This window comes from Petaurus breviceps, unplaced genomic scaffold (assembly GCF_028583685.1).
Source record: "Petaurus breviceps papuanus isolate PSGF00001 unplaced genomic scaffold, PetGlider_PUasm1.0 90591, whole genome shotgun sequence".
NCBI classification, from domain to species: Eukaryota; Metazoa; Chordata; class Mammalia; order Diprotodontia; family Petauridae; genus Petaurus; species Petaurus breviceps.
The window spans coordinates 4521005-4587573 of NW_027187280.1; the positions used below are offsets into that span (position 1 = coordinate 4521005).

At 39.0% G+C, this 66569-nt stretch overlaps 1 long non-coding RNA gene across 1 annotated transcript; it reads left to right on the forward strand.

Annotated features, from left to right (window-relative positions):
- The first annotated feature begins 31123 nt into the window (after positions 1-31123).
- LOC138142483 (uncharacterized) lies at positions 31124-59217 on the forward strand. The gene is made up of 2 exons (XR_011163439.1): positions 31124-31369; positions 58835-59217. It is a non-coding gene; the product is annotated as an uncharacterized lncRNA (long non-coding RNA).
- Positions 59218-66569: the final 7352 nt, after the last annotated feature.

A 66569-nucleotide genomic window follows, 5' to 3' on the forward strand; every position in this document is an offset into this window, starting at 1 on the left:
ATAAAGTAATAGCAAAAAGACTACAGCAAGTTATCACAAGAATAACACACTTTGATCAGGTAGGATTTATTCCAGGAATGCAAGGATTAAATTCCTAATTTAATATTAGGAAAAACATCAGTATAATTGATCATATCAACAGCAAAACTAGCAGAAACCACATGATAAGATATCTCAATAGATCCAGAAAAGGCTTTTGACAAAATACAACATCCATTTCTAATAAAAAAACACTAGAAAGTATAGGAATAAATGGAGCCTTTCTTAAAATAATAGGTAGCATCTATTTAAAGCCATCAGCAAGTATTATATGTAATGGGGATAAGCTAGAAGCATTTCCAATAAGATCAGGGGTGAAACAAGGGTGTCCACTATCACCCCTCTTATTCAATCTGGTACTAGAAATGTTATCACTAACTAGAGAACTAGTAACTAGAGAAGAAAAAAGAAATCAAATGAATCAAATTAGGCAAAGAAGAGACCAAGCTATCATTCTTTGCAGATGATATACTTAGAGAATCCTAGAAAATCAAGTAAAATAAACTACTTGAGACAATAAATAGATTTGGCAGAGTTGCAGGATAGAAAATAAACCCACATAAATCCTAGGCATTCCTGTAAATTTCTAATGAAATTCAACAGCAAGAGATAGAAAGAGGAATCCCATTTAAAGTTTCTGTAGACATTATAAAATATTTGGGAATCTACCTGCCAAAACAAACCCAAGACCTATATGATCACAACTACAAAACACTTTTCACACAAATAAAGTCAGTTTTAACTAATTGGAAAAACATCAATTGCTCGTGGCTGGGTTGAGCTGATATAATAAAACTGACAATTTTACCTAACTTAAATTATATATTTAGTGCCATACCAATCAACTTACCAATAAACTATTTTACAGAGCTAGAAAAAATGGTAACAAAAGTCAATTGGAAGAACAAATGGTCTAGAATATCAAGGGAATTAATAAAAAGAAATGCTAGGGAAGGTGTACTAGCTATACCACATTTTAATCTGTATTACAAAGCAGTAGTCATCAAAACTACTTAGTACTGGCTGAGGAATAGAGTGGTGGTCCAGTGGAATAGATTGGCCAGTCGAGACTTAGCAGTCAATGACTATAGTAATCTATTGTTTCATAAACCCAAAGACCACAGGTTTGGGATAAGAACTCACTATTTGACAAAAACTGCTGGGAAAAATGGAATATAGTATGGCAGAAACTGGGCATAGACCATTATCTAACACCATATACCAAAATCAAATATAAATGGGTGCACGATCTAGGTATAAAGGCTGATACTGTAAGCAATCTCGGGAAGGAAGGAATAGTATACCTGTCAGATTTGTGGAGAGGGGAAGACTTTAAGAACAAACAAGAATTAGAGAGCATTATAAAATGCAAAATGGATAATTTTGATTACATTAAATTGAAAAGCTTCTGTACAAACAAAGCCAATGTATCCAAGATTAAGAGGGAAGTGGGAAATTATGAAAGAATTTTTACAACTTATGTCTCTGATAAAGGACTCATTTATTTTTTTTCTTGTATTTTTGTATTTTTAAGCAATCAGGGTTAAGTAACTTGCTCAAGGTTACACGGCCAGTTATTTCTGGGTGTGGTGCTGAGTGTCTGAGCCCGGGATTCGATCTCCAGGCTGTCCCAACACTGGAACCGGTGCTCTTACTCGCTGAGCCACCTGGCCGCCCCTAAGCAATTGGGGTTAAGTAACTTGCTCAAGGTTACACGGCCAGGTGTTTCTAGGTGGGTGCTAAGTGTCTGAGCCCGGGATTCGATCTCCAGGTCTTCTCAACACTGGAGCCGGTGCTCTTACTTGCTGTGCTACCTGGCCACCCCAAAGGACTCATTTATAAAATATACAGAGAATCGAGTCAAATCTATAAGAATACAACTCATTCCCCAGTTGATAAATGGACAAAGGATATAAACAGGCAGTTTTCAGAGGAAGAAATTAAAGATATTTATAAGCATATGAAAAAATGCTCTAAATCACTAGTGATTAGAGAAATGCAAGTGGAAACAACTCTGAGGTACCACATCCTACCAGTCAGATTGGCTAAGATGACAAAACAAGAAAATGACAAATGCTGGAGAGGATGTAGAAAAATTGGAACACTAATGCATTATTGTTGGAGTTGTGAACTGATTCAACCATTCTAGAGAGCAATCTGGACTATGCCCAAAGGGCTATAAATAAATTCATACCCTATGACCCAGCAATACCACGTCTAGGGTTGTATCCCAAAGAGATCATAGAAGTGGGAGGAAGACCCATATGTACAAAAATATTTATAGCAGTCTTTTTATGGTGGCAAAGAATTGGAAATTAAGGGGGTCCCCACCAATTGTGGAATGGCTGAACAAGTTGTGATATATGACTGTAATGGAATACTATTGTGCTATAAGAGATGAGGAGCAGATGGACTTCATATTTACCTGGAGAAGCTTATACAAACTGATGCTGAGTGAGAAGAGTAGAACCAGGAGAAATTTGTACACAATTACAGACACAATGTATTTTTGATGACCAACTTTGATAGACTTGACTCTTTTCAGCAATGCAGGGTTATAAGTCAACACCAAAAGACTCATGATGGAGAGAGATGGTTACATCCAGAGAAAGAACTAAAAAGAACTGAGTTTGAATCCAGATTGAAGCAAACTACTTGATCTTTTTCTGTTTCTTGTTTGGTTTTATTTCTTCTTTCCCATTGTGCATTCCATTGGATGTAATCTTTTATAACCTGACTAATATCTAATGTGAAAGTATTTGCAGATCCCATATTTGATTGTATGCCACCATGGGGGGGAGAAGGGAGGAAGGGAGAGAAAATTTGAAATTCAAGGAATTGTGGAAATGAATCTTGTAAACAAACAAATTAATAAAGACCAAAAAATTAAAAAGAAAAGAAAAAGAATCTCAAAAGCTCACTGAAGAGAATCATTTCTTCAGGATTAGATTGGAGCAAATGGAAGCTAGTGACTTCATGAGAAATCAAGATATTATTAAACAGATCCAAACAAATGAAAAAATAGAAGGCAATGTAACATATCTCATTGGAAAAACCATGGACCTGGAAAATAGATACAGGAGAAATAACTTAAAAATTATTGGACTATCTGAAGCCATGATCAAAAAAATAACCTAGAAATCATCCTTCAAGAAATTCTCAAGGAAAATTGCCTTGATATTTTAGAACCAGAGGAGACAATAGATGTTGAAAGAATCCACCGATCACCTCTTGAAAAAGATCCCCAAAAGAAAACCCCTAGGAATATTGTAGCCAGGTTCCAGAGTTCCCAGACCAAGGAGAAAATATTACAAGTAGCCAAGAAGAAACAATTTGAATATGGTTGGAAACACAGTAAGGATAACACAGGATCTGGCCGCTTCTACATTGAGGGATCAGAGGGCTTAGAATTTGATATTCCAGAGGTCAAAGGAACTGGGATTAAAACCAACAATCACCTACCCAGCAAAACTGAGTATCATGTTTCAGGGGAATATACAGTCATTCAATGAAATAGAGGAGCTTCAAGCATTCTTGATAAAAAAACAGAGTTGAATAGAAAATTTGACATTCAGATATAAGAAGCAAGAGAAGCATGAGAAGGTAAACAGGGAAAAGAAATCATATGGAACTTATCAAAGTTGAACTATTTACATTCCTACATGGAAAAATGATAATTGTAACTTATGAAGCTTTTCTCAGTATGAGAATAGTTGAAGGGAACATAAATTAATAAATATATATGTATACATATATAGTCTATGTAGGAGGTTATATGGCCATATCAATACATATGTGAGTGTGTGTATATATGTGTACATATATATGTGTATATATGTGTACACAGACAGAGGGAACAGGACCAATTGAATAGGAAGGGATGATACTTAGAGGAATATAATGAGAGGAGATGGAGAGAGACAGAATGGGGTAAAATATCTGGTATAGAGTAGGCAGGGGGAAATCTGTTACAATGGAGGGGAACGAAGGCAAAAAGGAATGGGTCAACCTTACTCTCATTGAATTTGGCTTAGGGAGGGATCGACATACAAACTAAATTGGATAGCTTGCCCTACAGGAGAGTAGGGGGGAAGGGTATGAGAGGGGGATGATGGAGGAGAGGGCAGGTTCAGGGCAAGGGAAGTTAGAAGCACACACTTTTGAAAAGGGACATGGTCAAAGTAAAGAATAGAACAAGTAGGGGGTAGGATAGGAGGGAGGGAAACATAGTCAGTCTTTCATAATATATCCACTATGGAAATATTTTTCATAACTACACATGGTCAACCTATATTGAATTGCTTATCTTTCCAGTAAGGGTGGATTATGAGGGAGCAAAGGAAAGAATCTGGAATTCAAAGTTTTAAAATCACATGTTTAAAAAAATATATATATATATGTATATATTTTTACATGCAACTGGGAAATAAGATATACAGGCACTGGAGTACAGAGATCCATCTTGACCTACTGGAAAGTCAGAAGGGGAATGGGGCAAGATATAGGAGAGAGCAGATTGGTGGAAGGGATATACAGTGGGATCTCTGTTTTGGGGTGGTGGGTAGGGGAAAGATGGGGAGAAAATTTGTAACTCAAAATCTTGTGGAAATGAATGTTGTAAACTAAAATTAAACATAAAATTTAATTTAAAAAAGAACCCCTGCTCTAAGTGCTGTGGACACAGCCTAGGTCTTTTCCTTCCAGAGCATAGTGTATTTCCAAAAGTGACCCAACTCACAGCCCCCATATTTCCTCCACTCCTTTCCTCTCAGACCTGTGGAGAAATATATTGCATCAATCACCATTCTCCTATGGCAGAAGAAAACACTAAAAATCAATTTTAGAAAGATGTTTCAATAGTGTTACCATGTCAAATATTCAGAATCTCCATGCAGGGGAAGTAACATGGTTTCTTGCATAAGTAATGAGACAGGGGGCAGCTAAGTTGTACAGTGAATAGAGCACTGGCCCTGGAGTCAGGAGGACCTGAATTCAAATTTGGCCTCAGACACTTAACACTTACTAGCCATGTGACCTTGGGCAAATCACTTAACCCCAATTGCCCTGCCTTCCCTCCCCCCCCAAAAAAAAGCAAATGGTTCTACCACTATAAACTTGGTTTCCACATCTGTAAAATTGGGATGATAATATCTACACTAGCTACTTGCTTGAGGAAAGCACTTTGCTATAGAACTACAGCTACATGGTAGATGAAGGTGATAATTACCCATATTTCCAAGGCATTTTACCATTTACTTAGTGCTTTCCTCATGAGAACCACTAAACTGATGATTATAAACTGCTTGAGGGCAGGTAGTATGGTTTAATTGTTTGCTTTTTTCCATCTTTTTTTTTAAGTCTCCTATTGAATTGATAACATTCAATGGAAATGATCACTGACTTTGGAGTCAGGAAACCTGAGTTCTAGTCCTGACTCAAACATTTACTAGTTCTATGACCATTGGCATTTCATTTATTTCTCAATAATCTGTTTCCTCATCTTTAAAATGGGAATAGCAACACCTGTCCTATAACCTATCTATATTGTTGCTGAAGAAAGTGCTTTGTAAAGCTTCCAGTGTTGGAAAAAAAATGGGAGTTGAGATTATTGACGATAGGACGAATAGCAAAGGAAATCTGAATGGCAGCCAGTCTGCAGTGTGTGAGGTAAACACCGGGGTCAGGAGAAGGTTGGAAACCTACAATTCCTATATCAGATCTTCATTTCCAGGATTGGATTCAGGAAACCTAGACTGACCTTCCTTGCCAGGCCTATTTCTACACTGGCAGCTGTAACCCCTCCCTCCCGCTTCATCTTCTCTCTCCCCACCCAACCCAGTATAGACATCTCTGGCACTTCAGGGCTATGCTTGGAAAGCCTGTGGTTGTGATTACCCTATTTCCTTCCAGGAAAGAAAAGAAAACAAGTAGCCTCTGCTTTCACGGGATTATTTGAAAGTGGACATCAAAAGAGGACAATGGCCCCAGAAGGGCAGCCTCTGTGTTGAGCTCCTGTCTCTACGGAAAGTAATGGAAACAAGTAATGCAGACTGAGCTGACATGAGCGACATCAGCACCCCATAACCAAGTCATACTTCACAATATTTTTTCTACATTTCTTTTAGTATAATCAGGAACAAATGTTGACTGCCCTGAACTTGCTTTCCTTGAATTAAAAAAAGACCTCTAACCACAGAATTTTTTATTAGCTAGTTCTTTCTTTTCTTTTCTTCTTCCTTTTTTTTCCATTTGGTTGTTTTGCTTTACAAATGAGAAAATCCTTACAAATTAAAGCCAGGCATGTTTGTATGATCCATTAAAAAAACAAGTGATGTTTTTATCATTTTTTTTTTAATTTACCCACTGTCCTTTGCACTCACCTCGTGTTATGTTACAAGCCCTTCCTAGTCAGTCTCAGAAGCCAGGAGATGTTGGCGTGTGGTCTTTTCCCTTGCTCCATCAGCCTTCTAAGCCAAAAAGGCACCAAAAGTTTTTTTACTGAGGGAGAGGAAATGGAGGGAGGGAGGTTTACAGGGGTTGGGGTCTGTGTTCATTTCTCATGTACTTAATCACATACACTACACTGTACATGTAATTAATCCCTAATATATTATATGACCATAAAACTGGCACAATTTCATATCTCATTAAAATAAGTAGTACGGTCAAGACAATACAATGTGCACCACATACCTTCCTCCCCGATAGAAACAGGGTCATGTTTTTATAGCGTCACATAGATTTTACATAACCAGGCTATTCCGTCTGGGGCCAGGCACAGTGCGGAGTCAGCGATGATAGAGAAAGAGATGGGGGAGGAGGGGCAGGCAAATGCATTCTGGCAACGCCGGGACCTATGCCACCATCAGGTCCAAAGAGCCAGGTCTATTTCAGCTCCACCCCCCAAAGGCCCAAGTGAAAAGGGAAAATCAATATTTATAAGTGCAAAAGGACCCAATAAGTTGCTGGAAAAGTTCCTTCCATTTATATCTTTGTAACTAAGTAGGTACATTCATGCAGGCAGTAAAGAGAAGAATTAGCCAGGCTAGGAGCAAGGCCTCTGTGGTATCCCTGCTCTGGCTCCAGCCCACTGTAGTTGGAGTCACCAGAAACTCAATTAACCTCACAATGCCTCCACTTCGCCCTTCATTAGGGGTTATTTATTTGATTTTTTTTAAACTGTGCCCTTTGTGATAAAAATCACCTCAGGGCACAAATACAAAAAGAGTAACAATTAATTAAACTACATAAAACAGAGAGCTGATGGCCAGCAGTTTAAAAGAAAGTTCAATGATAATGAATCTAAAAAAGTATGCCTCTTTCATTGTGCCCTGGTCAGTAATAGTCCAAAAATCCCAGGAAAGTCACTATACCATGGTCTTGAATTTCCTGGAATTTTGGAATGGCTAGCAGGCATAATTGGGCTTTACCCCAGGGGCCAGAAGAGCACAGGGAGAGTGGTGTCACTCCGGATAAAAAAAAGACTTCAGACTAGGAGAGTCTCTAAATTCGAATTATTTCCTTGGGAGCAGGACCTATACTCTTTGGCAATCTACTCTCAGAATCCACTGGTGCTCTAAGAGATGAGTGACTCCGTAGAGAGGGTATTTAGAAAAACAAAAGAAACCCAGAGTTCCATGAACTAATGGATGAGTCAAGCAAATTGAGAAAACTATATTTATTCTATGACTACAATACAGAAGAAAAGAACAGTAAAATAGAGTGTCATTGTATGATTATTCTAACCACTCAACCCCAAGGAGATACAAAGAAATGCACCACACTCTTTTCTTTAGAGAAATGGGGGCATGTGCTTGTGAAATGTTTCAAAAGCTGACAGACATTTGGTTGCTGTATGGGTTGGCTTTGGTTAACTTTTTTTTTCTGTCACAAGGTTGGCTGCATTCAAAAGAAGGCCACCCTTGGAAATGACTGATATAAAATTACTGAAATGTGATATAACATTTTATATTTCACGAAGTAATATAAAATTATTATTATTATAACAATGACAACAACAACCCAAAGGCATGATTGTGAATGTCAGAGTAGAAACAAACCAGCAAGAATTGAGTTGAGGAAAGTTCTTCTTTGCCATCACTAAGCTCTGAGCTCCCCTCATGACCCAAGTATCTGCAGAGGAAGGAGAGAGAATTTCAAGGGACAAAAGTGGAGTCCTCAAGCTTCCAAAGTTTCTAGGAGATTCTTTATTCCTAATGATAGAACTGATCCCCACCCACCCTAGCAAAACTAACTCAGGTAACCCAGGGCTTATTTTATTCTAACCTGGGCCTGAGGCTAAGACTGGTCCCAGATTCTGGGATAAGGCTGAGCGTGTCTCTGAGTGGGACTAAATTGCCCTAGTTAATGGCATAACTCATTTACTGAAGCTCCTAACAGTCTACCCTCACACCAGCTGTTAGTGATATGCCCTTCTGATATGAGCTACCACTAGCAAAGCAAACTGTCCACTGTGAATTAGAGACCTCTGTCTTTTGGGTTCTTTTAGTTTTTCGCTTGTTTGGTTGTTTTGCTCCCTGCTAGTAAGGGCATAAGATTGAGAGAATGTTGAAACTACCATAGATATGAATGAAGACATCACTGTGGAAATATAGAGTGCCTCCTTTCTTGGGGAAGTGATGCTGGGCACAAGAAATGGATACACTGTGAAGATCAGCATCATTGACCCTGGAGACTTCATGTTCACCTTTGAGAATAGATGCCCCTGGCTTCTTCTGTCCTCATCCTTACTTCATTTTGGTATTGAGCCTGGTATCTTAACTACATTCTCAGCAGTTATCTCAAGTAAAATAATTGAAAGGCTATGTGGTACAGTTGAAAGATCCCTGCTTTGGAGTCAGAAGGCTTGGGTTCAAATCCCACCTGTCTCCAATTTCTATCCAGGTGATCTAGGACAAATCACTTAAATAATCTAGGCCTCAGTATCCTCATCTATAAAATGCAAGGGGTTAATCTACATAACCTCCAAGGTCCCTTCTAGTTCCAAATATATGATCGAGTGATTCTATAAAACATGCTTTACAAAGTTGAAAGTGTTAAATAAATACCTGTTGCTATTATCATTGGCAATTATTGAACTCACTTCCCAGAATATGGCAACAATACAAGGGGATGCCAGTCCACAGCATGACATTAACAAGTGGAAACACTAGGCATTTTGGAGTCTACCATTAGCCTATGACTTCTGAAGAAAGTTTTGAATTTAGGAGTTACAGCATCTTAGAGCTGGAGGGCTATTAGCCTAGCCTCCCATGAGCCGTGGAAAGCTCAACAACAATCTCTTGAATTAGGGGATGATTTATAAGTAGGAAAGCATTCTGTCTGCTTGGGACTGCTGAGTCAGTATCTTACATGATACAGAAGGATGAGTTACTTTTCTGAAACTCTTCTCATAACTTCTATATTAGGTGTGAAATGATGAGAAGTGAACATTCCACACTGTAATAACAAGTAAAAGACCAAGGGCAGGGTGGGGAAGAGGAGAAGAGGTGGATTAATACAAGTCTAAAGTTAACTATGAGGAAGGTAATAATCCCATTAACATTTGCTTCTCATCAGATACCATGTGGTTCTCTGTGTCCAGTTCTGAAAGTCATGTTTTAAAAGCAACAGGGAGCAAGTTCCAGTGAGACAAATAAAAAGCCCAAGAGACAGAGTTTCTGGGTAATTAATAATCAATTTATCAATTAGGTTAGCAAATAATAAACTGATGGTCGGTGCTCTCTTTTGGTAACCAAAGACAGAGCCATGAAGATTCCCTGAAAGCCTAAATACCTTTAGAAAAGGAGGTACTCCTGACAGATGAAAATCAAGTCTGACTGGTGAACAGTTAATGAGGGAATGGACATATTAATGAGGAAGTGGGCCAAAAAACTTCAGCTTCTCCTACTGAGAATATCACTTGACCATGAGGCTCAGCTGCTTCCAGCAATCTGGACAAAGGAATTCATTTCTACCCAAACCACTCTGTTTGGTTTTCTCCTTCATAAGTTGGGTCACCCTAAATTCTAATGGAGAGTTCAAAGAACAGGGGCTCATTTACCAAGGGCAAGAATTCACCTAGATTAGATTCTGTTTGTAAGATCTTCAATATCCAGAGGAAGAAATTAAAGATATCTATAAGTGTATGAAAAAATGCTCTAAATCACATTAGAGAAATGCAAATGGAAACAACTCTGAGGTACCACATCCTACCAGTCAGATTGGCTAAGATGACAAAACAGGAAAATGATAAATGCTGGAGAGGATGTGGAAAAATTGGAACACTAATACATTGCTGGTGGAGTTGTGAACTGATTCAACCATTCTGGAGAGCAATCTGGAACTATGCCCAAAGGGCTATAAGTAATTTCATATCCTTTGACCCAGCAATACCACTTCTAGGGTTGTATCCCAAAGAGATCACAGAAGCAGGAGGAAGACCCATATGTACAAAAATATTTATAGCAGCTCTTTTTGTGGTGGCAAAGAATTGGAAATTAAGGGATGCCCATCAATTGGGGAATGGCTAAACAAGTTATGGTATATGAATGTAATGGGATACTATTGTGCCATAAGAAACAAAGAGCAGATGGTCTTCATATCTACCTGGAGAGGCTTGTACAAACTGATGCTGAGTGAGAAGAGCAGAACCAGGAAAAAATTGTGCACAATTACAGACACAACATATGTGTGGTGACCAACTTTGAGAGACTGGACTCTTCTCAGAAATGCAGGGCTATAAGTAAACTCCAAAAGTCTCATGATGGAGAGAGATGTCTACATTCAGAGAAAGAACAGAGTTTGAATGCAGATTGAAGCAAATTACCTGCTGTTTTGCTTTTTCTTGTTTGGTTTGGTTTCCTCTTTCCCACTGTTCATTCCATCCAATACAATCCTTCTTTATAACCTGAACAATGTCTAATGTGAAAGTATCTGTAGATCCTATCCTATACTTGATTGTATCCCACCATGGGGGGGAGAGAGAAGGGAGGGGGAGAAAATTTGAAACTCAAAGAACTGGGAAACAGAATCTTGTAAACTCAAAGTAAACGAACAAATTAATAAAGACAAAAAAAATAAAATTTTATATTAAAAAAAAAAAGATCTTCAAGATTGAAGAGCATGTACCTGAAGGATTTGGGCAATCTCCTCTATTAGCAATGTATCTTTAGAGACTGATGACTGACCTGAAAGGGCTGATTGCTGAATGAGGAGATAGAAAGGAAAAACTCAATCCTAATTTAGTAATTGGTTGTCAATATAATTGAAAATAGAAATTTCTGTCATTAACAAAGTGTGAGGGATAATTTGTAGTGAGGTTTCCCCATTCTGAAAAATCAAATCTAGAGTGGCTTCAGCATCGACTAGGCCTTAATTTAGAAGTCACCTGACCTTATAGGAATCTCAGACTTAGAACAATGGAAACCCTCCCCAGTACCACCTCAGCACAATCTATGCCAAATAAGGATAAAACTGCCTTCCTGGCCTTGCATTGGACACCCATATGTTTCCATGTCCTTTGTCTCCAAGATAGATTCCCACACTTAGGTTGTGGGCCAGCCTCCCTATCAATGAGAGTGAAGGCCAGTTGGGGGGTTGGGTTACTGCATTAGAAAGTTATATAAGCATGGGCTTGCTTCTACCTTTTGCTCTCTCCCTGGCAGATGCCATTTGAGCAACAGGGGCGGAGGGCCCTTTCTCATGAGAAAGAATAAAGACCTTTTCTGATCTCAAACTCAGACTCTTTTATCCCACACAAAAGTGACTAGTGTGATGAGGGGATTCAGAGCTATGTTACATGCTATTGTAGGGAGCATTCAGAGAATGGAATGGGGAATATTTGATGGGAAAAAGACAGTTGTCCTCAAATATTTGAAAGGGTGTCATGAGGAAGAGAGATCAGACTTGTTTTGCTTGACTCTGGAAATTGGGGACTGGAAGCAATGAATGGAAGTTGCTGAGAGAAACATTTCAGTTCAACATGGGGGAAATCTTCTCAACAGAATGAGCTGTCTCTTGAGGCCATTAGAAAGCTCCTCCCTCCCTCACAATGAAGAGACATCAAGCAAAGATCGGATGACCACTTGTCAGGAATGCTATTGAAGAGATTCCTGGTTTGAAGACATATTTGACTAGAAGGAGCAATTCTGTAAGAAAGGATTTAAAGCTCTGGGATTTGAAAGCCTGAAGGTTAAAACATTAGCAAAACAAACTTGATCTGAAAACACTAGATTTACAAAGCATAAAGATGCATCCAGATAAGAACAGAGGGTCATTGAAGCATTTTTTTTAATGCTGTGCCCAGAACTTCAATGCCAGAGTGAATCCCACAATCCACAAGAATTGTCAAAGTGACTGCCCTTCTGACTTCAATAGAGCCTTAGACCATGCCTAGGCAATCACAGTGGCCACAGATTTAGGACTAGGGGGTACTTTAGAGGCCATGAAGTCCAGTCCCCTCTCACTGTGGGATCTGAGACCCAAAGATGTTAAGTGATTTGCCCAAAGATGCACAGGGAGAAAATAAAGAAGGGTAGGATTTGAACCCAGGTCCTCTGACTCAAAATCCAATGCTGTCTCTACTGTACCATGTTATGTCTCTATCAATCAAAGAGAAGAAAAGGGTTGATTAACTGTCTAGTGAATCTGGGCAAAAGAAACCACTATAGTTTGGCTCTCTAAAGTGTCAAAGAGAAGGAAAGGATTAAGCAATTATCCAGTGAGTCTAAGCTGTGTAGACAGCTAGTCTTAAATTATTCAGACTATTAGCAATGCAGCCCACATTTACCAGATGGACCGCCCACCCTCCCCTTCACCAGGGCTCTGGAGACCCAGTATATTCTTACTGTTGTGAATACAAAGCCTCCTACAGAAACATTACTCATGTTGTTTGTGGAGAAATGGGTATTCTCACAGTGTTTCCCTCAGCTACTAAATAAATCAGCTAACTATTCATTCAACAAACATTTATTGGGCACTTACTATGTGCCATGCATGATACTAGGTGCTAGGAGGGAGACCCACAGCAAGTGGTGACAGCTGGCATTTATACAATGCTTTGAGGTTTGCAGAGCAACCTAAAGACATTAGCTTAGTGAATTCTAACAATCTATGGTCTAGGGGCTACAGAAACCTGCTTACCATCATCTCCATTTTACAGATGAGGAAGTTGACACTCATAGAGAGGTAATGTAATTAGGCTATGGTCATGAAACTTCAAATTTTTAAGGGAAAAATTTGATTATATACCTCCCCCAACTCCAGGTCTAATATACATTGTATCATACTATGTTTCCTAAACAAAACATAGGCCCCTCCCTTCCTGGCGTTTACAGTCTAATAGAGATTCAAGGTATGCATTCAGGTAATCATAATGGAGGGCTATGCTTCCTCATCTATGTCTCTTAGGTTCCTGGCTTCCTTCAAGACTCATTTCAAAGCCTACCTTCTACAAGACCTCTTTCTTTCCCAGTTGCCCCAGCTGCTAGCACCTCTCCATTCAGATGATTTTTCATTTATTCTGGACTTATAGGAGCCTGGTTATTTACAGGTTGTCTCTCCTAATAGAATGTGAGCTTGCAGGTAGGGCCTGTTTTATCTTTCTGTGTATCCCAAATTTATGAGTGACTTCCACATAGTCATTGTTTAATAAATGCTTGTTGACTGATTTTTTAAGGGGAGGGGGAATGGGAGGAGGTGGAAGAGGAAAGAGAGGTTATTTAATGTAGTGAAAGGAGCATTAAATCTCAACGCAGAGAGTATGGGTTTAAATGTAGCTCAGTCATTCCTTCCTCCCCTGTGACATGTTCAGACTCTCCTTCTGCCATCACGTCTCCTCCTTTAAGGTTTACTCTGTACTGTAAAATACTTTTTGCCATCATCCATGGACTGTCTTCCAACCCTAGTGAGTCCAACATCTGCCTCAAAATCATATACTGCTCCCCAATCCTTAGCCTCTAAGCAACTAGGAAAGAAAATGCAAAGGGAAAGGGAATAGACATTAATTAAGCACCTACACTGGGCTAAGGGCTGTACAAATATTCTCTCTTTTGATTCTAACAACAACCCTGGGAGACAGGTGATATTATTATCCCCATTTTATAAATGAGGAAACAGGCAGAGAGAGAATAGGTGACTTGTCTCAGGTGACATAGCTGGGAAGCTTCTGAGGCTGGATTTGAATGAAGGTCTTCCTGACTCTATCCACTGTATCTCCTAGTTGTATAAAGGACCCATTTGAAATTAGAAAGGTCTCTGATCAAACTGTGCTTCAGACACTTCCTAGCTGTGTGACCTGGACCTGTAACCTTTCTCTGCCTCAGTTTCCTCATCAGTACCATGAGGGAAGTAGCTTTTGCCCCTTCTAACATCCTTTCAGCCCTAAAGCCATGATTATATCATCTTATAATACCCTAGGCTCCCAGTTCCTTGGTCTTCCCAATTTCTATTAACTTTGACACCATTTTTACTTCCACCACTAACAATTATAGTCACTATCACTTAGATATTTAATCTGATAGCAGTGAGAAGGATGGTCTGAACAGAGAAGAGGCTAGAAGTTGGGAGACAAGTTAGGAAGGAGGCTAGTTAAATAATTCAGGATATTAGGACAGTGGTAGTAAGAATAGAGGAATGGAAAAATGGAAGAGGGAAACACTGCATAGAAACCACTAGTCCTAGTAGCTATGTGAGTATGAGAGGTGAGAGAGGGGGGAAAGGTCAAAGGTAACCCGAAGGACTCAAACTTCAAAGACTGGATAAATGATGGTACCACTGGCAGAAATCCAGAAGTCAGAAGGGGTGCAGGTTTTAGGGAGAAACTAATAATTCCTGGACAAGCATGCAATGTTCTACATAAGCATTTGAAATCATTTCATGAAAGAAGATTGTAGACTGTCTAAATACATGGTCTGAAAGAGAAAGAACACAGCTGAGTACAGATAGTCAAATGACTTGTTAGCTGCCAAAACAACCAGTTGCGACCAGTTTAATGAAATTCACTTTCTATTTATTTTCAAAAACAATCCATTATTTGGCTAAATTCAACTCATGTTGAAGTACCTACAAGTGCCTATGCATAGACAGAGTCTCCTAGGGATTGACAAGCTACCCATTGATTCCTTGTGGCCATGTTTCTGTGTCTAGAGGTAGAAATGGGCCCCAAAGATAGACTTGGGAGAGGTCTAGAAGGGAGAAGAAGCTGAACTGAGAAGATCCAAGGGGCCAGATGTTGACGAAGGTCTCGTGTCTCAGGCAGAGGGAAGGCGAGCTCTATTTACAGTAGAAGACGAAAAGAAACAATTTTGTGCAGGCTCATCCTATTCCTGAGTGTGATATTTGTCCACATCATAAAACCACAGGATGCAATGTGTCTGACATTACCCCCAAATGATATAATCTGGCCTAATGATGTTATAATAAATCCCAAATGAACTAACCATCATTGGGCAGACATTTCAAAGTGTTCCTGAAATAGTTTTTACAGAATAAAGTATTTGTTTGCCAAGCACTGTTCAGACACTCACACCAGGCTTAGGGAGTTAGGTCACACACACACATTTACACATCTTGTGGCTTTTTCTCTTGGCTGGAATTCTTGCTTTTTTTTTTCTTTAATAAAATCAAAGTGTTTTGTAACTTTTTTTTAATATTAAGGATGAGATTGGGCATTTTCTCAGTGTAATAGAATGTCTCCCAGGGTGGTGTTTCCTTCTGTTCAAAATCAGCAGTTTAGGGATTACTTGGTTAATGAAAGCCAATGACCTTTCATCTCAGGCCTCACCTCCCTGGGCTGTACACAGACCACTCACCACTTTCTCTGGTCATGGGTTCTGAAGTTTTCCTCTGCATGTGTGTTTTTTACAAACATCACTGAAGGTAAGTTTCTGGCGATGCATTGCCATCTGATCTCACAGGCACGGGAGGGAGTTTGGCTGATCTGGGGCTTGTTTGAACTTCTTCCAAGTGAATCTTTCAGCACTTTCAGCCCCAAAGCACAAAGAACCACGGGAAAACATGCCTCTCCCAGCGTCGGGGCAGCAACTTCATCTTGGCTCAGTACCAGCCTCAGGGCAACTGGGACTTTTATATGATTCTGTGACTTCCAGCAAGATGAACTCACCTCTGCCACAGTCTTTCCTCATTGTCTCCATTCCCATTATTAGTCATCCTATCTTGGTGGACAAGAGGGCTTGATTTTGAATCTGGAAAACCTGTTTTCAAATCCTATCACACTATGTAACCATAGACAAGCCACTTAACATTTCTGAGCCTCTGTTTCCCATCTGTAAAATGGGGATAGCAATGTCTATACTACCCATTTCAGCACTGTTGTGAAACCCAAAGCACATCATATATACTTTACAAAATTTAAAGTGCTTTGTAAATGTTGGGTATCCTTGCCATCATCAAAAACACATGTGTTGGCCTCTGTGGAAAATGAATCAATGTCCCCAGGTTCTTACTCCTTGGTAGTTTATATATAAGGTGGTCAATACAGGCATGGATTACTGCAAAAGATACTAACAACTGAATGCACATTTCATAGGATCATAGCTTTAGAGTTTGCAGGGACCCAAGAAGCCAACCAATCCAACCCTCTTATTTTTTTCAGATGAAGAAACTGAGGTAAGGATTGCATAATTTGCCCAGAGTTGCACACTTAATGAGTGTCTAAGTCAGGATTTGAACTCAAATCATTCTGATTGCAAGTCTAGCTTTCTCGTGGGTCTCTTTCATTCATACCTCAAAACAATTGTAAGAAGTAGAGAGAAGCTGAAGGTAAGAGAAGTTACACAACTTATCCAAGGTCACACAGTGAGCAAATAACAGAGTTAGGATAAGCCTAGGTCTTCTGAGTTTAGTGGTCTTTTCACCATACAAAATAAAAGTACATGAATACAAAAAGTCATTTTGCACTGACATTAAATTCAATTTTCTGACCTGTTGCTAAGGGGATAGTCTCACCTGAACCATAATGGGTTCCCTCCTTATCCCACCTCATGCAAGGATTTCTTGGACATATCCTGGACATATGGTTTTTCATTTTCTATTTGAATATTTCCAGGAACAGGACTCCACTATTTAACAAGGAAAGTGAAAGTCCCACCTTAGAAATGAGATTTGGACCCTATCTTGCTGCACAGATTGCACCCTCAGGGTACAGGAGATCAGGCACTTCCAAGCATTCATAGTCTCTGCTACCACAATGTGAATGACTCCCTGATCCCCCACTTCTTCTCTGACCTATCTCCACCTGCCTATAGACCATCTCCACCTAGCAATTCCCTCATTACCTTAAGCTCCAGTTGGTTAATATTGAGTTTGTCATCTATTTTCCTCAGGTAACTGTCCCCCCCCCTTCCTAACTTCCATACTTCTAATCAGTGAGATCAAGAGTTCTGTCAACTAAGCTGTCTGACTCTTCCCTCTAATATATTCTAGCTGTCACCAGCTTGTCAGCTGTTGCTTTGAAATATCTCTTGGGTTTGTCCCCTTCATCTCTATTCCCACTGTCACTGCCCTAGAATGATGAAATCATAGAATGTCAGTGGTAGAAGGAGCTTCAGAAGTTCACTAGGAGTAGCCCATAGCATAAATTTACTCTACCATAGCAAGATGGTAGAGCGGACAGAGCCCTGGCTCAGGAGGCAGAAGCCTTGGGTTCAACTCTACACCTGATGCTTACCACCTGGGTGACCTTGGGCAAGTCACAACTTCCCTGAGCTTCATTTCTCCATTTGTAAAATGAGGAGGCTAGCCTAGGTGGTCTCTGAGGTCTTCCCCAGTTCCAAATCTATAATTCTATGATCTCTCATGACTGGTTACCCAACTTCTACTTGAAAACGTTCAGTGGAACAGAGCTCACTACCTTTGGGAGGGGTCCATTACATTTTAAGGCCATTCTCATTACTGGGAAGTAATTATCAACATGTCAATACTTCAGCAGAGCTGGGATCACCTTAGAGTGGAGTATCTAGCTCGTCTATTTCTTTTCCTGAAGAGCTCCTTTCAGAGACATTCTCCCCAGAATCCCCTATCGAAAATTGGAGGAGTTCATGTGCTGAAGCCCTTCCTCTGGGTCTTTCCACACCTCATGCTCTGAGGGCATCCCATGGGCTGTTCATTATAAGACTTTGCTTTTACTAATGATCTTTCTATATCTTTTCTTCAATCATACATTTCCTAGATAATTTTATCTCATTTTTTTGATGCAGCCTTCATCATTACTTATGTGCTGCACCCATCTTCTCCTCGCCATTCTCCTTACGTAGAGCTGAAATCTTCCTCTCTGCAACCTCTACCCACCGGCCTTCTGGGGCCAAGAAAAACAAACCTGTTCTATCTTCCACATGTCAGTCCTTCACATACTTCATACTTTGACATTTCAGGGATCTATGATTTCATCATGTGGATCCACCCTCCACTGATACAGATCAAAACCCTTCTAAGTCTTAGTAGAGGTTCTCTTTCCCATACCCAGCAATGGCAACTTAATAAATACCATCCTTCTGTAAAGAACATCCAGGGAGGAAATTTCTTCAGTCAGAACAGAGAAGTAATCATCCATCTATGGCTCAGACTCTAGGGGAGGCACTGAAAGGATAAGTGACTTGCCCACAGTCACATAACCAGCATGTGTCAGCAGTAGGACTTGAACCCCTGCCTTCCTAACTCCAAAGCCAGTTTTCTATTTACTATGCCAGAATAATATCTGATAGTGCATAAAAGTTTACAAAGTGCTTTGAATGCATAGCATGGTGGTGAAAGCAATTGACTGAGGAGTCAGAGGACCTGAGTTCAAATCCCATCTCTGATTCTACCTCTATGACACTGGATAAGTCACTTCACTTCCCTGACCCTTAGTATCCTCATCTGTAAAAGGGAAGAACTGAACCAGACAACCTCTAAGGTTCCTTCCCACTCTCTATTTGTGATATTATGATCTTTTGATCCTTAAAACAATGACACATGGTAAGAACTAGGGGTATCATTTTCCTTCTTTAATAGATATGCAATACTACTTTCTCTATTTTTGTTTTTTTGCTCTGTTTTTCTCTCACAATATGACTAATGTGGAAATATGTTTTACATGATTGTATGTGTATAACTTATATCAGATTGTTCACTGTCTTGGGAAGGAGGGAAGGAAGGGAGTGAGCAAAAAAAAATTTGGAACTCAAAATCTTTCAAAAACTGAATGTTGAAAGTTGTCTTTATATGTAATTGGAAAAAATACTATTAAATTTAAAAATTGACATGTAAACTGAAGCCCAGCAATTTGTGCAGGTTCACACAGCTAGACTGAGGCAGGAGCAAAACCTGACACTATGTTCAGTGCTCTATTCTCTATGTCATTTTGTCCAATGGGTTGTTGTTGTTCATCCCTCATTTCTAAAGAGGACCAATCACATCATGGGGTAATGTCTTGACTTGTGCATTAACTGAATTTGAGTGAGGCATATTACACAGTCATCAGTCTCATTCTCTCATCAAAGTCCAGTGGCAGGACAAAAATCCAGAAGACTGGTGATGACTCAGGATGCAGAGTAAGCTCTCAGCGCTCCACAGTGGCTGCTTCAGCAACTTTCATGGCCACTGGAACAAATTGTTCTCAATGCCTCGTTTCACTGAAGAAAGTCTTCACATGCTTGGGGCAGACATCCCCCAATTCACTAGCGGGTTTGAGGACCATTGGTTACCCTCAACCTGGTTTAGCTTGTCTTCTGAGATGGTTTTTTTAGGGTGTGGCTGCTGCTCATTTTATAGCTTCTTGGAGTCACAGGTGAGAGCTGAGTGTCAGGTGGACACCAAAGGTAAAAGAGCAGCCCTGAGGGGCGGCCAGGTGGCTCAGCAAGTAAGAGCACTGGCTCCAGTGTCGGGATGACCTGGGATCGAATCCGGGCTCAGATACTTAACACCCACCCAGAAACACCTGGCTGTGTAACCTTGAGCAAGTTACTTAACCCCGATTGCTTAAAAAAAAAAAAAAAGATAAGCCCTGAAAAAGGCTTAGCAAGCCCTCACACCATAGGTGCTGGTCCTCCCTGAATTCCTCATATATCCCTATGTGATGGGTAACCTATTAGTGGTAAGCCTATCCAAAGTGACCTTGATTCATCTTTAGACAACACATATCAAGTCAATTTCCAGGCTCATGATCAAAGTCTTTACCATGTGTTAGTATGTACCAGAGCCTGGGATCCATTTGGTATAGCTTTTGAGAAAGCAGAGTCAAAATTTCTCCTCCAACAAACAAGTTGGTTCTGGAGTAGAACTTCAATGCTGTTCAAATATCCCACAGAACCACAGAATGCTGGAGCAGAAAGAGACCTTAAAGGTAACCTAGCTCATCAACCGCATTTTGTATATGTGAAAACTGAGTGCCAAAGAAGGGAGATGGTTTACCCAAGATAGAGCAGATAAAGAGCAAGTTTGAGGCTAGAATTCTGGCTCCCATCTTCCATTCCACTGACTGAAATTTGAAAACATGTAATGGGGGGTTCTCCATTCCCTCACCTCAATCTCTTCTTTCCAGAGAAAAATCCTCAATTCCATCAAGTATCCTTCACAGGACATGGTTTTGCAATCTCTTCTCCATCCCACTCAGCCTCCTCTGGGGGCTCTACATTTTGTCAATATTCTTCTTCCAATGTAGTACCCAGATGTGGACTGCCCAGGTCAGAAAACCATGGAAAGGTCATCCCTTCTCTTCTCCACACTATAATTCTAAGCATAATCCTGAACTTCAAATGACATTCGCTTTATTGTTTTGTTGTGTTTTTAAGGGAGGGAGGGGAGGTTGAGAGTAGACCTTTCACTCTATTGACTCATATTGAAATTAATCAAGACCTCCAGATGTTTTTCACCTGAATTCCTGTTAAGCCAGGGGTCTCTAGTCCTATATTTTTTTTTAATCAAGGCAGTGCAGTTTGGAGGGAAGAGCCTGGATTTGGGGGGAACTTGGGTGTGAATCTCTGTTCTGCTACTTCCTACCTGAATTATCGTGGACAAATCTCTTAGCCCCTCCAGTCCTCATTTTCCTCATATACAAAATGAAGGTGTGGACTAAAGAGCTAACTTCTACCTTTAAATCTGATAATGGAGTTAGGTTAACTTGGAACTGGGTTACTAATAACTCTACCTGAAGAACAATGATTAATGGAAGTGATTTTTAAACTCAAATGTATGCCTTTACATGTATTTTATTAAATTTAATCCTTCTGTCAGCCAATCTTTTTACCTTATCAATATCCTTTTGAATTCTGATCTTCCCATTTATCATTTTGCCTACTGTGTTCTGGGGCCACTATTCTAGGAGCTAAGATTGCAAAAGCTAAAATGAAACTGTCCTTTTTCCCAATGAGCTTACATTCTGTCATGTCATCAGAGAAGGCAATAGAGAGACAAGGTTAGTACAAAGTGATTCAGAGGTAGGGAGGGACACTTGATCCTAGGAGGATCCAGAAAGGTGGTACTTAAGTTGAACTCTGATGGGGACTGGGGATTCTAACAGGAAGAATTCCAGGCATGGGAGACATCTTATACAAATGAACAGAAGCAAATGGAAAGTTGTATGTGAGGAGTAGCAAATGACCTTCCAGGCTTCATTTCACCCACCAAGTTGATAAGAATGTAATCTCTGTCTTCATTAATAAAAGTCATTAATAATTAATAATGTCATTAATAAAAATGTTGATCAGAACAGAAACAAGGACTAATTCCTCTGCTTTGCTCTTGGAGGGAGCAGAGGTCAACCTCAATCCATTAATCATTGCTCTTCAGGTAGATTTAGTAAGTAATTAGTAACCCAGTTCCAAATTAACCTAATTCTACTATCACCCCTAGTCCACTTCTCTAGATCCTGTCCATAAGAGATGTCATTACTTGCCAAAATACTAATAAAGATGGTCTAGACTAGGGCATTTCCTTGATTCAATGCCACCTCTTTCCTGATCTGTCCCAATGTTGGTGCTCCCTGCCCCTTTCTCTCCCAAATCTTTTTTTGTTTCTCTCTTACAACTGAGTTATCCTATCTTGACCAGGCTAGAAGTGATGATAGGACCTATCCCATCATTGAGCAGCACAAAATCTTTGACCTGCTCCATTTCCAACGTGGACTGGTCTATCCCTACTTAGACAACCTGATTACCCCCTGTTTCTGGGTGTTCACCATATTAGTGAAAGACTCAGTATGGAAAACCGATTGGCCTAGTGCACTGTGACAAAAGATACACCAGCCTCAGCCTCTTGAGGTATGGAGGATTATATGCATATGACCAGGACAAATCAGTTGTGGGAGGGGGGAGGGATTGACCTGTGCTAATGCTTTACAAATATTATTTTGTCTTCACAACAACCCTGCAAGAAAGGTGCTATTGTTACCCTCATTTAATAGTAGAGGAAACTGAGGCAAACAGAGGTTAACTGACTTGCTCAGGGTCACAAAGCCAGTAAATGTGTGAGACCAGATTTGATCTCAAGTCTTCCTGACTTCCAGGTCCAGCGCTCTATCCAATGTGCCATCTAGATGCCAAATTGCTTTTTGAACTTGTGATTTCATTATGGAGAGAACTTACAGGAAGAAAGCTCCTTCTTACCAGGGTATATAATCAGTGTTCTTCAGCATCTTGTAGTCTCAGAGACTGAGATTTAATTGTGGTTCCTATGGGTCTAAATCCAGAATGTGTCCAAGGTGACATTTGAACCTAGTTCTTTTTGACATGTAAGCTGTCTCTCCATCCACAATGTCAAATTGCCTCTTACTTTACATCTCACATCCTTTTCTATGTGTATATTTTTTTCCTTTTCCAATAGACTACCCTCCTTGAGGACAGAGCACTGTTTTTCACCACTGTGTATATTCCAGTGTCCGATACAATTCTTGGTGCTCATGTAGCCATGAAATAAATACTTTGTGAAGTGGAATGTAACATTCAGTTGAGTTCATTAAATTCAGTGGAGTCCATTCTACTAGTAATGCCATCAGAAAAGGAACTGTAATTTGTCTGACAAACTTCACAAAAAGATTTTAATGTATAGACTTAGTCCATATATGTAGACACTTGAGGTATGGGGAAGTCAGATAAAACTGACCAAGACTCTCACTTTCTTTTTTAAAAAGTTTAATAGCATTTTATTTTTTCCTCAGTTACATGTCAAGAAAAATTTCAGCATTCATTTTTATAAGATTTTAAGTTCTACATTTTACTCTTTCTCTCACTCCATCCTTTCCCCTCTTCTGAAAATGATAATTTGATATAGTTTATACATGTGCTATAATGTAAAAATATTTCAATATTAGTCACAGTTGTAAAATAAGAAACAGATCAAAGAGAAAAAATGTGAGAAAGAATAAAGTAAGTGAAAAAAATATATTGTGATCTATATTCAGAGTCCATCAGTTCTTTATCTGAATATGGATAGCATTTTCCTTCATGAGACCTTTGTGTTTGTCTTGGATCACTGTGTTGCTGTGAAGAACTGAGTCATTCATATTTGATCTTCACACAGTGTTGCTAATACCGTGAACAATGTTTTCCTTGTTCTACTCATTTTACTTTGCATCAGTTCATATAAGTCTTTCCAGGTTTTTCTGAAGTTGGCCTGTTCATCATTTCTTATGGCACAATAGTATTCCATTATATTCATAAATCACAACTTGTTTAGCTGCTCCACAATTGATAGGCATCCCCTCAGTTTCCTATATTTTTTCACCAGGAAAAGGGCTGCTATGAATATTTTTGTGCAGGTAGGTCCTTTTCCCTTTTTCAATGATCTCTTTAGTGATATAGGGATACAGATCGAATAGTGGTACTGCTGAATCAAAAGGCATGCACAGTTTGGTTGCCCTTTGGGCACAGTTCCAAATTGCTCTCCAGAATGGTTGGATCAGTTCACAACTCCATCAACAATGCATCAGTGTACCAATTTTACCACATCATTTCCAGCATTTATCATTTGCCTTCTTTGTCTTATTAGCCACTCTGATAGGTGTGAGGTGGTATCCCAGAGTTGTTTTAATTTTCATTTTTCTAATAAAAGTTATTTAGAGCACTTCTTCATATGCCTATAGATAGCTTTGATTTCTTCATCTGGAAACTGCCTGTTCATATCCTTTGAATATTTGTTAATTGAGGAATGGCTTATATTCTTATCAATTTGACTCAGTCCTCTCTTTGTTTGAGAAATGAGGTCTTTATCAGAGACACTTGCTATAAAGATTGTTTTCCAGCTTTTTGCTTTCCTTCTAATCTTGGTTGTATAGTTTTGCTTATACAAAAGCTTTTAAATTTAATATAATCAAAATTATCTATTTTATATTTCATAATGCTCTCTATCTCTTGTTTAGTCATAAATTCCTCCCCTCTCCATAGATCTAATAGGTAAACTATTCCTTGATCTTCTAATTTATTGATGGTGTCACCCTTTATGTCTAAATCATGTACCCATTTTGACCTTATCTTGGCACACAGTGTGAGGTGTTCGACCAAGAGTCTTTAGAGATTCCTTTGAGCTATAAATGGAGACTTTAAGAAACAGGGTATGAAGATTTTCTCAGAGAAATCCTATCAGTGAAATCGACGCCCCCCCACCCTCCCCTCCTTTTTATCATTTACCCCCACAGTGACTTGCTGAGAGAGGAAATCATGATTTCTCTTCTGGAAGATTCACAGAGCTCGAGTTCTGAAGTAGAGATTGCACAACCAGTTAGTTACTAAGAGGCAGGGGAGAAATAAAAATATTTCAAAGCTCTTGGAACTCATTGGAATATTGGTGCTAACTATTCATAAAACAAGAAGAATTTTCCCCACCATAGAGCATGTTAAAAATCAGTATTTTTCACATGGACCAATAATGATTCTATTACAATTTAAGTCCAAAGGCTTAATGATTTCTCAAATTAATATTTTTTAATCATGTTTCATAAGATAACAGGATTTAGAGATGAAAGAGGCTTTAAGAAAAGTCAAGTCCAAACCCTCCCTTTCCATAGGATGCATATTACAATGGGACAAGAAAAAAATAAAATCACTAGATTTCTAACCAAAGGATCTCAGTTCTAATCTCAAGTCTGATTCTATCTGTGTGACATTAGATGGATCACATAACATGTCAGATTCAATCCTCTCTTTTGTAACATGAGAGGGTTGAACTATTTGGCCTCTAAGGTCTTTTCCAGACTTGGGAAGAAGAGGAGTTAGAGCAAGAAAGAAATATGAATTTATATAGCATTTACGCTGTCTCAGGAACTATGCTAAGCACTTTACAAGTATCTCATTTGAATCTCACAACAAGCCTGGTAGTATGCCTAATAGGTAGGTACTATTATTACTCTCATTATACAGTTGAGAAAATTAAGACAAAAAGGGGTTAAGTGACTTGCCCAGGGTCACACACCCAGTAAGTATCTGAGCCCAGATTTGGGCTTAGGTTTTCCTGAGTCCAAGTTCAGCACTCTATCCACTATGTCACCAGCTGCCTCTAGGTCCTTTCTAATACTGGGTGGGGGTACATACTGTTTGACTTAGGAGAAGAACTAGGTATTTTCTCCTGTTTAGCCTGTCCTCTTTTTGGTGATTCCATTTGCTTTTAGTACCTTAATTTAGATGTTACTTTCTATTCAGTTAACACCTTCAACACTTCTCAGCGGGGATGAATTTCCTTGCAAACCTACCAATGGGAAGGAAAAATGGGAATGGGGAAGGTGAAGGAAGTCTAAGGAAAGTGCTTCAAGTTCATTTTCAACTCTTTCCCCATTGGGACCACCTCAAGTTCATTGGATCTGTGTGCCGGTCTAGGGGACTGTGTTCTCTCTGCTTTGGGGAAGCTATAGATATACATCAATAAAATTGCCTTTGTTGCTCTGAGCTCCCAGTTTCATTCAGAGCATGAATGCCTTCCAAAAGGAATAGAAACTATCGATGCCTTTCTTTGTGTACATTGCCTTAGTTGTACATGCCATAGTTCCTGAGCCTATATTTAATCCCCTAGGTATGCACACAAATCAGAACTTTAATGAACAACCATGTTGTCTTTCTTTTGAAACATATGATGGACACAAAATAAATTCTTAAAAAATAATTAGGAAACTGAAATAGATTCATCTCTCCCTTGAGTGAATGAGAAGTGAAGAAAAAAACAGGAAAAAAAACTGGGATCACCATTTCTATTCTCAGCAGTATGAGAGGGACACCCCTGTGTATCAGTTCTACCTGCCTTTTTCTCAGCTCACAGTTAAACAGGTTCTCCTTTAGTGCCCCAGAATCTTCACCTCCTTTACCTCCCAGGGTCACACACCCAGTAAGTATCTGAGCCCAGATTTGGGCTTAGGTTTTCCTGAGTCCAAGTTCAGCACTCTATCCACTATGTCACCAGCTGCCTCTAGGTCCTTTCTAATACTGGGTGGGGGTACATACTGTTTGACTTAGGAGAAGAACTAGTTATTTTCTCCTGTTTGGCCTGTCCTCTTTTTGGTGATTCCATTTGCTTTTAGTACCTTAATTTAGATGTTACTTTCTATTCAGTTAACACCTTCAACACTTCTCAGCGGGGATGAATTTCCTTGCAAACCTACCAATGGGAAGGAAAAATGGGAATGGGGAAGGTGAAGGTACCTTTCAGGGACATTTAAGGGCAAAGGGGGTCACTTCACCTCTTCATTCTGGCAGTGACTCCAGCAACACTGCTTTCTGCTGTAATAGCTACAGCCTGATCACAGTGGTACTGCTCTGATGTTGTCCTCACCATACTTGCTCATATCTCTCCCTCTCTTGGGTCTCTCCAGAGACCCTGCCAATTCCTAGGCAGCTCCTCTCCACAAAAAGGTACTATTCTAGGATTTTATTATCCTCTGATCCCAGAAATAATTTTCCCAAGGTACAGATAATTAATAACATAGGCAGGATTCAAACCCAGATCTTCTGACATCTCTGTGACCACTTTCCAAATAAAAGGCACTATGTATCAAGCTAGATGGTGCCTTGTTTTGTAGTATCTTATCAAAACAGAAAATTCCTTTACATCCTCATCCAAGGTGATATATGTTGATTCATAAGCTACAATTATCTTCAAGGTATTCTGCTGGCTTATGTTCATCAGGAGCAGACATATCTCACTGACCAAAGTACGCATGAAATGGTGTTTCTTATTGGCACTGTGTTCTTGATGAAGCTGACTGAACCAACGTTTTTATACATCTCTCAAAGTATAACCTACAGGCTATATTTCTGAATAGCTGCAACTTCATGTTTTTTTTAAATTTCATTTAGAGCAAGAAATTCAATATTGATGTGTTTAACCTCCACTAATAGTATATAAATTGTTTCTGTCATTGGACAAAGATCTCAAATTAAGAGTACCACCAATTAAATTAATATTTATAGATAACTAAGGAATTAGATGCGTCTTAACTTGATAGACACTTCAGTCCCCTATTAATAGAGTCATAGGCTAAAAGGAGTCTTAGAGTTTACACAGTCCAACTTCACCTTCCTATTTTACAGATGATGAAACTGAGACCTAGAGAATACTTGAAACAGTGAAAGCACTCAAGTAATATTCTAATTATTCTTATACCTAGTTCAACAATATTTCCAGAACAAAAATACTACCTTTCTTTGAAGCCAATTTATAGAAAGTTGTACAATAGTATATATCTTTAGCTTTATTTAGAGTTCCTTGAGATCTGCAATAACATGGGATAGTGGTATGGAAAGCACACTAACTTAATTAATCATTTAATCCCATTGAGTCCCCATTTTTCTATCTATAAGAGACAGATAAGAAGTGTTATAGTGTATAGAGAATGGAATCCAGAGTAAGGAAGACCGGAGTTCAAATTGGGCCTCAGATACTTATTAGCTGTATGACCCTGGGTAAATTACTTAACCCTATTTGCCTCAGTTTCCCCAACTTTACAATGAGGATAATAAAGGCACCTGCCTTTTATGAGGATCAGAAGAGAATATTTGAAAAGTACTTACTTAATGCCGTGCCTGGCATATAGTAGGCACTATATAGAAATGCTTATTCTCTTCCCCCCCTTATCCCCTTTCCCCTAAATAGGAATAACTACATTTACTTAATTTCCTTTGCTGAACTGCAGTGATTTTTTTGTATTTTTACTCTAAGAAAAAGCACTCTTATTTTTAAAAGCAACTGGGGTTCAGTGACTTGCTCAAGGTTACATGGCCAGGTGTTTCTGGGTGGGTGCTAAGTGTCTGAGCCCGGGATTCGATCTCCAGGTCTCCCTATTCTGGGGCTGGAGCTCTTACTCCCTGCACCACCTGGCCGCCCTGGAAAAAGCACTCTTAATAACACACATAACAATCATAGCTTCCTCATACTTTTCCATACCATTGCCTGAAGTTCAGCTATACTATCCAGACATTCTCCCTTCTAACAGAGCAAAGACTAGGCAGGAGGGAAAAATTCTAAGAAAAGGAACAATTGGTGCTCTCTCCTTCCCTCCCTTTCTAACCAAAGGAGTGCAAGGGTTAATTTTTTGTGTCCTCCATGGTTCCTCCCCTGTGGCAGAGGACTGGTGGCCTCAGGCTAGTTATAGCTCTGTTCCTGGTTAAAATTAAAATGGCCATGTTTTCCATCATCCCTTCTCAGTGTGGGGAAAGGTCACTGGCATTCACTGAGATGAGACAGGCAAAGTCCATGGCTACATTCCTACTATCTATTGTTCCTTGCCACTAAAAAACGTAATGCTATCCAAACCAGGCCTAGGGTTCATATCCAGAGGTAGCAGTTACAGAGCTCAGGCTGCTCTGTGTTGAGGGGTAGGGGTGGGGGGCAGTGCAGATCGGAGAAGAGGGAAGAGGAGGGAAACCATAAGGCAGGTTATTTAATTTTATGCTGGCTTGCTTTCCCTTCTTCCTTTTTCTCACCTCTTAGTGGAAAACATTGTGAAATAATGAGATTTGCAGACTTGCTTCTCTTTGAGGAGGAAACATTAGTCAGAAAGGAAAGCTCACTTGTGTGTATGTGTGTGTGTGTGTGAGAGAGAGAAAAAGAGAGAGAGAGACAGACAGAGAGAGAGAGACAGAGAGAGATAGAGACAGACAGACAGAGACAGACAGACAGAGACAGAGAGATGGGGACGAAGTTATGACAGCAAAAGAAGAGAAGAGGCACCCAATGCCAGTAGGCAATCAGTTTGTCTGGAGGAGGTCTAAAGGGGATAAAAGCTCACCCTAAAGGGGCGGCCAGGTGGCTCAGCGAGTAAGAGCACCGGCTCCAGTGTCAGGATGACCTGGGGATCAAATCTGGGCTCAGATACTTAGCACCACACCCAGAAATAACTGGCCATGTAACCTTGAGCAAGTTACTTAACCCCGATTGCTTTAAAAAAAAAAAAAAACAAAGCTCACCCTAAGGAACCACTACAGAAAAATTAAAGAGCACATAGATTTGGCATCTAGATCAAGGCATCCTGGGAGAAGGTGACATCAATTCTCTTTTGTCTCCCTCCCACCTCTAAACTCACCTCAAACATTGACCTAAGGTATACACTCTGGTAAGGGAAAGGAATTCATGACCACCTCCTTCTCTCTTAGCTTCCCCTCCCTTACCTTCTTCATTCCCTTCTTAGCTATACTTCTAACTTTCAGACTTAGTATATCACCCTATTCAGGGCCCCTCTCTCTTCTTCCCTCCTCAACTCCATTCTGTGTGTTATGCATCCATTAAATTGTAAGCTGTTATGGCAGAAACTGACTTTTTTTTTTTGGATTTGTATCGCTAGAGCTTAGCACAGTGCTTGGCATATAGTAAGTGCTTCATAAATGCTCATTGCCTTATCTTGCCTTGCCTGCCTCACTGCCAAGACAAGACAAGACAAGACAAGACAAGACAAGACAAGACAATATCCAGAGCTGGGGTGGTCACAACGCATAGTGTTAGAATTGGGATGCGGAGTTTGACTGATGTTAACTGAGGTGTTTGGTCAGTGGAATGAAGAGGGTCCTAGGACTTTCTTTTATCTTTCTGCAGTGGTCTACTCTCAGAAGTCAGAGTTTCTGGGCTATGACCATCTCATTTACCATCTATACCTGGGAGCTTTTACAATGGCCTATTGCAGGGACTAGGCACTGCCAGACTCCTCTAGAATTTTGGGAAAGGATTATCTTCTTCTCATAATGTCCAGAACTGGGAGATATCCCTCCCAACACTTTATAGACAAGAAAACTGAGACCCAGGAAAGTCTCTTTTTTTCTCCATACATATGGTTTTTGCCTGTGAATGGCTAGGATTTAGTCAAAGCTAAAAAGTTCTCTGGAAGTTCAGCACTCTTGTTTCTTAGTGAAGATCTCCCTTAAAATGATCGGTCTTCATTTTAATTTTGCATGTTTGTCTAATATAACCTACTTTCCAATAAGAGGAAGAGAGAGAGAGAGACAGAGAGAGAGAGAGAGAGAGAGAGAGAGAGAGAGAGAGAGAGAGAGACAGAGACAGAGACAGAGAGACAGAGAGACAGAGAGAGACAGAGGGAGAGACAGAGAGAGACAGAGACAAAAAGAAACAGAGACAGAGACAAAGACAGACAGACTTGACTTCAAGAGAGAGACATAAAATGAGATAGTCTGACAAACAGTCAAGTACACACACTAAGGCAAAAATGAGAGACAAGGATGGGCATACATATGGTTGAAAGATTCTGAGGCTCACAAGTTTAGTGTGGTAGGAAGAACACTAAATGAAAAGGAAAGAGACCTGGAGTCTAGCTTCAACTCTGCCACAGTGTGAGCTTGGGCAAGCTGCTTTCCCTCTCAACCTCAGTTTATCTACATGAAAAATCATAGATTTGTACTAAATGATCTGTATAGTCACTCCAAGCTCCAATAAACTTTCTTATGAGATTCCAGCTTTAAAAGTCTGCAACTTTAGGATTCTGTTACATAAACTTGGGAGCAGAATTCACCCCCCCCCCACTAGGCAATGGGCCAACACTGACTAAGCAGAAAGTATTAACATTTGGATGCCAGCAGGCAGAAGTCACAGAAAGAGCAGCATGGGGTCCAACCCTCACCTCCCCATATGACAGTGACTCACATCCCTCCCTCTCTCAGGCAATGTCCCTCTCTCTGGACTCACTAATAACCAGGCCAAAGCCTACTCTATCTCCCTGCCAATCCAGGCCACAGAAAGTGATCATATGCAAATATTGGTTCTGCTGAAGACACTCATTTCCTGCCCCTCTTGAAGAGGTTCACTGGGCCTCTGGGTTCACTTAGTGGCACCTGGAGAGCTCTGATGCAGCCTCATGTGACGACTCTGCTCCTGGACCTTGCAGATTAAAAATGTAGAACTCTGCCTTGAGGTAATGGGACCTTCTAGTGTGGGGGTTGGGGTAGGGAAGAAACATAAAGGGGAATCTAGGGAGGACTCTAGTCAAGTGGCATGGGGGCCATAGCTCCTTCCCCAAGTGACCCCTGGGTGACTGAGGAAGTAGAATGTGATGAAAGGCAGTCTCTGTCACCATGCTTCCTGGCAGTACATCAGCTCCTCCCTTCCCCATACCTACTTCCAAGTCTCCTCAATCCAACCCTTACCTACCTCCCCTTTCTTGGGACAAGGGTCTTCTGGCTGGAAAATTTAGCATGGCATAGTAGATATAGAGCTAGCCACTGAGTCAGGAAGACCAGAGTTCAAATCTTACTGCTGACACATAACACTAGGTGAGGCATATACTCCCTTAGTATCCCCAGGCATCTCTTTAAGGCCATAAATCCTATTTGAGTTGCCTCCCTCCATTAACGGAGGGAATTCCCAGACCAGAAGTTGTCTACAGAGGTGATATCATGGATCTCACCAAATATATACAGTTGTCTCCATCCCTCATGGAAAATGCCTGTTTTATGGAAAGCACTTTTGGCTTTGTGATGTTATACCTTGAGACTTCTTTCAATTTGTGACCACTGTCTCCTGCCAGAGCCACCCCCAAGGAGGGATCGGAGAGATCACCTCAGGCCCTGAACTTCAGGGGTTTGATGCCACTGATGGGTGAGGAGAGACTCAGAGAGGCAGTGGGAAGGAGGAAGTTTTGCTGGATCATATTTTAACTTAGTGCAGAGGCAAAAGCAGGAGACAGAGAATGAGATGGTCTTAGACAGAATCCCAGCTCTTCTACGTCCTGGCTGTGTGACCCTAGGCGAGGTACTGGGCTGTGGTTAGCTTTCCTATAAGGAACAAGATGATATCTAAGGACTCATAGCTCTGTCTATGCTGGTTCAGGAGCGCATAATGATAACCCATATTTAAGACTTATAAGATATTTTCCTCTCAACAAGAAATCCTGGGTTCAAATCCCAATTTTTCCAGTTTTTTTTTTGTCTGCACAACTTTGAGCCTGTCATAATAATAACTACGATTTATCTAGTTCTTTAAGGTCAGCAAAGCATTTTACCCATAATCTGATCCTCACAGTAGCCCTGAAAAAGGGCATACCTGTGAGAGATATTGTTATCCCCATTTTGCAGATGGGGAAACTGAAGCTGAGAACTGAAGTCCCTGGCTTGAAGTCCAGTGCTCTATTCATTACCTCACCCTCTTACCCTCAGTTTCCTTACCTGTTAAAGTGTGGGAAATGGATGAGATAGCCTCGAAGGTCCCTTCTGGTCTACATCTGCAATCCTTCAGACTTCGATGCAAGGGTGATTGAGAGATATACAGAAAGAAGAAGTCCAGGCAAAGAGTGATGAAAATATTGAGAGAAAACTTCTGTACAAGATGGGAAGAAAGGCTTCCAGGAAAAAGTGTATCCTAAGCAAGGCCTTGAAAGAGGAAGAGTATGCACCTGACAGAGCTGGGTTTGAATCCATTCCAAGTGTGGAGAAGGCCTGGAAGTAGGAAAGCATGGGATATGGTAGTAGTCCAGTTTGGTGAAAGCATAGATGGGGAGGGAGATGATATGAGGAAAATCTGTAACAGTCATAACTCATAGATTTAGAGCTTGAAGTGGTCTTAGGGATCACTCAGTCAATCCCTTTATTTTACATATGAGAAAAATGAAGTTTGGAGAAGTGGTGAGTTGGTCAAATGGATAGGAAGTAACAGGACTAGAATTCAAACCAGGGATCTCTGATTCCAAATTTATCACCTTTTCTACCCTAATATTCTGCCTTTTCATAATTTAGGGCCAGCTTGTGAAAAGCCTTGAGTGGCGGGATCAGGTATTTGTCCTTTGTTTGTTAGGCTACGAGGAGTTGCTAAAAGTTTTTGAGTAGATAGGAGACATATCAGATAAATTAACTGGAAAGAAAAAGAAAGATGATTGAAACAATGATGGTGAAGATGGAATGGCAAGGATGTAGATGAAGATGAGGTGACTGCTTAAAACTGGCCAAGTGAGATGCCATGAAGGGCTGAACAAAGAATCTTATTATGGGCAAGTGACTTGGCTAAGATCCCACAGATTATAAGTGGCTCTTTGCCTACTGTCTACAAGCACATCCCTGTCCTTCAGAAACTTTCACTTGACTCCATACTTCCTCAAGTTCTCTTCCTATATTGCTCCTCCTTATGACAGTTAAACTCCTAGGAGTGAAAGCCTGTACTCATTACTTACACTTCCTCACCTCCCACTTATTTTTCAAGGTTTTATAATCTGGCTTCCAACTTTATCACTCAATTAGAACTGCTTTTTACTGTTACCAGGGTGAGAATAATCCTCCTTCTCTTCCTCCTTCTCCTCCTCTTCTTCCTCTTCTTCTTCCTCCTCCTCCTCCTCCTCTTCCTCCTTCTGTTGAGACAATACTCACAGGCTAGATGATATTGGGGTAGTATTAACTGATGGTATTGGGAAGAATATACTATTCTCTATAGGATAAAATTCAAATATTCTAACCTGAAAAGTGTCTGGAAAGGTGCATCTTCTCTCTTGAAGCTAGAAGTCAGAAGTCTAGGATCTCTGTTCTATCTCTAACCCACTCTACCCCTTACACAGAGGCATTCAATAATCGATCTCCACTAACAAGAAAACTATATCGTGTAATAGACTTTGAGGTTCAAGTTATACCTCCAAGGATCAACTCAGAGCCCAGTTCCTCAGTGAAACCTACTCTCTCCCCCCATTTATTTGTCCTCTCTCCTCCCTCAATTTACCTTGCTGTTGTTGAGTCTTTCAGTTGTGTTCAACTGTTTATGACCCCTTTTGGGCTTTTCTTGGCAAAGATGCTAGAGTGGTTTGCCATTTCTTTCTCCAGCTCATTTTATAGATGAGGAAACTGAGGCAAACAGGGTTAAGTGACTTGCCCAGGATCACACAGCTAGCAAGTGTCTGAGGTTAGATTTGAACTCAGGTCTTCCTGACTTCACGCCTGGCACTCTACCAACTGTGCTGTGTCACTTAGTTGCCCAACTCAATCTTCCTTGCTTTTTACTTATTTGTGTACGTGTAGAGTCCTTCCTTCTCCCACTCCAACACCAACCAGTAGAATGTAATCTTCTTGAAGGTAGAGACTATTTTGTTTATGTCTTTGGCTCCCCAGGGTAGAACACAGTGCTTTACAAAGAGTAGGTGCTTAATACTTGTTGAATTGAATGGAACTGAATTTCAGGATCACACAGGTTAGAACTTACAGGGCCCAGCTCAAGTGTTCTCACTCCAAATCCCCTCATTTTTTCCCACTCCTCTATAGCATGATGCATTCTTTGACATGGTTTCATACTTCTTCCCATTTTGTGGTTGAGCATGCCCCTGCCTGTCAATGTCAATGGATATAATTGAATATAGAGTATCATGTTCATTTTAGCCATCTTCGAGATGGAAGCCCCCAGACAAATGCACCAGGGCAAAGCCAGTTGGCCTGTGGCCATCCAAAATCCAGACCATACCAATGATCCCCCCAAGAACCAGTTGTAGGAATTTTTTTTTCTGCCTAGGATTCAGTGCCCAAGGTTATGTTTCTGAATGGGACCCGCATCTTTTATGAGGACTGATATCAGAGAAGGAAAAGAGGAGCTAAGCTTTCCTGTGTCCCAGAGCAATTCACCTTGCCTGTGACCTTCACGGTATATTGATGGTTTCATAATGGACATCCCAGAATACAGAATCAAAGAGAATAGGAGAGCACATTATTGGTTCCAACTATTCAAGCTTATCCAAGCTTTTAACTTTAAAAGCCTTAGAGAAATGACTTCTGTTTTGTTTTACATCTCACCCGATAGTTCTTGACATGCGAACCAATTAGCATTTCATGATGGCATGAAATAATGCAGGGAGCTGACGACCCTTCTCCCCTCCCATCCCCCCTTTGCTAGCACATGTTTGCTCTGCGTTTCCAGGGATCAAGTCTGGGTTTATATTGCTACTTACTGCACCTCTGTAACTTTCAATACAAATTACAGTGGGTCCAAATAAGCACACAACAGTGCCCAGTTTTAGAAAACCTTGCAAGGGAAAGGCAAAGAAGGGCTGATTATCTGTGGGTAACAGTGTTTGTGTCTGATTTTATAACTTTTTAATATTTCAAATGACTTATTTTTGTAAATGTGACTCCATACAATACAAGAAGACACACCCAAATGCTAAGTTACATTTGTATTCCAGCTGAAGACAGGGGATTTTGTGGGGGGTTTTGGAGAAAGGCAGGGCCCCAGCATTGTATGTAGATGGAATCTGATATTTTTCTAAGTCTTGTCCCAATATACTAATGAGCATCTGACTCAGAATTGTACCTACTTTGCAGCCCCCTAAGGTTCCTCCAAATGGACTCTGCTAAGATTTTTCAGGAAGAAATAAAAGCAAATTTGGTTTCCCTGCTTTGTCCTTCCAGGGAACAATTAATAGATGTAATAGTTGCATTCTACTTGTCTGAAGCTGTGGCATGAAATCTGGGAAACGTGAGCCAGTACCAGTTGAACATGTGACCCTGAGAAGGTCACTTCCCCTCTCAGATCTCAGTTTCCTCATTTATGAAATAGGGAATATTGCAGTATCTATTTCAGAGTATTGATGTAAAGAAACCAGTTGGGTTTTTTTTTAATGTAAGACAGTTTAGAAAGATAATTTTCATTATTGTCATTAATATTGCTATTATTGATATTGTTTCTCAACTTGTACATGGAGAGGGGAGAAACAAAATACAAGGCAGCCAAGGATAATTCCAAACTGACTCATGAAGTTGGAAGCAAAGTTTAATGGAAAGAGTGCTAGACCTGGAATCAGAGGATCTGGATTCAAATCTTGACTCTTACTATCTTGTGGCCTTGGGAAAGTCAGAGAACCTCTTTGCTGTCACTTTAATCTTTTGTAAAATGTAAGAATTGGTCTAGATGATCTCTACTGTCCCTTTTGGATTTACATCCATGTCTTTATTCATTGTCATTCATTCATGCATTTATTTGTTTGTTTCTTCATTTTTGTAATTGAGTCCTTCTATACCAAAATTACAGGATTAAGAGCTGGAAGGGGATGCAGAGATCATGTAAATTGATCCATTCAACTTACATTTGAAGAAACTCAGGTATAGAGACGTCAAATTATCTTTCCAAGGTCACATGATAGCAGTCATAGGTTCTAGCCACATTCTTTGAAACAGCAAGGCACAGTGGAAAGAGGGTTGAATTCAGAGCAAAGAGACTAGGCTCGAATCCTTGAAAAAGTCATTTCCTCTTTGAGGACCTCAGTTTCCCCAACTCTAAAATGAGAGTGTTGGAGTAGATGAACTTTAAAGTCTCTTTCAGCACTAAATCTATGGTCTCAAGACTCCAAATCAAGTGTTCTCTTTCAGTACATAGTGGTGCCCAGAATATGCTCTCTCAGAGAATGCAAAAGTCCCAGCACTCCTGTATGTGATGACAACCCTGTCAGAACTCCAAGAATATTTCTTCTCTCAGAGTATTTTTCATTAGGGGATTTCCAGGAATGTGTTCATGCTGAGCCCCTCCATGGCAACTAAGTTTGGAATTTCTGCCACTTAGGGTGAGGTGCTATTAGGATTAAGGTCTGAGGTTACCATTAAATGACTTTCTCTTTTATTGCCCTGGGACTGAAAGAGTTAACCTATTCCAAAGTATGCTGCTTCTATCCCTACCTCCAGACTAGTTGACCCCCTTGGCAGAATTCAGTGCCTCATCTGCCATCTTCTCCCTTTATAGATGGAAAGAGCCACTGGCAAAGCAAGACTCCACAACCCTTAATACCATTTCTAAAATCTGGCACCTGAGAGTTACCTCTCTTACCCACACTGGACCTTACAATGAGGGACCCATTTTCTGTCCAAGAGAGCTTGTGAGATAAGTATGTATGCATGCATGCATGTATGTGTGTCCAAATATATGTGCATATGTATTTGTATGTGTATATATGCATGTGTGTGCATATGTTTATACACATATACATTCATTTCTTCGATAAGTATTTAATTTCCTACTACATATAGAACTCCATACTAGACACCAAGACATTGGTATTAGTTTACAGGCACAAAGTTATCTAAAACTTAGCCTTAGAGCTTCAAAAGAGGATAAGCAGTAAACAGAGGCAGAATGGTGCATTGGATGGAGTGTTAGCCTCGGTCAAGAAGACCCAGGTTTAAGTCCCATCTCTGAAACATACTAAATGTGTGATCCCAGTAAGTCTCTTAACCTCTTGGTAAATCTCTAAGACTATAAGGTGAAGAATAATCTAAATCCCTATAAAAATAAAATCATAGATCCCTGACCTCGCTTCCCCCCACACAACCCATGTACACAAACACAGAAAACCCAGGACTGATGTCTCACATCTAAGTATATGTGTAGTGTACAAAATAAAATCTGATATACAGGCCAAAGAAACGAAGAACTTTATTGACAAGAGAGCTTCAGGACAGCTTCCTAGAGGAGCATGGACATTTGAACAGGATTTTAAAAGATGTGGGGGAATTAATTATAAAAAGAGAGAGGGAAGTTATTTTAAGCATAGGAAACTGTTAACAAAGATAAAAGCAGATTTGGTTTCCCTACTGACATAAAATTATCCAGAGTCACTGAGTGCATGGAAGGGAATAAAGTGGGCAAAGGCTGGAAAGGCAACCTGACCAATAACTACAATGAAGAAGGGTTAATGGAAAGAATCAATCATCAGTCAATCATTATCAAGCACTAATTATGTGACCAGCACTGTGCTAAACACTAAGGAAACAACAAGAGGCAAAAGACAGTACTACCCTCAAACTCCTATGATGTAATGGAGGAGAAACACTTTAATGGAAAAAAAAAACCAACAAAATCAACGAGAAACTGAATCGTTAACCAAGGATAATGATCAATGATTTTAGAGAAAAGTGAAGAAAAATGAACTCCTTATAACTATAACATTTTTCTGATGTGGTAGTTGCTTTTACCAAATTGTTTCATTTGCGCATTCCCAGGCATGTGCACACACATATGTGCATGCACACACATATGTGCATGCACACACACTAAGACACACAAACACACACTGCCTTTTTTTAAAAAAAGTCTTTGTTACAAGGGTAGGGGATGAGATAGATAGATGATAGTAGATGATAGATGATACATATGGGTAAATAGGGAGAGAGAGAGGGAGAGAGAGAGGGATGGATGGATGGATGATGGATGGATGGATGGATGGATGTATGGATGGATGGATAGATGGATGGATGGATAGATAGATGATAGATAGATAGATTAAAGATAGATATATGATAGAGAGATAGATGATAGATAGATAGATAGATAGATAGATAGATAGATAGATAGATAGATAGATAGATAGATTAAAGATAGAAGAGAGAGTATGAGAGAGAGAAAGGGAGAGAGATAAATTTATTAAGTGCTTACTACATGTCAGACACTATGCTAGTTCTGAGGACTAAAAAAAAAAAGAGAAGACCTCCCCCAATTCATGTAAAAGGTGACTCTGAACAAACTTTGGAGCTAAAGAACCCACGCAATGACACAGAGAAGCAAACCTCCAGTGGATGACAGCCCCAGCAGACAAGCAGGAAGCAGCCAGCAAAGCGCTCTGGGAGCTGAGGCCAGCCCTGCATGAGTTGGAGGTTTTAGCCTCAAGGTGGCTACAGCCAGCCACTGGATAGAGGGACTTCAGATCACCAGCAGCTATGGTGGTTTCCAGAATTATCAACACATAGATGCTAAGGACAAAGGAAGAAGTCAGTGCAGTGTAGACTTTGGGATCTGGTAGTTTGGGAGTACAGTCTGGCCTTTATCCCCTGGAGGGAGAAGCCTCTGAGGTGCTGTGGCCATGCAGCTACTGCCACAGGACAGCTTCAGCTCCTGGCTTACAGATTGTAGGGGGACCAAGCAACCAGTCTGAGGGGTAGTCGTTCTTGCTTTAACCTGCTTGGATCCAGATTGTGGTCTAGGGTGGAGGTCCTAGGGTGTGTGATCAGCTTGCCAGACTGTATGGAGGATTCAGAGAGGGCAGCCAACTAATAGCTCTAGCAGCTGAGAAAAACCCAGCGATTTGGGACAAAGCTCCACTATCTGGTAGCAGAGTCCTCCTGTGGCAAAAAGCTCAAAAATCAAGTAATTGAGTGGCAACATGAGTAGCAAAGGAAGTAAAGCAAGCAGAGCAATCCAACTTTACACCCATATTTTGGGGATGAAAAGGATCAAAGTATGGAACAGGAGGAAGACAGCAAAGTTAGAACTCCTGCATCAAAAGCTTCCAAGAAAAATATGAATTGGGTACAGGCCATAGAGGAACTTAAGAAGGATTTTGAAAACCAAATAAGAGAAGTGGAGGAAAATTGGGAAGAAAAATGAAAATAATGCAAGAAAATTATGAAATGAGAGTCAACAACCTGACTGAAGAAAATAACACTTTAAAAAATAGACTAACTCAAATGGCAAAAGAAGTTCAAAAAGGCAATGAGGAGAAGAATGCCTTAAAAAGCCAAATTTGCCAGAAGGAAAAAATCTCAAAAGCTCACTGAAGAGAAACATTCCTTCAGAATTAGATTGGAGCAAATGGAACCTAGTGGCTTTATGAGAAATCAAGATACTATTAAGCAGATCCAAACAAATGAAAAAATAGAAGGCAATGTGAAGTATCTCATTGGGAAAACCACTGACCTACAAAATAGATCCAGGAGAGAGAATTTAAAAGTTATTGGACTACCTGAAAGCCATGATAAAAAAAAAGAACCTAGAAATCATCCTTCAAGAAATTCTCAAGGAAAAATGCCCTGATGTTTTAGAACCAGAGGGCAAAATAGAGGTAGAAAGAATCCACTGATGACTTCCTGAAAAAGATCCCAAAAAGAAAACTCCTAGGAATATTATAGCCAGGTTCCAGAATTTCCAGATCAAGCAGAAAATATCACAAGCAGCCAGGAAGAAACAATTTGAATATTGTGGAAACACAATCAGGATAACCCAGGATCTGGCAGCTTCTACATTGAGGGATCAAAAGGCTTGGAATATGATATTCCAGAGGTCAAAGGAGCTGGGATTAAAACCAAGAGTCACCTACCCAGCAAAACTGAGTATCATGTTTCAGGGGAAAGTATGGTAATTCAATGGAATAGAGGACTTTCGAGCATTCTTTTTTTAAGCAATTGGGGTTAAGTAACTTGCTCAAGGTTACATGGCCAGTTATTTCTGGGTGTGGTGATAAGTATCTGAGCCCAGATTCTATCCCCAGGTTGTCCCACTGGTGCTCTTACTTGCTGAGCCACCTGGCCTCCTCTCTTTCAAGCACTCTTGATGAAAAAACCAGAGTTGAATAGAAAATTTGTCATTAAGCTACAAGAAGCAATTGAAGCATGAGAAGGTAAACAGGGAAAAGAAATCATAAGGAACTTATCAAAGTTGAACTATTTATATTCGTCTATGGAAAAATGATAATTGCAACTTTTGAAACTTTTCTCAGTATGAGAATAGTTGAAGGGAATAGAAATATCTATCTATATATGCATATATATAGTAGGGTATATGGATGTATGAATACATATGTGAGTGTGTGTATATATGTGTACAGGTATACATAGACAGAGGGAACAGGACCAATTTAATAGGAAGGGATGATACTTAAAAGGTGAAATTAAGAGGTGAGAGAAGAATATAATGAGAGGAGATGGGAAGAGACAGAATGGAGTAAACTATCTCATATAGATGAGTCAAGGGAAAATGGTTACAATGGAGGGGAAAATCAGGAAGGCAAAAGGGAATGGGTCAACCTTTTTCTCATTGAATTTGGCTTAGGGAGGGAATGACATACACCCTAAATAGGGTATCTCACCCTACAGGAGAGTAGGGGGAAAAGGATGAGAGGGGGAATGATGGAAGGGAGGGCAGGGTAGGTGGGAGGGAAGTTGAAAGCACCCACTTTTGAAAAGGGACAGGAGCAAAGTAGAGAATAAAACAAATGGGGATGGGATAGGAGGGAGGGAAATATAGTCAGTCTTTTACGATATATCCACTATGGAAATGTTTTGCATAGCTACATATGTACAACCTATATTGAATTTCTTATCTTCAGAGTAAGAGTGGGTGACAAGGGAGGAAAGGAATGAATTTGGAATTCAAAGTTTTAAAATCAAATGTTTAATTATATATTCACATATATATGTATATATACTATTATTAATATTATGTTACATGTAACTCAGAAATAAGATGTACAGGCACTGGGACATAGAGATGCACTGTGTCCTACTGGAATGTCAGAGAGGTTATGGAGGAAGATATGGGAAAGAGCAGATTGGAGGAGGGGATATCCAGTGGGATGGCTATTTTGGGGTGATGAGTAGAGAAAAAACGGGGAGAAAATTTGCAACTCAAAATCTTGCAGAAATGAATGATGTAAACTAGAAATTAATAGAGCATATGATAAAGTAATAAAAAAAGAGAAGAAAACAATAGACTCTATTCTCAAGGAGTTTACATTGTAAAAGGAGGGAGAAATGAATGTGATGAAAATACTGATAAAATTTTTAATTTTTTTGAGAGAAACAATTACTGTGGTACCAATTTCTCGAAGGCCTTGAATGAAAATTAGGGAGTCAAAATTTTTGTAAGGAGCCAATGAAGAATTTCGAGCAAAAGAATTAGGGCTGGGTGTGGCCAGTTTTGCTGATACACCTGACCTATACTCTGTACAGGCCTGTGCTAGATATCTGCGTGCAACTATGCTTCTGGTTACAACTGGCTGGTGTTCTGTTACTAAATCAAAGCTCTATCCCTAAATTAGTTGATCTAATACCAATAGAGAGATGCTTAGGATAGATAACTTACAGGGTGGTCTGAGTGCTCCTAGGGGTCCCTGAGGGAGGTCTGTAGGGTGAAAACTGTTTTAATAATAATATTGAACCTTTTAAATTTCTAATAAGCTAATTATTTATAGATATAAGCCACATAAATAAAAACCATTTGAGAGGAGGGGCCCTCGATTTTTAAGATTTTAAAGGGAGGAAGTGAAGTCATAATGGTAGACTGAAACAGAATTTTGTCAAGCTCTCCCAACAATCCCCTTCCAAAACAACCTGAAAAAAAAAATGTCAAACCAAACTCTAGGCAGGAAAGACACTTAAAAGTCACAATATGTTATTTGCAAGAGATAGACCATAAGAAGAAAAAAGCACTCATAGAGTTAAATTAAGGGACTAGAGCAGAATCTATTAATCTTCAGCTGAAGTAAAGGAGCAATTATGATTCTAGATAAAGAAAAAGAAAAAAAATCAGGCAAACTACATTTTGCCAAAAGGCACTATAGAAAATGAATTAATGTCAATACTGGACATATATGGACCAAATGGCATAGCAACCAAATTCTTTAAGAAAAAGTTGAAAGAACTACTAGAGGAAATAGTAAAACTGTAATAGTGGAGGGTCCCAATTTACCCCCTCTGATATCTAGATTAATATAGCCATAATTTTTTTAAAAAGAAAGAAATTAAGGAGATGAATAGCATTTTAGAAAGTTAAATATAATGGACCTTTGGAGAATATTGAATGGGAATGGAAGGACTATACCAATTTCTCAGCTTGATATAGCACTTTCACAAAAATTGACTATGTCTTAGTGGATAAAACAAATACAGAAAAGCAGAAATTCTAAATGCAGTCTTTTAGGGATCATGATGCAATGGAAATTAAATTTAATAATTGGCTTTTGAAGTGTAGATTAAAAATTAATTAGAAACTAAATAATCTAATGCTAAATGAGTGGATCAGAACAAATCACAAAATAATTGATAAAATCATCAAAGATGATGAGGACAATGAAATGATGTACCAAAATTTGTGGAATGTAGCCAAAAGAATATTTTGGGGAAATGTTATATCTGTGAACACTTATGTCAACAAAAGAGAAAAAGAATAGATCAAGAAATTATTTATTTAATTTATAAATAACTCAAAAAAATTCAAATTTTAAGTCCACAATTAAATACCAAAATAGAAATCCTTAAAATCGAAGGAGAGATTAATTAAATTGAAAGCTTAAAAATTAACTAATAAATAAAAATTTAAAATATATTTTATGGGGGAAAAACAATAAAATAGACAAAGTATTCATTAATTTCATTTTACAAAATGAAACAAGACCCAAATTACTTGTACCAAAAATGCAAAGGGTGAATGCACAACTAATAAAGATGAAATTAAAGCATTTATTACAAGCCATTTGGCTCAATTATATGCCAATAAAACTACAATCTAAATGAAATGGATATTTACAAAACTATTAATTGCCCAGATTAACAGAATGGAAAACAGAATATTTGAATAAAACTATCTTGGAAAAAAGAAAATGAACAGCCATAAATCATCTCCCTAAGGGGAAAAAAAAACCAGGACCATACTGATTTGCAAGCAATTTCTACCAAACATTTAAAGAACAATTAAAACCAATGCCATATAAATTATTTGAAAATTTAAGTAAAGAATGAGTTTCACAAATTCCTTCTATGATAAAAATGTGGGTTATGATACCTACAGCATAGAAAGCAGAAAAAGAAAACTATAGGCCAATCTCTCTAATGAATATTTATGTAAAATATTCTAATAAAATACTAACAAGGGGATTATGTTTTATTATCACAATTTATTATTAATTATAATATATTATTATAATTACAAAGATCATATGCTAATACCAGACTGAATTATGCAAGGAATGCAGAATTGGTCATTATGAGGTAAACTAGAAGCATAATTATGTCAATAACAAAAAAAAATCTTTTTGATCATATCAATTGATGAAGAAAATTTTTTGGACAAAATACAGCACCCATTCCTATTAAAAACGACAGAAATGAATGAAGCTTTTCTTTTTACTTAGATTAATTTCTTTTTAAAATTTTTTAACATTTTTATTTAAAGTTTTGAGTTCCAAATTCTTTTTCCTCCCTCCCTTTCTGCCTCACTGAGACAGTAAGCAAGCAGATATAGGTTATATATGCTCTGTTATATAAAACATTTTCATATTAGTCAGTTTGTATAAGAAGACTTCAATAAAAGAAAAAATTAAAGAAAGAAAATGAAAAAAAGCATACTTCAGTCTGTATTCAATCAATATCTGTTCTTTCTCTGCAGGCAGAGAGTATGTATGCTTCATTATTAGTTCTTTGGGATTGTCTTGGATCATTTTATTGCTAAGAATAGCTAAATCATTCACAATTCTTCATCAAACAATATTGCTGTTACTGTGTTCTGTTCATTTCACTATGCATCAGTTCATGTAAGTCTTTCTAGGTTTTCCTGAAATCTTCCTGCTTGTTATTTCTTATAGCACCATAATATTCCATCACAATCATGTGCCATAGCTTCTTTATCTTTTCCCCAATTTATGGGCATCCCTTCGATTTCCAATTCTTAGCCACCACAAAAAAAGAACAACTATAAACATTTTTATACAAATAGGTCCCTTTCCCTTTGGGGGAGGGATATCTTTAGGACATAGACCTAGCAGTGGTATTGCAGGATCAAAGGATATAGAGTTTTGTAGTTCTTTGGGCATAATTCCAAATGGTTCTCCAGAATGCTTGGATCACTTCACAATTCCACCAGCAGTGTGTTAGTGTCACAATTTTTCCCACATCCCCTCCAATCCAATATTTACCTTTTTTGTCATATTAGCCACTCTGAGAGTTATGAGGTTGTACCTCAGAGTTGTTTTAATTTGCATTTCTCTGATCAGTTTAGAGCATTTTTTATATGACTGTAGATAGCTTTGTTTTTTTCTCTGAAAACTGTTAGTTCATATCTTTTAACATTTATCAGTTGGGGAATGATGTGTATTTTTATAAATTTGATTCAGTTCTCTATATACCTGAGAAATGAGGTCATACACACACACATTCCTAGTTTTCTGCTTTTCTTATAATTTTGGTTGCATTGGTTTTGTTTACACAAAAACTTTTTAAAGTTTTTTAAATCAGTTTTAATAAAATAATGGTTTTATATAATCAAAATTATCTATTTTATATTTTGTAATGCTCTCTATATCTTCTTTCGTCCTAAATTCTTCCCTTAGTCATATATCTGACAGATAAAAGATTCCATGTTCTCTTAACTTACTTATGGTAACACCTTTATGTGTAAATCAGTACCCATTTTAAGCTTATCTTTGTATAAAGTGTGAGATGATGATCTACACCTAGTTTCTACCACAGTTTTCCCAGAAGTTTTTGTCAAACAATGAGATTCTGTTCCAAAAGTTTGGATCTTTGGGTTTATCATATACTAGATTGCTATGATTATTTACTATAATGCAATTTGAGCTCAATCTATTTCACTGATCTACCACTCTATGTCCTAGCCAGTACCAGATTATTTTGATAATTACCTCTTTGCAATACAATTTGATATCTTGTATGGCTAGACCACGTTCTTTCATATTTTTTGATAGATTCCCTTGATATCATTGAGTTTTTGTTATTCCAGATGAATTTTATTATTATGTTTTCTACTTCTATAAAATAAGTTTTTGATAGTTTGATTGGTATGGAACTGAATAAATGCATTAGTTTTGGTATGATTGTCATCTTTATTTTTCTGGTTTGGTCTGCCCAGGAGCAATTAATATTTTCCAGTTGTTTAGATTTTATTTTAGTTGTGTGAAAAGCATTTTATAGTTGTGTTCATATACTTTCTGGGTTTGTCTTGGCAGGTAGACTCCCAAGTATTTTATATTGTTTCCAGTTATTTTATTTTATTTTATTTTATTGCTTTTTTTTTGGAGGGCAATTGGAATTAAGTGACTTGCCCAAAGTTACACAGCTAGTAAGTGTGCCAAGTGTCTGAGGCCAGATTTGAACTCAGCTCCTCCAGATTCCAGGGTCAGTGCTCTCTTCACTGCACCACCTATCCGCTTCTCTTTATTACCTTTTTCCAATTCCTTTAATTTCTTTTTTTTTCTCATTGCTATAGCTAATATTTTTAGTGTGATGTTTAGTAATAGATGTGATAATGGTCATCCTTGCTTTAACCCTGACTGTATTGGGTGGCTTCTAGATTATCCCCATTGCAGATAATGATTGCTGATGACTTTAATTAAATATTAGTTATCATTTTAAGGTGAGTCCTATTTATTCCTATACTCTCTAGTATTTTTAATAGAAAGGGGTACTGCATTTAGTCAAAGGCTTTTTCTGCATCTATTGAGATAATCATATAATTTCTGTTGGTCTTGTTATTGGCATGGTCAATTATATCAATAGTTCTCTTAATAATGAAACAATCCTGAATTCCTGTTATAAATCCTATGTGGTCATAGTGTATGATCCTTGTGATATATTGCTGTGATCTCTTTGCTAGTATTATATTTAATTCTTTTTGCATAAATATTGATTAGGGAAATTGGTCAATAATTTTCTTTCTCTGTTTGGGTTCTTCCTGGTTTGGATATCAGCACCATATTTGTGTCATTAAAGGAATTTGGTAGGATTTCTTCTTTGCCTAATAGTTCATATAATATTGAGATTAATTGTTCTTTAAATGTTGGGTAGAATTAGTTTGTGAATACATCTGGTCCTGGGAATTTTTTTGTAGAAGTTCATTGATGCCTTATGCAATTTCTTTTTATAAGATTGGGTTATTTAGGTATTTTGTTTATTTTTCTATTAACCTGAATAATTTATATTTTTGTAAATATTCATCCATTTCATTTATATCATCAAATTTATTGGCATATAATTGGGCAAAATAACTCCTAACAATTATCTTTATTTCCTCTTCATTGGTGGTGCGTCCACTCCTTTCATTTTTGATAGTAGTAATTTGCTTTTTCTTTTTCTTTTTTTCAATAAAATCACCCAAAGGTTTATCTATTTTATTGGGGGTTTTTTTCATAAAACCAGCTTCTAGTTTTACTTATTAGTTCAAAGGTTTTCTTATTTCCAATTTTACTCATTTCCTCTTTGATTTTCAGAATTCCCAATTTGATGTTTAATCGCGGATTTTAAATTTTTTCTAATTCTTTTAGGTGAATGTCCAATTCGTTGATCTGATTTTTCCTCTATTTTTTATATAAGTAATTAGAGCTATAAATTTTCCCTTAAGTACTACTTTGGCTGCATCCCATAGATTTTGGTATGTTTTGTCTCATTGTCATTTTCTTTATTGAAATTATCAATTGTTTCTGTGATTTGTTCTTTGACCTACTTATTTTTTTTAGGATTAGATTATTTAATTTCCAATTAATTTTCACATCTCTTTCCATTGTCCATTACTGAATGTAATTTTTATTACATTATGATCTGAAAAGGATGTATTTACTATTTCTGCTTTCCTGTATTTGGTTGTGAGGTTTTTATGTCCTAATACATGGTCAATTTTTGTGTAGGTGCCATGTACTCCTGATAAAAAAGATTTATCCTTTTCTATTTCTATTCAATTTTTACCAGGTATCTATCACATCTAAGTTTTCCAGAATTTTTAATCACCTCCTTGATTACTTCTTTATTTTTTTATTGGATTCATCTAGTTCTGAGAGGAGAAAGTTGAGGTGCCCCACTAATATAGATTTTTTCACCTTATTAATACAGTATTTGTCTTCCCTGAGCCCAGGGCTTTCCCCAGGGCTGTCTGGCAAGGAGGAGGAGGTATACACAGGCTGGAAGAGAAATGGAAGAACAAGGAGGATGAGCAGGAGCATTCAGAAACATCGGGGGATATAAATAACTCCATCACATGGCAAAGAGGATAAGGAAGGTCACCATCAGGCAAAAGAGCCCCATGGCCTCACTCAGGGCAAAACCCAGGATGGCATAGGAAAAGAGCTGCTGCTTCAGGGAAGGGTTCCTTGCATAATTGATGATATGATTTCCAAACACAATCCTAATCCCAGCTCCAGAACCTGCCACCCCCACATTGGCAGCCCGAGTTTCAATGAACTTGGCTACTGTGTCAATGTCCCTTGAGATAGCACTAGTTTGGAATCCACATCTGGGAACAAGTGAGGTTAAGGGACCTGATGCTGTCAAAATTCTGAGGTTCTCAGCATTTTGTTTTAGCACCACAGCAGAGAACAGTCTACTCAGTAGCTGAGAGCTACACCTCACAAGGGCAGGGGTAGAGATGAACTTGGCACAGGCATACATTTTCAGGGGGTGAGGGGCAAAATTAAAGAGCTGCCAGTAGAGTAGAGGAGACAGAGAGGGGGACACTAATATAGATTTATTACCTATTTCCTCCTATAATTCATTCAACTTCTTCAAAAATTTAGATGCTATACCACTTGGTGCATATATGTTTAGTATTGATATGACTTCACTGTCTCTGGTACCTTTCAACAAGATACAGTTTCCTTCTTTATCTCTTAATTAGATCTATTTTTACTTTTACTTTGTCTAAGATCATGATTGCTGTCCCTGCTTTCTTTGCTTCAATGGAAGCATAATAGATTCTGCCCCAGTCCCTTACCTTTACCCTGCTTTACATTGCTTCAAATGTATTTCTTATAAACAATATATTGTAGGTTTCTTGTTTTTAATCTATCCTGCTATTCACTTCTATTTTATGGGTGAGTTCATCCCATTCACATTTATAGTTATGATAATTCTGTATTTCCCTCCAAGCTATTTTTTGCTTGTTTACTCCCCTTATCTCCCCTTTCCTTCCTCACAAGTGTTTTACTTCTCATCACCACCTTCCCCAATATACTCTCCCTTTTTTCAGTCCTCCTTCCCCCTTTCTTTTATCCCTGTCCCTTTTTACTTCTTTATAGGGTAAGATAGATTTCTAAATCCAACTGAATATGTATATTATTCCCTCTTTGAGCCAATTTGGATGAGAATAAGGTTTAAGATTTGCCTATATTACCCCAATCTTCTATTCCATTATAATAGCTCTTTCACACCTCTTTTATGTGGGATGATTTATCCCCATTCAATCTCCCCCCCCTCCCTTCTTTCTTCTTTCAGTCCAATTTTCTTTCTCACAACTTTATTTTGTTTTGGGGTATCATCCCATCAAAGTCACTTCATATCCATACCTTCTGTCTACATATACTCCTTCTAATTACTTTTATAGTACTAAAACTGTTAAGTTATAAATATTATTTTGACATATAGAAATACAAATGTTTAACCTTATTGAATTTCTTATGTTTTCTTTTTCTTTTTTACCTTTTTATGTTTCCTTTGAGTCTTATATTTGGAGGTCAAATTTTTTAATCAGTTCTCATCTTCTTACTAGAAATACTTGGAAGTCCTCTATTTCATTAAATATCCATTTTCCCTTGAAAGATTATATTCAGTTTTGCTGGGTAGGTGACTCTTTTGCCTTTCAGTATATCATATTCCAAGCCCTCTGGTTGTTTAATATGGAAGGTGCCAAATCCTATGTAATACTGACTATAACTACACAATATTTGAATTGTTTCTTTTTTGATGTTTGCAATACTTTTCTCCTTGATCTGTGAGCTCTGGAATTTGGCTATGATATTCCTGGGAGTTTTTATTTTAGGATCTCTTTCAGGAAGTGATTGGTGTATTCTTTCGATTTCTATTTTGCCCTCTGGCTCTAATATATTAGGGCAATTTTCTTTGATAATTTCTTGAACAATGCTGTCCAGGTTTTGTTTTGTTTTGTTTTTTTAATCATGACCTTCAGATAGTCCAATAATTCTTATATTATCTCTCCTGGACCTATTTTCTAAGTCAGTCATTTTTCAATGTGAAATTTCACATTTTCTTTTTTTTTTTTTTTTACTTTTTTGATTGCATTTTATTGTATTTTGACATCACATAGAGTGATTAGTTTCTACTTGTTTAATTCTAATTTTTAAGGAATTATTTTCTTAATGAGCTTTTGTGCTTCCTTTTTCATTTGACCAATTCTATTTTTCAGGAAGTCATTTTTCTCAGTAAATTTTTGTTTATTTTTTCCCATTCTATTGATTCTTTTTTATGATTCTCTTGCATTATCTCATTTTTCCCCCAATTTTTCTTTGACTTCTCTAATTTGCTTTTTAAAATCCTTTTTAAGCTCTTTTGGAAATTCCTTTTGGGCCTTAGAACATTTGGGGGAGGGCAGCTTCACATCTAACCATTTGTACACTCTTGTCCTTTTTAAGTTCATGCCTTGATCCTCCCTATCACCATAGTAACGATAGTTGAGCTCTTTTGTTGTTGTTGTTTTTGCTAATTTTTTTCCTGCCTTATTTTGTGATTTGTTGTTTTTAATGTGAGAGTTGGGCTTTTATCCTGCACTGTCCCAAGTGTTTTGTGCTGGGCTCCTGGGTCTTACTGCTGGCTTTCACTGGGCTTCAGAGCTTAGCTGCTTGCTTTCTCTGGAGGATAGGCTTCCCTTCTGGCTTTTACTGGGGGGTAGGGAAGGAGCCTCCTCATTGGCCTCCTCTGGGTGTGGTATTTAGCTGCTGGACTACTCCAAGGGGTGTGGCCTTGCTGCTGGGTTGCTATGGTAACAGAGTCTTCCTAGAGATTGGGTCTGGAGGAGAGATCTCTTGTTGCTCTGTCCCAGAGTTAGGGCCCTGCTACTGGGTTACTATAGAAATAAGGTCTCTCTGCTAGTAGGCTCCTGGGCAGGGTCTCACTGTTGGTCAGCCCTGGGACAGGGCTTCACTACTCGTCAAAAATGGGGTTAAGGCCTCCTTGTGCTGAGGGGTGCGGTTGCTGGAATAGGACCTTGCATTTCTATATATTACCAACAGCATCCAAAAGAAAGAGAAAGAAAGAGAAATTCCATTAAAAATAACTGCAAACAGTATGAAATACTTGGGAGTCTACTTGCCAAGATACACACAGGAATATATGAACAAAATTATAAAATAATCTTCACAAAATAAAAACAGATCTAAATAATTAGAGAAATATTAATTGTTCATGGGTAGCCTGAGTCAATATAACAAAAAAGCAATACTATTTAAATTAATTTACTTGTTCAGTGCCAAACCAATTAAACTATCAAAGAATTACTTTGTAGAGCTAGAAAAAATAATAAAATTCATCTGGAGGAACAAAAGGTCAAGATTATGAAGAGAATCAATGAAAAGGAGAATGTGAATTAAGGCGGCCTAGCAACACTAGTGCTCAAACTATATTGCAAAGTAGTAGTAATCAGAACAATTTGGTACTGAATGAGAAATAAAAGTATTTGACTAATGGAATAGATTAGGTATACAACACGCAGAAGCAAATGAGCACGGTAACCTAATGTTCGATAAATCCAAAGATCCCAGTTATTGGGGCAAGAACAACCTGACCAAACATATATATGCATATATGTACCCATATATATCTGTGTGTGTGATGTATACGTATATAATATATATGGAACTCTGCCAAATTTATAAAAAATAAGAGCTTTTCCCCAATTGTTAAATGATCAAATGTTATGACCAGGCAGTTTTCAGAGGAAGAAATAAAAGTTACCAATTAAATGATTTAAATCAGCAATAATTAAAGACATGGAAATTAAAATATACCCATCATATTTGTTAAGATTAAAGAAAAGAAAGTTGACAAATGTTAGAGGAGATGTGAGAAAATAGGCACAGTAATGCACTGTTGGTGGAGCCATGAGTTAGTTAACCCTTCTAAAGAACAATTTGGAACTATTTCCAAAGGGCTATATCCCTTGACCTAGCATTTTTTTGTTACTAGTTCTATACCCCAAAGAGATTAAGAAAAAAGGAAAAGGACCCATACGTACAAAAATATTTATAGAAAATCTTTTTCATAGTTGCAAGGAATGGGAAATTGAGGGGATGCTCATCAATTGGGGATTGGATGAACACATTGTGGCATGTGATTATGGTAGAATACTATTGTGCTATAAGAAAATGGTGAAGAAGATGGTTTCAGAAAAACCTGGGAGGCTTTGTATGAATTGATACAAAGTGAACTAAGAGGAAGCAGGAGAAAAATGTACACAGTAATAGCTCTATTGTAATGATAATCAACTGAGGAATTTAGTAACTTTTCACTACATTATCCACCACAACTCCAAAGTGCTCATGATGAACAGTGCTATTCACCTCCAGATAGAGAAATAGATTGAAAAAAAATTTCCTTCCTTAATTTTTCTTGCTTCTTCCCACTGTCCCGTCCCCCAAACATGACTAATGCTGAAATATATTTTGCATAACTTCATATGCATAATGGATATCATGTTTCTTGCCTTTTGAATAGGTGTGGAAGAGGTAGAGGGAAGGAGAGAATTTGAAACTGACAGTCCATAATTTTTTTTAATAAAAAGTCTTTAAAATAAAGAGTGTAAAGGAACCTCAAGATCAAAAACATTTGACAACTGCTGGATGAGTAAAATACTGGCTTCTTAAAGACAGGGATTGATTTTTGTATATTGTCTTTCTGTCACCAATGCCTACAACATTTCGCATACAGCTGAAACTCAATAAATGCTTATTGAATTACATTTGATGGATTGGTCCCAGGTAAAATTGGGAAGTAAACTAAGACAGTCTATCACAAACTCCCTCTCCTCCCCATCAACTTTGAAGGTCCTTCTCCCTTCTCTTGGTGATCCCAGAATGTCTTTCCCAACTTCTGTTTGTCATGCTGTTCCCCTCTATGCCTGAGATTTGAGACTTTTACTGCAGAGCCTAGGTGGGACTGTTCTTCTGCACTGGCTTGCCTTCTGTTCAAGACTCCACTTTCACTGACACCTAGTTACTTATCTCAGAAACTAATCCAACCAAGGTATTAATAAGACTTGAAGTCTTATTTCCAGGGGTATTTGCATTTCAGAGCAGAATTTCTGAATAAAGGATACTTTCTTTCTTCTTCAGAGTTTCAAATTAAGCTTGATTTCACCAGTTAGGAAATGAAGGCTTCTCTGCCCTTCTTGCTAATGATTTTTATGAGTTTGTTGCTGTGATTCAGTTCTGGTGGTGATAAACCTGCTTCTCCCAACTTGACCATGATGGCCCTGTACAAAACTTCACCAATAAGGAGATGGTGACGTTGCAATCATCATCCCATTGGATCCTCACAACAAGCCTGAGAGGTTTTGTTGTTGCTGTTCAGTCATGTCCCTTGCTTCATGACCCCATTTGGGGTTTTCTTGGCAAAGATGCTGGATTTCCTTCTCCAATTTATTTTACAGATGAGGAAACTGAGGCAAACAGGGTTAAGTGAATTGTCCAGGGTCATCCAACTAGTAATTTTCTGAGGTTGCATATGAACTCAGGAAGAGGAGTCTTCCTGACTCCAGGTCTGGCACTATACACTGTGCCACCTACTTTCCCTGGGAAGTAGGTGTTATTATGCACATTTTACATTGAGGAAACAGGATGAGAGAGGGTACAAAGTTAGCAAGTGTCTAAGCTAGGATTTGAGCTCAAGTAATCCTAATTCCAAATCCAGTGCTCTAGTCACTCACAGTATCCTTATTTTTTCAGATAAGAAAATTGAGGGGCAGCTGGGTGGCACAGTGAGTAAGAGCACCAGCCCTGGAGTCAGGAGGACTCAGGATTGGTTCTAGCCTCAGATACTTAACACCCACACAAAATAACTGGCCGTGTAACCTTGGGCAAGTTACTTAACCCCAACTGCAACAAAAAGAAAAAAGAAAAGACAATTGAGGTGGAGAAAGGTTAAGTGACTTACCCAGGGTCACACAGCTAGTATCTGAGGAAGGATTCAAACTCAGGTCTTCCTGATTCTAAGTGTAGCTCTCTGTCCATTGTGTCACCTAGCTGCCTCAGCAACATAGTCTAGTAGTCTATCCCCAACACATAATCAAAGTCGTTAGTTTAGTTTGGTTAACTGTTGGCATAGCCACTGTGGGGCATTAAGAGGAAGGCTTTGGGGAAGAAGATAATAATATCTTATACATGTTTAAAATTTAGTATGTTTTCATAGTGTTTTCTCTTCTGTTGTTGCATTTTATTCCTCCACCGCCCCCTGAAAAGGAAGCAAGGAAGGTATTACTATTATCCTCATTTACCGGATGAGGAACTAAACCTGAGAAAGAATAAGTGGCTTAGAGGATCCCCCAACGCTTTTGTGGTAGAGGTCAGTGAGGAAGCAGAGGGAGCTTATGCGCTAACTCCTAGGCTCCTTTTTCTCTGACCATTGGATTGCTTCCAGTGATTAAATTCCAAATTTGTCTCCCATTTCAAAGCATCTTTTAGTAGCTATTTCTGCTCATGAAGCCGCAGCATCTTCCCATAGCTGGACGCCTCCTCCTGAAACTCTTCTCAAGCTAAGACTCTGTTCCTTTCCTTGGTTCTTTATGCTGAATTTGGGGTATTTCCTTCTCCTCCAGATTCTTTTAGGAACAAAAGGTTTCTGTTCCACTTCATAACCATGAAGAGAAAACCCACTCCCAGTGTTAAGAAGGGTGTCTCAGTAGGGTGGCGGCTTCTCCTTACCCTTGAGTAAAGGGGCAGACAGACTTTCACTTGTGAAACCAGTTACCAGCCAGTCTCAGGATTTCCTGCCTTGAAATGACTTCTAGAGGTTAGCCACCAGACCTTCTCTTCAGGGAAAAAAAATACATACACATTTTTATGCTCTACTAACAAGGTGTGTGTTAATGCCATTGGAATTCTTTGCTATTTCTATATCCTAGTAAATAGAACCACATAGATTTACAGCTAGAAATGACCTCACAGACCATATAGTCTAGTCTTCATTCCCCTTATTGTACAGATAAAGAAATAGAAGAGGTTAAGTGGCATAGTGGATAGAACTCCAGACCTGGAGTCAAAAAGACCTGAGTTCAAATCCAGCTTCAGACACTTACTAACTGCATGATCTTGGACAAGTCATTTAACCCTGTTTGCCTGAGATTTCTCATCTGTAAAATGAGCCAAAGAAGGAAATGGCAACCTACGATGGTATCTTTGCCAAGAAAATCCTAAATGTGGTCATGAAGAGCCAGATGTGGCTGAAAAATGACTGAACAATAAAAATTCCTTGCCCAGGGTTACACAGGTAGTAAACAATGATGGGGAGGGGATTTGAACCTAGGTCCTCTGACTCCAGATTCAGAGTTATTTCCACTGTACTTCTAGTCTTGAGGTTGATCATAAAGGTTAAGGCCAGAACTGTGCTAGACTTGAGCTGTTACAGGAAACAAAACTTGAGCCAGACTTAATTACATGTGCAGTCAAAGAGGAAGTAAGACTAATGTCCTCCTGATCCTGCAAAGGCTTGGCCAAGGCCACACCAAACAGCCAACATTTGTGAGTGCCCAAATGTACACGAAGATTCCAAGATAAATAAAGTACAGGCCCTGACCTCAAAGGCTGCACACAGGGAAGCAGCAAGAGAGAAGGGAAGAGAGAAAAGAAAGGCAAGACTTCTCAACACCTTAAGGAGCCAGAGTCAAAGATCTTGGTAGAAGAGAGCCTACCTGGTGACAGGGAAAGAGAGATCTGGTCAGAATTCCCCAAATTATATTCTGCAAACATTTGTTATATACCTATGTTACTCAATGCACTGCTAGGCACTATGGATATGTCTTACCTCCATGCTCCAATGGATGGAGAATTTCATTGCTGTGAATACTAACTCCAGGAAAGTATAGTATATCTCTATCTATCTATCTATCTATCTATCTATCTATCTATCTATCTATCTATCTATCTATCTATCTATGTGTGTATGCATATACTCATACACATGTACATATAACATGTGTGTATGCATACATTCACACCCTACGTGTACACATACATGTGCATAGGGGAAATTATACATGTATTTTATGTACACGTGCATGTGTGCGTGTGTATATGCATATATTTGTATCTCGTCTACAGTGCGTATGTGCATGCATATGGATGTATGGTTGCTTCAATACAATGTTAGCTCCTTGAGAGTAAGGGCTCTTTTACTATTGTCTTTGTATTTCCAGCCTTGTACAGTGCCTGTAACATATTAAGTGCTGAAGAAATACTGTTGATTGACTGATTGACATGCATTGATCTGGAGGACAGAGGCAGGGCAAGGCCAGGACTGGGATTCTAACTGAGCTTCCCTGACTCCAATCCCAGTGCTCTGTCTTCCCCTGCCCTGGAAATCCCAGGTATATGGCATTTTAGCACTGGAAGAGACTGTAGAACAAAAAATGTTGTGTGTGGGATGGATCTTAGAGATAATTTTGTCCACATCCCTCATTTTGTATGGAAGGAACTACAAGGGAATGGGATTTTCCCAGAGCTCCCTAGTTTTCCTGTAACTATGCCATTGAGAACCTTGATCTCCTCCATCCCAGCAAAGTCTTCTTTGGACTCTACTGTGTTATTTAGTTCCCTGGTTGTATAGTGTCCCTAACAGATGATTGTACAGCTTCTTATTGAATATTTTGGGGATGGGCAGCTCGATACCTAAAAAGGCAACCTATTTCATTTTTCAATACTTTTAATTATTAGAAAATCTGAAATTGAATGAAAATCTTAGTCCCTAAAATTTCTGCCCTTTGGCCCTGCTTCTGTCCTTTAGATCAACATGTATCAATCAGTTGGTCAAGAATATTTATTTAGCATCTCCTATATGCCAGGTGACTCAGTGGATAGAGATCTAGGTCTGGAGTCAGGAAAACCTGAATTCAAATCCATCATGAGACACTCACTAGCTGTGTCACCCTGGGCAAGTCACTTAACCTCTCTTTACCTTAATCCACTGGAGAAGGAAATGGTAAATCATTCTAGTATCTCTGCCAAGAAAACCCCACAGACTGTGTTTGTGTGTTATGGTCCATGGGGTCACAAAAAATCAGACATGATTGAATGACCAAACAACAATGTGCTAGGCATATGTGCTACACAGTGGGTATATAAAGAAAAAATGAAAGAATTGGGGTGGCCAGGTAGCACAGAGAGTAAGAGCACTGGCCCCAGAGTCAGGATAACCTGGGATCGAATCCAGGCTCAGACACTTAGCACCCACCCAGAAACACCTGGCTGTGTAACCTTGAGCAAGTTACTTAACCCCAATTGCTTTAAAAAAGAAAAAAAAAAAGAAAAAGGAAAGAATCCCAGTTTTCAAGGCACTAATGTTCTTTTGGAGGTTTGGCTCTGTATGCAAACATGTGCACACACACTCACATCACATGTATGTTTATGTATGAATACATGTGTTTGTATGTGCATACACATGTGCACATGCATGGATATGCCTACACACAGAGTATGCCCCCTTCTCTCCTTTGACACTGCCATCACTGTGATGCAGGCCCTCATCACCTCACACCTGGATTATCACAATAACCTGCTGGTGTGTCTTGCTGCATAACATTTTTCCTCACACCAATCCATTCTCCATTCAGCCAGTAAAGTGATTTTCCTAATAGGTAAATCTGACTGACACCAGTAAACTCCAGAGGCTCCCTATTGCCTCTAGGATCAAATACAAAATGCTGTTTGGTATTCAAATTCCTTCATTACCTACTCCCTCCTACCTTTACAGTCTTCTTACACTCTAACCCATCCTCTTCAATCCAGTGACATTGGCCTCCTGACTGTTCCACAAACAAGACACTCCATCTTTTATAAGAGACCCTATCTCAGTTCCAGGCTTTTTCTCTGGCTGTTCCCCATACAGCTGTTCCCCATATGGCTATTCCTCATGCTAATGTTCTACCATCTCAACTCTACCTTTCTGACTTCCTTTAAGTCCCAAATAAAATCTCATCTTCTTCAGGAAGCCTTTTTGAATCCTCCTCTCAATTAGTTTCTTTTTATGTTACATGTGGCTTATTTGCATATTTTTGCATATTGTCTTCTCCATTAAATTGTAAGTTCCTTGAAGACAGCGACTGTCTTTTGCCTCTTTTTGTATTCCCAGCACTTAGCACATAGTAGGGACTTAATGATTATTAACTGACTGAATGACCCTTCTTGGTGGTCCATCCCTGGAAACTCTCTGGTTTATTTATATCCTTTCTAAAATGAGGCAACTAGAATCTTGTTAAATATTCCACATATGGCCTGACCAGGGCAGGGTACAGTGTCTTCCCTTCCTCATTCTGGAAAATATGCTTCTATTTATGAAATGTCATTCATTTTTTTTAGCTGTCACAGCATTGTTTGAGTTCCATTAGGATGCAAGTTTCTTAAAAGCAAGACCCACTCCCCATAACCGTGCCATTTTTGTCTATTTCCAGTGCTCTCCAAGGACTGGCATATAATAAATGATTGGTGAATTGGAATTAATTGATTATTAAATTTAAATGCAACTTGACAATGTCAAAGAACTCATCATTAAAAATGCCATCTACCTCCAGAGAAAGAAGTGATGAGCTAGTTGTTAGTACAGATTGAGACATGTCACTTTTCACTTCATTTTTCTAGCTTTTTTATAACATGACTAATATGGAAATATGTTTGTATGAATTCACATGTACAATGTGTATCATATTGCTTGCTTCTCTTGAGGTGTCTACCCACAGCATGTGAAGACATCTGGTAGAATGGGTAGATGAGAACAATTTGTTCCAATGGCTGTGAAGACAGCTGGAGAACTTGGAGCTTGGTCAGAGATCAAAGACACCAGGGTCATCCACTGCAAACCAGACCATTGCCAATGGCCCTGACTTTTGTCTTGCCACTGGACTTTGATGACTCATGGAAGAGAGAGTGAGACTGGAGACCTTGTGCAACTCTGCCTCCCTTCAGTCCACTTCACCCACATCAACAGCTTGCCTTCTCAATGGGTGGGAAGGAGGTTGGAGGGAGGGAGGGAGAAAATTTGGAACTCAAAATGTAAAAATAAATATGAAAAAAATTAAATGCAACTAAAACACTCCCTTTAAAAAGAATTCCAGAATTGCTAACTATATTCTATGCCAGAGATAGAGAGAGAAGAGTGAGAGTCATCTCTGTCTTTCTGAAGCCTTCCTGGGCATGAAGGAGAACCAAGCAGGTTGTCACACCTCCATGGTGACACAGGGCCAGGTAGGTTGGTAAAGTACTCAGTAGGGAGAATAGTGTACTAGACCTGGAATCAGGAAGATCTGACTTCAAATAATGCCCCAGACTCTTACTAGCTGTGTGACCTTCAGCCAGTCAATTAAACTCAATTTCAGGTTCCTCATCTGTGAAACATGGATGATCATTCTTGTAGCCTTCGTAGAGCAGTTGCAAAGTTGAAATCAGATAGTGGATATAAAAAGCATTGTACAAATATTAGTTGCTATTCTTTTATTTTCCTGCAGAATGTAAGCCCCATGAGAGTAGAGGACTATTTGTTTTTCTATCTTTGCATCTCTGATTCTTAGCACAATGCCCAACATATAATAGGCCTTTAAAAAATACTTTCTGAATTGAATTAAATCGTCTCTGAGTAGACTCCAGCTAGTGTAAGGAGAGAGATAAGTGGGAAGCTGGGAACAGACTCACTAGGGAAAGTTGACTCAATACATACTCATTGGATTGGGCATCAACCACGGCTATCACTTTCTCCACCCTCCATTCCCCACCTCCTTTTCAGCCCCAACCCAACTGATAGTCTTAGATTTCATAAGCCCTGAAAAAGCCAAAACGTGTCTGTCCTTAGATCAAGATGGACAAGCCCCTCTTAAAAGCCATGTGACTATTTATGCTGCCCCCATCCAAATGTGCTGAGAGTGGGCAGTCAGCCAAGGATGTGAATATTAGGAAATCAAAACTAGTGTATTTATTAGAAAAAATAAAAATGAATCAGCAAGGTTATATTATGGGAATTTATGGGATTTTTATGGGATACTTACAAAAGGGCCAGGTCATTTCAATCCCTGAAGACACCATGGTGGAAAATACTAGAGGGGAGTTAGTTATAAAGCCCTCGGAACAAAGCCTCTGTCTAATAGCTCATAGAGATTTGGTAGGGGGTTGGGAGAAATGTCACTAAGAAGGTTTTATTTTTTAATAAATTACATTTTGGATAAAGATACAACATTCAGATAATTCACACTAAACAGAAATTCTAGAAATGTAGTGAATATAGGAAAGCTTTAGCCTCTGCTTGTCTTTCACCAGAGAAAATCCATAAAAATTGCAAGTAGAATCCTTATCTTCTACTGTTTTCTGTGGGTTTCTGTGCCCCTCTCCCCCAATGCCCAGTACAGTGCTTTCCACATAAGTCACAGAGTCATGAAGTTATAGATTTTAGGTCAACAACCTCAGAGGTCATCTAGTCTAATGCCTTCACTGAGGGCCATAAATGGGAAGTGACTTACCCACACTTACACAGTGCATTGCAGTGCTAGGATTTTAATTCAGCTCCTAAGAATCTCTATTCTTTCCATTGTAGCATGCATGACATGACTACATGGCGAGGCTGACAGACTCTGTCGCAATCTTTTATTCTGATACTTCAAACGTCTAGGGTTCCCTGAGGGCAATTTCTTGACCCACCAACATGAAGCACAAGTTCTCTGTGACTTGGTAGATGGTACTGAATTCATTACTGTGACTCCTCCCCCCTCTCCCACCAAAAAAAAGAAAGAGAAGGAAGGAAGGAAGGAAGGAAGGAAGGAAGGAAGGAAGGAAGGAAGGAAGGAAGGAAGGAAGGAAGGAAGGAAGGAAGGGAAGGAGGGAGGGAGAGAGACAGAGAGACAGAGAGAGAGACAGAGACAGAGAGAAAGAGAGAAAAAGAGAAAGAAAGAGAGAAAGAAAGAGAGAAAGAGAGAAAGAAAGAGAGAAAGAGGGAAAGAGAGAAAGAAAGAAAGAAAGAAAGAAAGAAAGAAAGAAAGAAAGAAAGAAAGAAAGAAAGAAAGAAAGAAAGAAAGAAAGAAAGAAAGAAAGAAAGAAGGAAGGAAGGAAGGAAGGAAGGAAGGAAGGAAGGAAAGAAAGAAAGAAAGAAAGAAAGAAAGAAAGAAAGAAAGAAAGAAAGAAAGAAAGAAAGAAAGAAAGAAAAAAAGAAAGGAAGGAAGGAAGGAAGGAAGGAAGGAAGGAAGGAAGGAAGGAAGGAAGGAAGGAAGGAAGGAAGGAAGGAAGGAAGGAAGGAAGGAAGAAAGAAAGGAAGAGAAAATAATCATCCCAAAACTAGCCTGATGAGAAATTTCCCTGAATTCTGCCTTGGATAAGAGATCCACAGGGTCCATGTTTAAAGTCTTCCTGCTGTACCCTGGTAAGATTTGAAGGGCTCAAACCTTGTTGGTATTTCCTTCAAGAATTTGGGGCTTCCTCAATTGATCCATGATAAGTAAGACTTTAGAGAAGGCATATGCTGATGTCAATTACCAACTGCATTCTAGCTAAACTAGCTTATTTTCTGTACCCTGTCCATACCATTCCATCCCCCATCTCCATAACTTCTCACAGGTTCTTGCCCATGCCTGTGATGTGTCTCATCCCCCTCGAATCCCTAGTCCCCACAATCCCTTTAAGACTCAGCCCAAGCGCCACCACCTACATAAAGCCTTTCCTGATCCCCTTCATTGTTAGTGTAAGTCCAACTCCCATCTCATGGAAATTACTTTCAATCTAATTTGAATAATCTTTGTATCTATTTACTCATATGTCATTTTCCCCCAATAAAATTTAACATTTTTGAAGGTGGGTACAATTTAATTTTTATGTTTTCAACCCTAGAACTGACAGTGCCTGTCAGAGTAGGTACTTACTTTTAAAATGCTGTTCACTTGAATTAAAAAACAAATCCAGGAAGTACATTTTCCCCTTTGCTCCCTACTGATGTGTGTCATTTAATGACTAAATCTAAAGAAAGGAGGAGGAGGAAAGCACAATCTTCATGTCACAATATTAAGGCCAATGGAACTGAGATTTCTGAGCTGTGTTTTAACTCTGTTAATCCAAGCACACTTCCCAGGCAAGGGCTGAATCGTGTACAAAAGAGTAACAGAATCACTGTGCAATCAGAGAACCTGCCAAGAGACCACCCAGGGAGGCAGGCACAAAGCCAGACTGGAATTCAGTACTCAGTCTGGACTCCCACTGCCCTCCTCCCCGTTTACTAACCTCCACTTCCTAATCCCCACTGCTCAGCACATCACTCCACTCACCAGGGGCAGCCAAACCTGGCCACAAATGAGGTGGGATCTCATCCTTGGGGCCAACAGGAAGCTGGTCAAAACTACCACCAACTCAGTTCCCATAAGATGGGAGTCAGCTTCTCCTGGTGCATTGATCTGAGCAAACTTTCCCTAACAGAGACTGCAGGGCACCTGGAAACATCTCAGAGGCATGCTGGTGAGATTGCCCTGTGGACAGCTTCACTTCTCTTGGCCTGGCTCTGGCTTCAGGTGTGGGAAATAGAGAATGAAGGATGGGACAATCAAAGTGGACTGTCTCCTTTTTAACAGCTGGAGTTCCTTGAGAGTAGGGACAATATTTATTATTATCATTATAATCTCTTTATTAGTCCTTAGCACAGTACTTGGAGCAGTAAGAACTTTTCACTCATTCATTCAATAGTAACTCAAGGTTATTATTATGACAAGGTCCCCCACTGCATCTTGGGCCATCCCCAAACATCCTGATCAATATCTGGCCGCTGAACCCAGATGGCTCTGGAGGAGAAAGTGAGGCTGGAGACCTTGTATAGCCATCCCTCACTCAAATCTAAGTCAACTGCAAGTCATGTCATCATTTCCCTGATGCCATGGTCCTCTTTGAGAACAAAGGACAAAAACCACAATAATAACTCATATTTCCATAACATTTTAAATTTTACAAAGAATTTTCCTAACAATATCTCTGTAAGGTAGGTAGAAATAGTATCATCATCCTATACACACACACACACCCACGCACCTCTTTTGTTTGTAAATATAAAAAGCAATGAGATTCAAGGGAACTTAAGTGATTTGTCCATGGTCACCCAGCTAGTAAATCCTAAAGTCAGGATTCACACCCAGGTTTCCTAATTTCATATCTACCTTACCAAAGAATATGGCATGTGTGTGCTTGTGTGTGTATGTGTGTGTGTTTTATGTATATGCACATGTGGGTGTGGGGGAGGAAGTATACACATGGAGTTTCTGTGATAAAACAAGGAGTAGGAACATCCCCTAGAAACAAACAACATGTTTTTTTTAAGTTAGGAAGCACTGATGTAATAAATCTTGGTGACTTGAAATGGGTTGGATTAGAGAGACTATGAGGTCCTTCCCAGTTCTAAATCCCATTGCCTTTACAATTGTGCAAATATCTGGATAGCTTGCACCTTATTGCCAGATGGGTTCTCATGTCCCTGATCTCTTTATTTAACAAAGATGTTGCCCTTTCAGTAATGGATTTATGGGCAATGTCTGTCCTGGAATTACTGAGTGCAATATGAAATATGCTTCCGGAAACTCCATGCCTTTCACCTCCTTCAAAATCCCCTCTCTTCCCCCTTCTAGGAAGGCCTGCCTGTTTGATTCCACCCAATTCTGATGACTCTTACTGGACATCTCTTCAACATTTCTCTTCCCAGTTTTCAGGATCCCATCCTAGGCTAGTGGAGAAGCCACAATAAGGGTTCTGAAATCCCTTCCCCAATGTCCCATCTCCCCTGTGCTCTGTCAGTTCTCATCCTAAACCCTTTTTCCACAATGGATTCATCTTTGTTCTAAAGCAACTTTGCCTAGGTCTTGTTTTCCTTATTTTCTTTCCTGTGGGAATGTGCCTGAGAGATGGCATCACAACTTTCTCTCTCGCATTCATCTCAACACCCTATGACAATCTGCATAAATCTGACCCTCCAGTCCCAGAGTCAGACCTCCCTGCTAGCGGGTCCTGCGGTAAGAGCTGCCCACTTCCTTCCTCCTGTCAAGGAGACAGGGCCACATGCTTTGTAAGGAACCTTTTAGCTGACTCAGAGCTGGCACTGTGTAGCACGAGCTTCCAGCACATCAGGAAGGTCACTTCCACGGTACATATGAGGAACAGGAGGAAATGTGGCATGTTGTCTTTTTTTTTTAATAAAATCTTTTATTTTAACTTACTTTATTGTACACGGTAACTTACTCATTTCAACAAAGGATAACTGTTGAGGTTTTTAATAGGTGAATTTATGCTTCATGTTGAAGAAGAAAATCTCTGAACATCCTTTCAGTGATGAGATTTCTTGACTCTTGAACTTAAAACTAAGTGAAGCTGTGAAGTATCATGAAAAGCACAGTAACTAGAGCAAAGAGAGACTGGGGTCCAAATCCTGCCTCTGACACCACTCAGCCAAGTGACCCTGGACAAGTCATTCTACCTTCATAAGGAATGGTTCCTCATCTACATACGGCAATGAATTCATGATTTTCATTTTTGTGGGTGTTCTTTCCCCAGGCCAATCACGGCTAATTCACTCCTTCTATGCCTATGTGTTTCTTGTCTATTTTCTCTTAGAGAATCCCCAATGGGTAATGGAGTCCATGAGCCAGAGCCTTATTTCCAGGTCTTTGTATATTTCAGGGTATCAGCACAACACAAAAACTAGCCCTCTGTTATCTCAGCTTCTTGCTATATCTTCTGCCCACACCCTTTATACACATACAATCCACCAGGATGATCACCTTATGCCTCTGCACCTGAAGGATGTCACTGAAAATAGACTCCAGACAACCGTGATATAAAGATAAAAAGGGTCATTATGATATATTTATAGATACATCAACATATTCCATACATGTTCCATATTTATGACGCAGATATACTGTGTATACAGATTCTCCCAAAAGTCTTTCTGTAGTTTTAAGCTTAATAACTTAAAGTTGCGCTATTTTTGGAGCTCCCTGGGATATATGTGCAATACCTGCATACACACATATATGAAACGTGTATCTGTGCTTCTCTGATACACACATATATAGTGTTGTGTACAGATACACATGTGTATCCAAGCTATTTTGTGTATGTGTGTATAGGTGTATACACACAAATATATACGTGTATATACATGTATATATGTATATGCTATTAAGATTTAAAATTGCACTATGACTTTTGGAATACCCTTAAATACCTTTGTATACAGTACTTGTGCAGCATAATCTATACATATATGTATATATGCACAGATGTGTGCTCATGGTATGTATGCATAGGTGTACATGTATGTGTGTATGTATATTAAAGTTATTTCATGTGCACAGTTTTAAGCTATTTAAAGATTAAAACTGCACTAAGACGGTTGGGACACCCTCTAGAATACATATCTTCACAGCACAGTCTATTTGCTTTTCTCTTGTCTTTTGGTTCATGTGCAACTTTATTCCTTCAGAGATAATAGTACTCTAAGATATGCAAAGATAAAGTTTCACTGAGAAAAGAAGAGTGTTAAAATGTTCATAGTTAGCTTAGGATCATTAAGAGTGCTGCTCAATTTCACACCTATAAAATTAGAATAGTAATACTTGGTGTACCAACTTCATGGGGTTCTTTTGAGATTCTAATGAAATCATGTAATAATCAATCTAGCGCTAAAAGGGGACCACAGAGGACATCTAGTGTAGGTTGGGCGATTTCTACCATTTCTTTGCAAAGTTTGTATCAATTATTAAGTTCAAATTCCTTAAGAGTGAGCTTCCTGTAATGTACGGTGTCAATGATCTACTCGTGTACAGAGGCATAGAAAAAGCTGCCTGGCCAACCCATGCTCTTATATTCATAAGAGCCTGAGACATAAGAGCCTGTCTGAGAGCCTGAATGGCCGTCAGGAATCTTTCTACTTTCTGCAAACAGATCCACTCAATTAAACTACTGAATCGATGCTTCTTTGTTGCTCCATGGTACAGTTGCATTTGTGTAGATGTCACCCAGGGCAGGTCCTTTGATTCTACTAAGGGACAGTAGTCATTATTGTTGTTGATGTTCTCAGCTTGTTCCTATATTTTTCACAGAAATTCAGAGGTCCTGGGACAAGTTGCTATACAGTTATTATTCCTTCATAGTTATTTTTTTTCAAATGCTTTATTAACTTCTGATTTACATCATTCATTTCCACCAGATTTTGAGTTACAAATTTTCTCACCGTTTTTCCCCTACCCACCCCCCCAAAATAGCAGTCCCAGAGGATATCCCCTCCTCCAATCTGCTCTCTCCCATATTTTCTCCTGTACCCCTTTCGACTTTTCCAGTGGATCTCAATGCCCCAGTGCCTGTATATCTTATTTCCCAACTACATGTAAAATAGTATTGATAATAGTATATATATATATATATATATATATATATATATATATATATATATATA